Below are 58,912 nucleotides of genomic sequence, written 5' to 3' on the forward strand. Positions count from 1 at the left end.
TGCAAAGAAGCTCAAGAATGGGGAGAGTTTGAAGGATCCAATGACACGCAAGTTTGTCCAAGAAATTGAAAAGAAACAAAAATATAAAGATAAATTACACCAGGAGGTAGAAAAGGCGGCTGGAAAAGTAAGGGGATTCTATGACGAGTTTAATAGAAGAGATCGGTGAAGAGGACTTCGCCAAGATGATGTTTATTGATGGCTGCTTCGTTGTCGAATTCATCCATTGTGTCACAAGCAAGTATGATGATTTGCACATGAGTGATCAGGAGGTTGCTGATGTGAAACGGGACCTATTATTACTGGAGAATCAGCTCCCTCATCCAGTCCTGGATTTGTTGATGAACTTGAGGTTCACAGAAGAAGAAAAGAAGAACAGGATTGATGAATTTCTACAAATTCGCAAACCTCATAAAATGTTGGCCCTGGTATCTGTTGTCTTTATGATATCCATGATATGTTTTTGCTGCTGCTGTTGTTTTTGATATCCATGATATCCATCAGCACCTAAAATTAAAAAGCGGACTAATGGTGATAAACAGCACCCTGCAGGCCCTGCACATCTTCTTGAACTTAATTTAGGATTTTTTTTTATTTAATTTAAAACTCTTTTTTTTTTTTCCATAATATATTTGTACAAAAATGCAAGTAGCATAGAAGAGTTGTGTTATTTAGTTGTTGTGCTCGACATCACGGTTAAATTAAAAAAAATATATAAATAAAAAATAACTATTTAGTTTACAGTAATTAAAAATATTAATTGGATTCTTGAGCTGGTTATATATATATATATATATATAAAATTTAATACCTAAAACATCCTAATTAAAATAAATTATTTCTAAGTTTTGAATTTGTGATGGTGCATCTATTGGGCTTTCTAATTGTTTGCTAAACCAAACATGAGTTTAAAGAGTGATTGGGTCAAGGGCTAGCCATGAAGCTCAATCCCCACTTCTAAAGCACGGTAGTTTGGACCAAAGGAGATATGATGAATATTGAATTGGGTTTTTAAGCTCATTTCCTTCATTATGTTTCAGATTAAGCTCGTATGTTATCACTCTCTTTTAATGGACTTTTGGGGGCATGTTGATCCAGTGCAAAGAAAGGTGTAAAAAAAAAAAAAAAAATCCTATCATGCAGTAAGCGAATATTAGCATATATGCAAAAATATATTTTTATTATTAAAATTAAATAATAATGCAACTTATTTTAAGTAGTGTTTTTTTATGATGATTTTTTTTTTTTTAATATAACTAGCTTCTTACCAAAAATTCTCTAAAATATGAGTTAAGATTTCTAATAACCATAAAATTAGATAGCAATTTTTTTTTTTTTTTACTTCCTTTAACGTAGTCATGATCATCAAGATGTTCTCTGTAATAGATTTGTAGGTAATTTATCAAATCATGTAAATTTATATATTATTAGCTTTCCTTTATTTATTTTTATTATCTTTTCATTTATGCCTCTCGGAAATATTGTATTAACAAATTAGTATTAGTATGAGAGTCAGATTTGCACTAACAGAAATAAGTAGATAGTTGTTTACTTGAATGGGCGCTAACCCTCTGTGACGTTGGGGTTTTGAGTTTGGAAATCAACGCAATGTATTTCAACGGAGGGTGAAGGAAATTCCAAGGATAATATTCAAATATAAAGGAAAATTTTACCCCTCGAAGTTTATTGGGGTGTCTTAATGTTATCTAAAAATTTCCATTGTATTTCAATTAATTTCATCATGTTTTCAATTTTTTTCTCTCGGCTCATTTCCAATAATCACACTGTAGTTGATGAATTGACATTCTTTGATGTCTCAATTGATCTTAAAGGTTTTTCTTAAAAAAAAAACAAATTAATAAATATTCAATCATGTATCCATTCCTTAATCATATTAAATTCATAAAAATAGCCTCCATCAAGACTAATTAAAAATAATGTGTAGAAGCACTTGAGGTTGTGGCCTAGTGGGGAAAGAAATTTGTTCATTTTCTCTGCACCCGGGTTCGATTCTCTCTATACATACTTGTTACCCCGCGGTACCTTACCTGCTCATTGGGCTTGCAGGATGTTTAGTGGGTCCGGGGATTAGTCGTGGGGCGCGTAAGTTGGCTCGAACACTCCAGATTAATAATAATAATAATAATAATAATGTGTAGAAATAAAAAAATAAAAAAATTGTTTGATTTGCTCGAAATTAACTTTGAAAACACAAATAAGAGAAAAAAACTAAAATATAATTCCTGTACTTCTGCCGGTCCACTCCAACCAATTTAAGATGCATACATACTTTAAAATTGTTTAGTGCTCAAAACTACATGCAGATATATAACAATTCGAAAAATCAATCAACCAACAATTATATTTTACCAATAATTCGATAACCTTAAGTAAAATCCATCGGCCAGATTTTAAATCCTTTGACTAAAATAGATTGTCATAACCCAATTTTTGACTCTTTTACTTTAATTATTATTATTTTATTTACTGAAAAAAAATATAAAAAAGTGATGATGAAAAAAATAACAATGATGAAAAGCAAGTAAAATGAAATAAATGAAGAATGAATTAAAATTTGGGTTAAGGCAACATGATTGGAAGTTTTGAGGTTTAATTAAACTTTGGAATTAATCTAATTAATCCAATCAAGGGTTTAATTGGTGAATTGATAAGTTTTGAGACTTAATTAAGCTTGAAATTAATTTAATTCATCCAATCAAGGGTTTAATTGGAGAATTGATAAGTTTTGAGACTTAATTAAACTTGGAGTTAATTTAATTAATCCAATCAGGGGCTTAATTGGAGAATTGATAAGTTTTAGACTTAATTGGACTTTGGATTTAATGGAATTAATTTATTCAGGGACTTAATTGAAAAATTATCAAAGTATAGGGGTGATTATGGTCAAAATTGCAACAGATTAGAGTCCAAGGACTGTTTTGTAAAATACACTGAAATGCAGGGGTCCAATTAAAGTTTGTCCATGGGCTTGCTTATGAAAATTCCAAAACGTCAAGGACCGAAACGCAAATGCCCATTAGCAATCGAACGGCATCGTTTCAGGAGAACTGTTCGTCTTCTTCCGCTCACCAAACCAGAGAAACGGACGCCCCTGCCATCACTGCTCCTGCAATAAACGGTCCTGAGTCTTCATTACCAAGGGAAACGCATGCCATTCGCCGACTATAAAACAACCAGAGAAGGGATGCGCAAAAAAAAAAGAAAAGGGAAAACGGAAGCTAAACCCAGACAAAAGACCAGAAACCGGAGAAAAGAACAGAGGAAAAACAGAGCATAAATCCAGAGAAAGAAATAATACACAGAGAGACGGAGAGAACAAGAGAGCAGCAATACACAGAGACGAGTATTGGCTCTGTCGTTTGCCTTCGCCCCTGCAAACAACGAAAACCCAGAATCAAAACAAACTCCCAGCAGGCCGGCCTCTTCATCATCTACTCGGTTTCAAAAGCAGCTGAAAAAAAAAGACAAAAGGAACACGCAGACAAGTGAACGTAGAAGGAAGATAAAGGGGAGCAGCGGGCGAGGATCCATCAGCACTGTAAGCGTCTTCGGTCTCCAGCACCAGGTAAGCAAACTTTTGCTTCTTTGTTAATTTAATTAGCATTGGCTCTGTGCAAGTGAATTTTAATTCACTTGCACACTGAAGCAACACGCGTGCGTTAGCGCACGCGTGTTGCTCAGCCCAGCCTGGTCACCGGCTTGGGCCAGTGACCGGCTGGGCTGAGCTGGGCCCAGCCCAAAATAATAATAATAATAAAAAAAACAGAAAAGTAAAAAAGGTAAAAAAAAATAAAAAAATGTGTATGCATGAATAAAAATAATGTAAATTTATTGGTTTATTCACTGACTCTAGAGTCAGGAATAAAAATACCGGTTAAATTTATATTATTTTTATTCGATGTATTTTATTTTATTTAGCTAGAAAAATAAAAAAAATATGTGCATGCGTAAAAATCAATTTATTTTTATTTATTTATTCACTGGCGCTAGAGTAGGGAATAAAAAAATATTGATCTAATTTTTCGTAGCTACGAATTTTTACCAACGCCAGAGTTGGAATTATTCGAGCTCGAATATTCACTGGCGCCAGAGTCAGGAATATTATAAACAAATCATCATAGCATAAGCGAAATAAATGTTTAGCAATTTAAGACAAAACCAACAATGCAGTCTGCCTCAGGCAGAACGTTTAAGGGGTGATAATATCTTCCTTTTTACGTAACCAATCTCGAGCCATAGAATCTCTGTTGACCAGTTAGGGTTCCTAGTGACTATAATACCAGGTGGCGACTCCTCAAACAAGACTTTTTCCCTTTAAAGAACCAGATGCCAGAAATCTGTTTTTTTTCTATAATTCGAGAAAAAATTTTTAGGGCCACCGCGATGTCGGGTGCAACACAAATAGGCGAAAGAGAAAAAGTTTATGCAATTTCTTCCTCTATTCCATCTCATAGAGCAGCAGTATTTATATAAATAGTAAAACATACAGTTTAATACAAACTAGCTACGTACCCACTCTATCCATATATTAAAGAAAATGTATGGTAACTTTGAGAAGTGTAGCTTAACTGATCAGACCTTAGATTTACTCTCTAGAAGTCACCAGTTCGAGTCTCACAAATCTCAGAGCCACTGGAGCTTTACATGGTAGTTAACTTCAGGGCTCGTGGGATTAGTCGAGGTGCGCGTAAACTGATCCGGATACCTACGTTAAAAAACAAAAAGGTATGGCAACAAAATGCACCACTATATGAGTTACCCAAGGTTCTTCCTTAGAGTCGCATACTAAAAAACTTTGTTTATTTGCGATTGTGCTATTTGCTGAATGCTTATGCTAAAGTATGAAGTAGAAATAACTCTTGATTTCTTGATGGTTGTTATGCAGCTTGGACCTTATTGAGTACTAACATTCAATGAGAACAGAAACAATCTCTATAAATAATTTTATATTATTCTTTAATAATCTATAATACGTATAGCAAAGTCAATGTTTTAATTAAGCTTGTCCTTAAATTCTACCCCAGTGACAAAGAATTTACTTCCAAGCTTTTTTCTTTAAAAAAGAAATTCTGTCCAAGCTTATTAAGCACATGCAAAAAGAAAACAAATGAAAACACAGGTTGCGTAGCCTGGTAGGGCTCGACTTTTATTCTTTTATCATCACTAAAGACTGGAGAAACAAAAGTTTGTTCTATATATGCTCTTTAATTTTCTTGCACTTTGAGCATGGAACAATCCAATCTTTATCTCCCCTACACGCATTTCTCATGTTATTAGAATATATTACTACCTGCAAATATTGAAACATATATTCTTTAACACTTATCTGCGTACAATTACTTGGGATTTTTTTAATAAATTGTGCACTGGAAATTGGTAACCAGCCATCATAAATGAGATAACAAAGTAAGAAATTAAGCAGATATATTTCAATTTTGCAGCCAGTATGTAGTATTTTGACAAATTAATCACATCTAATGCAATTTTCTTCTGGTTTATTCACAGTGCTATCATGCAACCTACCACTTTAATTTGATGTCAAGAAACTTAACCGTTAAGTTTGATTTTACACTGCAAATTTTATTGCTGAAGCTGTCTACAGTTGAAGAACACGTTTTGGACAAGAGCAAAAACAGTTAAAGCATCAAAGCTCAACTTCCAAGTAAGGTAAGATTCCAGTTCCTAAAAGCTCAACTTCCAAGTAAGGTAAGATTCCAGTTCCTAACTTGGTATTTAATAGATCCGTGGTGACCTGTTCGTGATATGCATTGGAAGTACAGATAAATTCTTTTGTTCACAATATCCTTTGTTCAGTAAATATCTGTACTTCTAATTAATGGGAGAAACACGTATTTTAGTCCCAGAAAATAATAATTGGTTAGGATCCATAATGAGCGTTGAGCGGACAGAGACCTTGAGCCAGCAGCAAGGGCCTAGAATTCGAAGGGTTCCACAGATATTTAGTGGGATTGAATCGAACAAGAAATGTTACGAACCCATGGTGGTCTCCATAGGTCCTTACTACCACGGGAAGCTTGATGGGTTCCTGGAGATGGAGAAGTCTAAATGCAATATGGTGCGCGGATTTGTGCAACAGAGTGGGAAACACAATATTGAAGAGTTGAACAAAACCGTGGAGGATGTGGCTGAAGTGGCGAGAAGATGCTATGATGAGGATGAATCAGTTATACTCAATGACATGACCGAATTCACCAAGATGATGTTTCTTGATGGTTGCTTTGTTATCCAATTCATGCACTGTCTACTTCGTGACCATCAAAATCTGAAGATGTCTAGTCACTTTGCAGCTTTAGTTGCACGAGACATGTTCTTACTAGAGAACCAACTCCCTTTTGTAGTCCTCAGGTCATTGATGAAGTTGAGATTCGGATCAGATGAAGAAGGGATAAAATTGATCAAGGATTTCATTAAGCACATTCGAGCAATGCCCCGTCAACGAGTGTCATGCAGGAAAAAGATATCAAAGTTCTTCAGCAAAACTATTCCGCGAAGAGCAATATCAAACTATTCCGCAAAAGACCCAGAAATGGGAGAGTACTATGGTGCCAGCCATCTCCTTGAACTCTTTCATATGCATTTTGTAACTTCTGTTGATAAGAACGTCACTGTTGATAGTTCACGGACAAGCTTGTATCGTTATCATCCTGCGATGGACCTTAGAAGGGTGGGAATCCATTTCAAGCCTAGCAAAACCAGCCAGTTCACTGATGTCCAGTTCAAACCAACATGGCTAGCTGGGAGACTCCAAATTCCTGCACTAACAATAGACGACTCAACCAAGCCCTTACTCTTAAACTTGGTTGCCTACGAAGCATGCCTCGGTGACAATGACAAACTTTGGGTCACTTCTTACATATGCTTCATGGATTCACTAATTGATCAGCCTGAAGATGTGAGAGAGTTGCGCTCACAGGGTGTACTCATCGTTACCCTCGGAAGTGAAGAAGAAGTCGCGAGACTCTTCAATGAGGTAGCCAATTATTTAGTGCCCAATCCTCTTGCTTTCAACAAAGTTAAAAAGGACATCGAATCACATTGTAGGAACACCTTCAAGCGATGGATCCTTCATTACAAGGGTCCGATTTATACTGTGATTTTTAAGTATTCTTTTATTTTTGGGCTCATAGTAAGTGCCCTGAAGTACGTGAAAGTGTTTCCAGCGGAACCCCTATATGGTGTCTGCAGATTGCCAGGCAATAACAGTACCCTATACCCTTAACTGCATCGTGCTTGATGTGTAGTACTTCTATACCTTTCATATTTCAGCACTATAATTGTCTTGGGAAAATGAGGCTAGGAATAAAAGATGTGAGAGAGGCCTGGAAGAAATCTTCATAGTTTTCTACCTGGCTATCTGTAGCTGCTGCTATTTCTGTTTGTGTTCTTTTTTTTAACGTCTGCCATGTAATTTCTATTTTGTTTTCTAAATAAATACAATCTGAATTCACAAAACAATGTCAAAGAAATTGGAGAATTCACCATCTCTCTTCTAATTTACCCTTAATTTAGTTTCGATTTAAAAATTGAGCTTTTAGTTTCTTTTCAATTTTTTCTTAATCAGTATTCCTCCTTAATGCCTATCATTCCTGATACGGGTAGAATTCATCTCGGATTATTCAGTAAACCCACCAAGTACTACCAGCAATCGTCAAACATTTAAAATTTTGAGCAAACTTCAAAAATGCCCTCCAACTATATAGACAAACACAATTTTACCATCGAACAATTTTGATATCAATTTTACCTTCAAACTTTCACAGATTTTCAATTAAGGACCTCCATTCATTTTAAGACATTTCATCTACAATTTTATCCACATTATTTTTTATATATGTAAAACGACATCATTTTGTAGAAAATTTAATGGTTTTTGTTAAGTAATTCTAACATAAGTCATAATTGAGCTTAAAATAAGGGTAGAATTTATACGAAAAATAGTGGATATAAAATTGATAATTTGAGGGTAGCTGCGATGTTTGCCCTAAAGTTTCCAAATTTAATTGCCTTGCCTCTGTTGATTCTGAAAAAGGATAAAAAGAATTTTCCATCCCAAGCTTATTCATTAATTTAAAAGGAAAACAAAGAAAGGAAAGAAAATTCTGGCTGGCACACCATTTTCTTTCTAAGGCTGTAGATCAGAACATTAAAGATTATTCTATGCTATTTAAACTTTGCTTGCTCTTTGGGTATAGAACTTACCTTTCGTTAACTTTCCCATGCATTTCACATGTTCATCCCTGTCTAACACGGTGTTGAACTATGACAATTTCATAATCCAATGTTCAGTCATGCAAGAACGTTGATATCAAGACATAACCTTAAACTTTAAATATTTTACAGCACAATTTTATTATTGCCTTGTCTGAAGGTCTAAAGATCACATATTTTATCCACAAGGGAAATTAAAATAGTTAAATTAAAGCACCAAAGCTCACTGTTCAAGTAAGCTAAGATCCTTGTTTCTTGCTACAAGCTACTTGAATGGTACTTGTATAAATAGATCCGTATTGATTTGTCGATATGCAACAGGAATACAGACCAAATCATACAATTAGCGTACTAGTCTGTACTTGTTATGGACAAATAACTAGAAATTTCAACTGATGAGATTGCTGGTTCAATTTTCCCACGTAGCAATGAGGAGATCTTCAAATCCATAAGGAAGGATGAGGGGAAAGAGACTAGAAACAGCCAAATCCAGGACCGGACATTCAAAAGGTTCCGCGGATGATTAGTGTGATTGAGGCGAACAAGGATTGCTACGATCCCTTGATGGTCTCCATCGGTCATTTTTGCCATGGAAAGGCAGAGATGAAAGAAATGAAAAATACCAAGCTCACGATCCCTTTGAGCATGGAACAATCCAATCTTTATCTCCCCTACACGCATTTCTCATGTTATTAGTATATATTACTACCTGCAAATCTTGAAACATATATTCTTTAACACTTATCTGCGTACAATTACTTGGGATTTTTTTAATAATTTGTGCACTGGAAAATGGTAACCAGCCATCATAAATGAGATAACAAAGTAAGAGATTAAGCAGATATATTTCGATTTTGCAAGCAGTATGTAGTAATTTGACAAAGTAATCACTATCTAATGACAATTTCTTCTGGTTTATTCACAGTGCTATCATGCAACCTACCACTTTAATTTGATGTCGAGAAACTTATAAACCGTTAAGTTTGATGTTACACTGCGAATTTTATTGCTGTAGCTGTCTCCAGTTGAGGAACACGTTTTAGACAAGAGCACAACAGTTGAAGCATCAAAGCTCAACTTCCAAGTAAGGTAAGATTCTAGTTCCTAACTTGGTATTTAATAGTCCATAGTGACCTGTTCGTGATATGCATTGGAAGTGCAGATAAATTCTTCTGTTCACAATATCCTTTGTTCAGTAAATATCTGTTACTTCTAATGGGAGAAACACACATTTTAGTCCCAGAAAATAATAATTGGTTGGGATCCATAATGAGCGTTGAGCGGACAGAGACCATGAGCTAGCAGCAATTAAGGGCCTAGAATTATTCCAAGGGTTCCACTTGACATGCCAATTATTCAGTGCCTAATTAATCTCTATACTGATATTCAGGTTGAAAGAGGAGAGTTGAAACGATGGATCCTTCGCTATAATTAAGGGTCCTGTTTATGGTGTAATTTTCAAGTACTCGTTTCTTTTTGCCATTATAATTAGTGCCATTATGGCCGATGTAGCAGTATTACCAACGCAACCCATACATGGTGTCTGCAGATTGCCAGATACAAATGTCACCCAATACCCCTAAATATATTTTTGTGATTGTCTCTCAATAATTTCATTGGCTATAATTACTGTTGCTTCAGGTCATTTGTAAGATTTGAACTATTTAAGAGTAAACTTTGGCTAAATTACATTATCATGAACTTTGAGTCAAATTCAACTTAGCTCTTTAACTTTTTATTTTTTATTTGAGTATATCGAACTTTTTTTAATATATAAAAAACAGATTTCTTTTTTAATTTCTAGAAACACAACACTTGTAGTGAAAATACATGATTTAACAACAAAAAAATGTTAACAGATGGGCCTATTTTTTACTAAAAACTAGTTCATGGTACTCAAATAAATAAAAAAGTTCAGAAATAAAATTTAGTTTGATCCATAGTTCAGTATAATTTTGAACAATTGTATATCAATACCAATTAAGATGCAATAAATCAAATATTCCGCATCAATTTAAATCCCAATAGGCGGGTCCTTGGCCAATTAAGTAATGTAATTCTGATCTAATTAAGCTACACTTTTTTTTTTCATCCATTATGTCTTGCATATGGTAAAAAATGATTTAGATAGTATAAGACAGAAATTAAACACAAAATCCAAAACAAATAAACCGGTAGATCATCATGTTGCAAATATTTTTTAAAAAATATTATAAACAAATGAAGGACTATATTAAAAGAAAGAGAGTAGACTATATATGCCTTATTTATGAATTTTCTTTTTTTAAAAAAGACAAGTGATCAGTTACATTCAATTTCTTGAAAACTTGGAAATAAACTGTAATGACTTCATTATTAAAACTGAAACATATGACAGTCATAGTTGCCCAGTAGAAAAAGGAAAGAGCACATATCGCTAGAGCTAAGCAAGCTAAAATATTCCAAACCAAAAGCTACTTCAATATTTTGAAGTCCTATATATAATGGACTCGTATCCTTTTATTGATGTGCTTGAAACAAAATAGTTAAAATCTCCTCCTTTAATAGTCTGCATGCACCAATAATGAGTGCAAATCTGCAGGAAATCGTGATCTCACGCCATGACATAACGATGTCTTCCACCGGGCAAAGCCACTGTGGGTGGCACGACAGCACGATAGCTCACACAAGTGAAGAGATCCACTCTGGATCGCTTGACAGCATGATGGCTGCCACAAGTGAAGAGATCAATGTTTCCAACCGACAAACGGTGCCAAAGTTTCCAAAGGTTCCGTCGACAATTCGTCAAATTAAACAGAACGAGGAATGCTATGATCCATCTCTTGTCTCCATCGGTCCCTATCACCATGGGAAAGATGAACTCAAGGAAATGGAGAAGCTCAAGGTTTCATTCGCCCGCCAGTTTGTCAAGGATTGTGTAAATGACGTCAATCAAGAACGGTACAAAGAAAAGTACCAAGAAATGTACCGTAGGGTTGAGCAAGTGGCCAGCAGAGTAAGAAAATACTATATAGAGAATGAATCAAGCCAGCTCAAGAACGAGGAATTTGCCCAGATGATGTTTTTTGATGGTTGCTTCATTCTTCAATTCCTCTTCTGCCTCTTAAAGCAACCTGAGAAACTAAAAATGTCTAGTCACGATGTCGTTTTGGTTGCAAGGGATTTGTTCTTACTAGAGAACCAACTCCCTTTTGAGGTTCTTAATGAATTAACGAGGTTGAGGTTCGGAGGAGAGAACATGGAATTGTTTGAAGCTTTCTTCAAGCATATTCGTTCAATGCCCACTCAAAGAGAGTCATGCAGGGAAAAGACAAAAAAAATTTTACTAACCATTTCAAATTTTTTTCGCAGAATATTGCCAAGTACAAATCCGAAAGGCCAGGAAAGTGAGATGACTGCCCCTCGTAAGCCTGCAGCCCATCTTCTCGAACTTTTTCATCTCACATTTGTTGGAAGCAAAGATGTCCCCGATGCCAGTACACGAAAAAGCTGGTACAGGGATGATTCTCGAAAGACCTGGTCTGGCCGGTACTTTCCTGCCAAAGAACTTAGGAATGTTGGGATCCATTTCAAACCAAGCAAGACTAGTCTTTTCACCGATGTCGAGTTCAGGAGAACAGTACTCGCCGGAAGACTCTACATTCCTCCGCTAAGCATAGATGACTCAACCAAGCCCCTGCTCTTAAACCTGGTAGCCTATGAAGCATTTCTCGGTGCACCCCATGATTGGGTCACTTCTTACGTATGCTTCATGGATTCATTAATTGATAACCCCGAAGATGTGAATGAGCTGCGAACAAAAGGCATACTCTTCAGTACTCTTGGAAACGACAAACAGGTAGCAGAACTGTTCAATCAGATATCAGATTATTTAGTGCCCAATCCCTATGCTTACGTCGAGGTTAAAAGTGCCATCGAATCGCATTATAGAAACGGGTTCAAGCGATGGATCCTTCATTATAAGGGTCCTATTTATTCCTCCGTTTTAAAGTATTCATTTATATATGGCCTCATAGTAAGTGCCATAAAGGCCTACGTAGTAATAGTTCCCACAAACCCAGATCTCGGTATCTGCAAAATGCCTGCCACAAATTTTACCCTTAACCCTTAAATACCATATTCGTGAATGAGTGTTTTCTTTCTTTTTTTCATCAACAGAGAGGATTATTTGGCCAGTTGCTATGTGTTGCGCCTCTCATGTATTATCCTATCATGAGCATATAAGGTTTTAAGCAAAACGTTTCTGTGTGTTATGAATTATTTAGAGTTCATACATTTCTGTCTTCGATGCTCCATATTGTTGTTCGACCTGTTTGCGTTTTTGTTTGGTTAAGTACTTACATATAATTATTGTTAGTTATTAAAAATCAGTCTCCAAATTATTAAATATATTAGATTAGATTTACTTAAACATCCACTGCAAGCAAGAAAAAGTTTCACTTTAACTCATTTATTTCTGGCATTGTAACATGTGCCATGTTAAGTCCTATGTAGCAGAATTGCAAATGCAATCCATTTATGGTGCCTGTGTATTAATTTTCATAACTGCATAAGTAAATATACTATTTACTGACGCAAATTTCATCTGCAAATATATATACTATTTACTGAATGATGATTTCATATTTCTGTCGTAAGACCAATCCGAACGCTTATATTAAGTCTGTTTGATCTTCAATTAAGTTTTAGTTGTCTCTGTTCATTAATTTGTTCTGTTTTCTCAAGTACAAAACATGAACTTTAAAAGAAGTAGAGAGAGTACAAAAAATGTAAAGCATCTAAGTTTGATTTCCACATAAGCAATTCAATGAACTGTGGGTAACTTGTTATATTATCAACACCATCATAAATATTATATATATTTTTTTATCTTGCTTCCAACATTAAAAAATTATTAAAGAAAAATAATTTATTTATAGAAAAGTATTCTCTTTGATAAATTCAAATAAATAAAATAACTCATTTTTCAAAAACAAATTAGAAAAACAAAATTGCAAAATAAATTTAGCGTAAATGTCATGATGAAACATCTCCAATATGCCCTAATTGTCAATCATATTAAAGGTCATATGATTTAAATGATTTAGAAAAATAAAAAATGATATGAATTTAAAAATAAAAATTATATAAAATTTAATATGATATACCAATTAGTGCATTTTAATTCAAAGAAATAGAATTCGGAGCATTAGATACTCCTGATGAAGTCTTTCCCCTCTTCGTATACTCTTGTCAATACTATGTTTAACTCATTAGCACAATTGCAGTCTTATTTATATTTTTTCAAAGAAGAAGAAAATTAGTCTCTCTACTCAAACATGTCATTTCACATTATTCATTACTGATCACATGTCATTTCAAAAACATAAATCCAACTTTTTATTGACCACATGTCATATCAGATTAAACATTACTGTAAATAAAAAGATTGAGATTAAATTATATTTATTTAAGAGGAAAAAAACTAAAATCAAATCGAATTGAGATAGAAAAGTTGATGTGACTTTTGTCAAACACCAAAACTACAAGAATTGCCTTTTAACATTTCTTCATGCAGCCGACTCGCCATAATTTCTCAATTATTTATATATCTATCTAGAACGGTTTATTTTTATATTTTAAAAGTATTTTTTAAAATTAATATTTTTTTAAATTAATATATTTTTTAATATTTTCATATCATTTTGATGCGTTGATATTAAAAATAATTTTTAAAAAATAAAAAAAAATTATTTTAATATTTTTCTAAATAAAAAATATTTAAAAAAACAATCATAATTATATTTCTAAATACCTTGTAAGAGGGTATGGTGATTTACCTTGAATAATTTGTGAGATGGATTAAGCAAATATTTTTTTAGAGAAGTGAAAAAAGACTAGACTAAGAGTGGGTTGTGCTATAGATTAAAAAATATTATAATTTTTTATTTGATTAATAAATCAAGCTTAAATTTTAATAGAAAATTCTGAAGGCATAGTGTCAAAGAGAACCTCTTTGATGGTTTATCCACTACATGAATTTTATGAAATTAGAATGAAAAGATCTTATTTTGCTAATTTTCCTTGGCTTTCCTGGATTTTCTATAAAAAGAAAATTAAGGGACCAAGCAAGTCATTTCACTAAATCAAATTTTAGTTCATCAAAAACAACTAGATAAAATTTCAGTAGAAGGACAAATTAATTAAGATTCAAGAACTTCGAGGATATATATAACATGTGTGTTTTACCTGAAACTAACATATACTAGTTTCTACATAATACAACTTCATTGAATAATATATAGAAACGCTCGATAAATTTGTTCTCTTTCGTAATTAAATAGTTGCAAAAACTTTTCTTAGGCTTAGAATCCATAATTCCATTATGGCAGGAAAGCACTAATAATATAACGTCCGTCCGTCCAAAATGCTAACTTTATATTGGTTATGATAGTTTTAACTTTGTTCACTTGTTAAAAACATGATCACCATGCTTTGGAGAACAAAGTAAGCCCAACTTCCAAGTTAATAGAACACTTTCTGCAATGTTTTGATTTGTTTTATTTGTTTTTTTATATATATTTCAATGTAAATTTTCTTATTTTTTTATGATTATTGTCTAAATAGCCATGTTTTTAATAAAATCTACTATTATAAAAAAATTAAATGATTGTCCTAAATAATATATATCGGTATGCTTCTGCTACAGTGGAACAGCGAAACAGTATAAAAAAAAATATACTCTTCTTGCGAGTTTTATTTACTAACAATGGAGGGTGAAAAACTAGAAATTATGATTTCTTAATGGTTGTTATGCTAGCTTGGACCTTATTGAGTACTGACATTCATCGAGAACAGAAAGAATATTTATATATGATTTTATATTATATATTTTCTAATGATCTATAATATGCATGTAGCGAAGTCAATCTTTTAATTAAGCGGCCAGATTTTAAACCCTTTAACAGAATACAGATGTGAACAGGAAAAGGGTGGAACGAGTCTTTAAATCCAATCCTAGTCTCTCGACAAAAGGAATTTCTTTCCAGGCTTTTTTTTTTTTAAAAAAAAAAATTCTGTCCAAGCTTATTTAGCACAAAAAGAAAACGAATGAAAACATATGTTGCAGCCTGGTAGGGCTCGACTTCTATTCTTTTCTCACACTAAAGACTGGGGAAACAAAAGTTTGCTCTATGTATGTTCTTTAATTTTCTTGCACTTTGAGCATGGAACAATCCAAATCTTTATCTCTGCTAAAGGCATTTCACATGTTAATAGTATAATTGCTGTCTGCAAATTTTGAAACATATATATATATATATTCTTAGCACTTATCTACATTTTGAACTGCGTACAATTACTTGGGATTTCTTAGTAATTATTATTCTATAATCTTCATCAATAATATACATAACAACCCTGGCATGATATATCAACCAATAAGCAGACATGGTATCGCTAGCAAACCAGTTCTTTCTCTTGAGGGCCATCTCCACAACAAAGGATCAACAACCATATATGTTCTCCGCTATGTATATTTAACTCCGTGTGATTTTTATTTTTATTTTCATAGAGATGTTCAACAGGCTCTGAACCTACATAATGGTGTGATCCTTTACCATGACTATATCGTTAACACCAATAGTAAACAAGAAGGCTAGTTCCAAATTGGTTGTAGCAGTTAGGAAAGAAGAATCGTATGTAGCTTAATTATGCATGTGGAAATCAAGGTTAGATATGCTTTTGGTTCATTAATTAATTATACTTTCTAATAAAGTTAAAGTTCATATTTAGTACTCGAGAAAAATAATAATTTAAATATTATTTTGTAGAAAATCAGGCACATCTATGGCACTGTAGACTCGGCCATATGAGTCAAAAGGGGATGAAGATACTTCAGTCAAAGGGAAAGCTGCCAGAGTTAAAAAATGTTGATCTAGACATTTGTGAGAGTTGTATTCTTGAAAAACAGAAGAAGCTCAGTTTCTTAAAGGTTGGCAAGACCTTAAGACCAATAAGGCTAGGACTGATACACACAGATTTATGGGGACCTTCTCCAATGGCATCTCTTGGAGGTTCTCGATATTATGTGACTTTCATTGATGATTTCAGCAGGAAGGTATGGGTCTACTTTCTGAAAAATAAATCTGATGTGTTTGAAACATTCAAGAAATGGAAGGCTATGGTTGAGACTGAATCAGGTTTGAAGCTGAAATGCTTAAGATCTGATAATGGAGGAGAATACATTGATGGAGGCTTCAAAGAGTATTGCGCTGTCAATGGTATAAGAATGGAAAAGACCGTTCCAGGCACACCACAACAGAATGGCATTGCTGAACGGATGAACCGGACCATCAACGAACAAGCTAGAAGCATGAGGTTGCATTCAGGGCTACCTCAAACATTCTGGGCTGATGCAGTTCACACTGCAGTTTACTTAATCAACCGTGGTCCATCAGTTCCTTTGGAATTCAGATTGCCTGAGGAAGTATGGAGAGGAAAAGAGGTACAACTCTCTCATCTCAAGGTCTTTGGGTGTGTCTCTTATGTTCACATAGATTCTGATGCTCGCAACAAGTTAGATGCCAAATCCAAGAAATGTTTCTTCATTGGCTATAGAGATGAAGAATTTGGGTTTCGGTTCTGGGATGATCAGAACAGAAAGATTATCAGAAGCAGAAACGTGATCTTCAATGAGAAAGTTTTCTACAAAGACAGATCAAGTGTAGAGACAGATATGGCTGATTCAGATACAAGTCCACAAGAATCTGAATTCATAAGATTAGAAGGGCTTCCTGATGTTACCGAGTGTCGCACGTCATTAAATCCGCGTGGCATCGGCTGACGATTTTTCTTTATGCGTTTTGCTTTGATTGGTTCGTTGGAGTCGCCACCTAGTAATTTATTGAGGGCTACTAGGAAACCTGATGTACTGGTCTTGTCAGAGATTCACGGGAAAGGGACTGGTTGTGGTTAGGGAAGGTATTAGCACCCCTAACGCACCCTACCTGAGGTAAGCTGCTTCGTGGACTGGTTGTGGTTAGGGAAGGTATTAGCACCCCTAACGCACCCTACCTGAGGTAAGCTGCTTCGTGGACTTGATGTGTTTTTAAAAATAAAATTTTAGCCCAATTCTAAGGCTTTGATAAATCAGTTATTAGTTCCCAAAATATATGTAGATACATGTTCTACATTTTCATGGAAAATACAACATGATTTTATCTGTCCTTTAGATATTTGTGCATATAAATTAAAATATTAAATTCATTTTTTTTTATTCAATAACATACATAAGAAAAAATACACAAACACACACACATCTCTTTTTCTATTATTATTTTCTCTTTCTTTTCTTTTCTTTTCTTTTCTTTTTGTACATCACATTACAAAATTATAAAAAATTTAAACACTAAACAAAAATTACATTACATAATTTAAAAATTACCAAATAGTCCCTAAACTCCAGAAATTGCAGAGGGACACTTCTGGAACTGCCTGAACAGTTCTGGAACAATGGCGGCGCGTGGCTTCACACGCCGCCGCTGACAGTGCCGGAAATGGGCGGATCTGCCCTGCTTTCTCCTTTTCTCTTCTCTGTCGATGGTGACCTGCACAATCAACCAAAAACACAACACATGCAGTTGATTTTAGTTGTTTTTCTTTGTTGTTTTTTAGATCTGCTCTCGGGTTCTTCTCCCGGATCTGTCCCGTTCGGGTCTGCTGCTATGGATTTCATCTCCTTCTCCTCTGCTTCGGGAGGCGCTGCTGGCTGATGGTGGATCTGTGGCCGGGCATGGAGATCGGAGGAGAAGCTGTCGTGGCCGGCTGTTGTGGGGAGGAGCTGCTGTTGTTGTTCGTGGGTCTCTCTTTGATTTACATCTGCTCCTTCTGCCGATGGCAGGACTGGTGGAGGCGGATCGCGGTGGACGCGGGCGGATCCGCCGGTGCCTGAGGGCTTCGGTGTGGAGCAGAAGGGAGGCATTTCCTTGTGGAGCTGGATCCGTGGGCCACTGGCGGTGCGATTCTGCCGGCGTTCGGCGAGCTGGCCGCTGGTTCAGGAGGAAAGAGCTGAGGGAGGCCGCGGCTGAGGAAGAGAGTGGGGGTTGTCTTGTGGGTCTTGCTGCTGTCGTCTGCTGGCTGCTGGAGCTGAGTCGGCCGAGAGAGGGAAGAACGGTGGTTGGCCGAGAGAGCAAGAAGAAGAAGGAAGGTGCTGGGAGCAGGAAGGAAAAGGAGAGCTGCGGTGGCTTGGGAGGTGAAGAAGATGGTGGAACCGGCTGAAGAGGAAAACCAAAAACGTGGGGGGTCGGCCAGACGGCGGCTTGGAGAAGAGATAGATTTAGGGTTTTGTTTTTGTGTTGTCTCTCCCCTTAAATATCAAAATTGCCCCCCCTTTATTTGTGTTGAAGGCTGCTATATATAGGCAAAATAATGTTTGGGCCTCAAAATTGGTCTCTCAACTTTCTATTTTTTGTAAATTTTGATTTTTCTTATTTTTTTGTATTTTTTGAAAACGAGCAATATCAACATCGACTTAAATGAGGAAAATCAATGATTTTAAAAATGACGCGTGAAAAGTCGAACGCGTTCAAAAACCTTTGAAAACTTAAATTCTTTTTAGACGACGTTGAAAATGCTAAAAACGATGCAAATATATTAAAAACATATTTTTTTGGATTTTCGTTGTTTTTCGTTATTTTTGGATTTTTCGAAAATTTTATCAAAAAGGTGGGTCAAAAATTGGGTAACAACATCGAGCAGAACAAAAATCAAAAGCCTTTGCAAGAAGATTCAAGCACATCTGTACCCACTACTACACAGGAAGATGCAGAGCCAAGTGAACCCAATGTTTATGTTCGCAGGTCTTCAAGGACTATAAAGCCCCCACAACGGTTCACGCTTCTACTGAATTATATTTTGCTAACAGATGGTGGTGAGCCGCTAACTTATGAAGAATCCTTACAAGATGGAAACTCAAGCAAGTGGGAGTTAGCTATGAAGGATATGATGGATTCGCTGTTGAAGAACAAGACTTGAGAGCTAACCACACTACCTGAAGGAAAGATGGCTTTGCAAAACAAGTGGGTTTATAGAGTAAAGACTGAGCATGACGGAAGCAAGCGGTTCAAGGCAAGACTTGTTGTAAAAGGGTTTCAACAAAAGAAAGGGATTGACTACTCTGAGATATTTTCTCCAGTTGTGAAGCTCACAACAATCAGAGTTGTTCTGGGGATAGTAGCTGCAGAAAATTTACATCTTGAACAATTAGATGTAAAAACAGCATTTCTTCATGGAGACTTGGAGGAAGACATTTACATGCAACAACAGCCAGAGGGGTTTGCAATACAAGGAAGGGAGAACCAAGTCTGCAAGCTGAAGAAAAGTCTATATGGTTTGAAGCAAGCTCCAAGATAGTGGTACAAGAAGTTTGACAATTTCATGTGCAGCTCGGGGTACACAAGATGTCAGGCTGATCATTGTTGCTATGTCAAACATTTTGATAACTCCTATATCATTCTAATACTATATGTGGATGATATGTTGATTGCAGGATTTGAAATGAAGGATCTGGGAGCTGCTAAACAAATAATTGGCATGAGAATCATCAGAGATAAAGACAAAGGCATACTAAAGCTTTCACAAACAGAGTATGTCAAGAAGGTTCTCAGTAGGTTTAGTATGGATAATGCTAAACCAGTAAGTACACCTCTGGGAAATCATTTCAAGCTCAGCAAGGACCAGTCACCAAAAACTGAGCCAGAATATGAATACATGGATAAGATTCCATACGCCTCAGCTATCGGCTCTTTGATGTATGTTATGGTCTATACCAGACCAGACATTGCCCATGCAGTGGGAGTTGTCAACCGATATATGAGCAATCCAGGAAAACAGCATTGGGAGGCGGTAAAATGGATCATGAGATATTTAAAAGGTTCCTTGGAGACTTGTCTTACTTTCACAGCTGGGGGTTTGAAACTTGAAGGTTTTGTAGACGCTGATCTAGTAGGAGATGTCGATAACAGAAAGAGCACTACAGGATATGTATATACTCTAGGAGGTACTGCTATTTCCTGGAGTTCTACCTTACAAAAGATCGTTGCTCTTTCAACAACAGAAGCAGAATATGTTGCAGTTTCAGAATCTGCAAAGGAGATAGTTTGGCTACAAAGTTTCCTAAAAGAATTGGGCAAGATGAATGGAACGGGTACTCTGTATAGCGACAGTCAGAGTGCAATCTTCCTTGCCAAGAATCCAGCATTTCACTCCAGGACTAAGCATATTCAAATCAAATATCACTTCATCCGGCAATTGCTAGACGACGAGCAACTCAAGCTAGAAAAGGTCTGTGGAAGCAAGAATCCAGCTGACATATTAACTAAAGGAGTTACTCTTGATAAACTGAAGCTATGTAAAGCTTCTGTTGGTCTCAAAGATTAAAAGATAGATATAGCGCCATTTGTGTCCAAGTGTGAGATTGTTGTGTATGGACACAAATGGCTGTTGGCAGCCATGTCAAACATGGCTGCATGGTTAGAGTCAATGGTTGGTAGGTGGCAACCATTTTTGCCGTAATTGTTGGCCTTGACTTCTTCCCAAGCTCTGCCTATAATTAGACAGATGAAGAGCTGAGATTAGTGCAAGAGAAAGTGTGCGAAAACACAGAGAGAAAGAAGAGAAGAGAGAGCTTGAGAGTGTTGAGTTGAGTTGAGTTTTTCTCCTTCTCTTGTTTGTATTGTTTCAAAGCTTGATTAATACAAACCAGTAGCTCCGTGGAGTAGGCAAGTTGCCGAACCACGTAAATTTGTGTGTGTTTGATTTCTGGAATTACCCAACAGTCGGCAGAGAAGAGGAGACACGTTTCCCAAAGGTAAAACCAACGGCAGCTTTGTAATTATGTTTTTGACTTTTGCATGTTAGAGGTCGACAATATATGCGTTTATCTTTCAAAACGACCATTGATCAGCTTCAGACGACAAAATTTGCTCCACCTCTAAGTAAAGCTAAAATACTTGTTCCAAAATTGCAGCTACTTCAAAATCAAGCTATATATAGCTTTTCTAGAGTGTTTGTTGTAATATTATATAATCGTATCCTATTGTTCATGTGCGCTAATTAATGAAGTAGAAAAGTACTGTCAGCAATGTCCGAAACTGTTAACAATGATGCCCGTTCTGCTTCCTCTGAACCTCATTGGCTGATAGAGATTATGAATGCTGCGGAGGAAGATACCTCTCATGATGACAACCAACGGAAAGGGCCAGATTTCCCAAAGGTTCCACCAACGCTTCGTGATATTCAACAAAACAGCGATTGTTACGATCCATCGGTGGTCTCCATTGGTCCCTATCACCATGGGAAGAAAAAACTAGAGGAAATGGAGAAGCTCAAGGAGACATACGCTCGCCAGTTCGTCAAAGATAAAGATAAACCCAATGAACAAATATACGGAAAGGTGGAAGCAGTGCTAAGCATCGCAAGAAATTCCTATCCAGAAGACGTAACATACAATTTAAACGATGAGAAATTCAACAAGATGATGTTTATTGATGGCTGTTTCATTCTCCAATTCATGCACTATCTGATTGGTGAAAATGAAGTATTGAAGATGTCAGATCAACAAATTTTTCACGTGAAACGGGACTTGTTATTATTGGAGAACCAACTTCCTTTTGCAGTCTTGCATTCATTGAGGAGACAGAGGTATGGGGATAATCTAAGTAATTCAAATGAAATCATCAATAATTTTATCTCTCTTCATAACCGCTCGTCCAGTAAACCAATTCCAACATGGGTCCGGATAGCCTTAACTTCATTAGAGCTGGTTATGATCCCAATCATATTTCCTTTATCTGTTATAATCGCTTGTTGTTGTGTTTGTTTATTTTATAAATGCTTGAGCTATCAATGGGCAACACACTTGCTAAGAGGACAGAGTGTGTCTTTGGATTGGTCACCACCACCACCTAGAGGGAAGTCAGGGACAAGAGATGATGAGCCTCAGCCTGCCCATCCACCACCAACTAGAAAGGAGAAGTCAGGGACAAGAGATGATGAGCGTCTGCCTGCCCATCTCCTTGAACTTCTATATTACAAATCCATGTATCACTATTCCAAAAGCAACCATAAAAAGGCCGCGAAAGGAAGCCGGGGTCATTGCTTGTATTATTCTGCCAAGAATCTTAAAAAGGCGGGAATCCTTTTTCGGGCGAGATGGACTGGTGCTATCACCGATGTCAAATTCAAGTCATCAATTTTCTGGGGAACACTGAAAGTTCCTCCAATTATCATAGAGGAGTCAACCAAGTCCCTGCTCTTAAACTTGGTGGCCTATGAAACATCTGCTGCTCTTGATCAACTTTGGGTCAGTTCATACATATGCTTCATGGATTCTTTGATTGACGATGCTAAAGATGTGGAGGAGCTGCGGTCTAATGGCATAATTATCAATTATTTCGGAGCCGACCAGAAAGTCGCAAATCTCTTCAATGATATGGGAATATCAATGACACATGATACTGCTGCTTATAATGATATCAAAATGGAAATCAATGAGCAGTGTGAGAGCACAGTGAAAAGATGGGTGTATGAGTGGAAGAGAACTTATTTTAGTAATCCCTGGACCATTATTACAGTTCTTGCTGCATCTTTCGGATTGGCACTTACTGCCACTCAGACCTATTACACAAGATACCCACCTAAGTAAATGATTACTGCAAATGCTTCAACTCTTCAATATTGCCGTGTACAATTTGATCTATTGGTGTTTGAGTCTATTTCCTCCGATAGATATTTGTTCGTGTTGAATTTCCTTGAGAGAAATTAAATAAACTAGAGAGAGAGAAACTTTTCTTGAATTTTCAATTTCAAATAAAATAGTTTTAACTTTGTAATATCTTCTTCCGGTTTTTCTTATTTTATTCAGGCATATTACAACTTCTAGTTACATTTTCTTTTATCTTTTTTTTTTTTTCTATTATCAATGATCAAGTAATCCCTTTATCAGAAGCGTCTTTTCCTATTAATTGTTTTTTTCTTATATCTTTTAAGTTTTAAACATGGATCATCAATATAACTATTATTTTATTATATTCATTTAATAATTCTCTAACACCACTATTAACATAACAACAATAAATATGGTATAACTACGTACTATCACTATCTTCATTATTATTGCTATAAAAATCATTATCATAAATACTATCATTATAGCTATAATTAATGTTACCATCATAACTATTATTATTATCAATACCAACATAAATATCATATTTTTTTTTATCTTGCTTCCAACATTAAAAAATTATTAAATAAAAATTATTTATTTATAGAAAAATATTCTCTTTGATAAATTCAAATAAAGAAAGTAACTCATTTTTGAAAAAAAATAATTAGAAACACAAAATTGCAAAATAAATTTAACGTAAATGTCTTGATGAAACATCTTCAATATGCCCTAATATTTGTCAATCATATTAAAGGTCATATGATTTAAATGATTTAGAAAAATAAAAAATAATATGAATTTTTAAATGATTTAGGGCTCGACTTCTATTCTTTTTCTCACACTAAAGACTGGAGAAACAAAAGTTTGTTCCTTATATGTTCTTTAATTTTCTTGCACTTTGAGCATGGAACAATCCAAATCTTTATCTCTACTAAAGGCATTTCACATGTTATTAGTATAATTGCTGTCTGCATATTTTGAAACATATGTACATTCTTAACACTTATCTACACTTTAATTTTAATTTTGATAATTATTGGATCAAAAGTTGTAATTGTTTTTAACATACAAATCTCTTTTTAATCTTGAACATGTTCATCTAGTACATAAATATATTAGCTAAACTTTTCATATCTGCAAGGCCAGTTCTTTCTCTTGAGGGACATCTTCACAACCAAGGATCAGACCAATTTCTCCATCAATAAAACAATTTCTCCATTATATTTAACTCCGTGTGATTTTATTTTTTTAATTTTTCATAGAGATGTTCAACAGGTTCTGAACTACATAATGGTGTGATCCTTTACCATAACTATATCGTTAACAGCAATAGTAAACAAGAAGGCTAGTTCCGAATTGGTTGTAGCAGTTAGGAAAGAAGAATCGTTTGTAGCTTAGTAATGCGTGTGGAAATCAAGGTTAGATGCTTATGGTTCTTTAATTATACTTTCTAATTAAAGATCATATTTAGTACTTGAGAAAAATAATAATTTAAATAACAGACACTCCTAAAACTTAAAGATCCATCATACATTTGCTATTAGCATATATACTTGAATTCTGCATGAAATTGATCGGACCTAAACTATGAAATAATGTTAAAAATAACATAAAATAATTTTTTTTAAATAATTCTTTAATATGATATTAATCGATAATCTCAATAGCCAAATAGTTATAAGTTTGAATTCTATCTTTTTATAATTAAATTAGAAAAATTAAATATAAAATAATAATGAATCTATATAAGTTTTCAAGTAAAAAAAATTATTTGAAGAGATATATTATAGAATAATATAAAATCATTTCTAAGACTTAGTAATATAAAATTATTCTAAAACTTCACCTAATATATATAGAAATATATATAGAAAGGGTGGAGGATAAGAAGTTAGCAATTGTATAGACAAAGAGTGAGGAAAAAGTGACAAGAGCTTATCCTGATTTTAGTTTTCCATGCTAGAACGAGAAATGCATGTGAGAGATAAAAATAGGCAAGCATGCTTTGTTATATAAAGAGTGCAATAAAGAGAAAGCCCACTTTTATTTCTGTGCTAAATAAGATTGGTCAGAATTTAGTTAAATTTTTGTCTTTTTTTAATCAAAATTTGTCGGAGAAAAGTAAAAAGCGCCTTGATTGAAAATATAAGAAAATAAGGAGTCGGTTACCACCATGAGCAGAGTCCATTGACTATTGTGCTCTCAAATTTTTGGGATGAAAAAAATGACCCCGTGACACACACTGTAGTTGATGAATTGACATTCTTTGACATCTCAATTGACATTAAGAGGGTTTTTTTTTTTAAAAAAAAAACAAATAAATATTCAATCATGTATCCATTCCTTAATCATATTAAAATTCATAACAATTGCCTCCATCACGACTAATCTAAAAATAATGTGTAGAAATAAAACAGAAAAAAAAATTGTTTGATCTGCTCAAAATTAACTTCGAAAACACAAATAAGAGAGAAAAACTAAAATATAACTCCTGTAATTCTGCCGGTCCACTTCAACCAATTTAAGATGCATACATACTTTAAAATTGTTTAGTGCTCAAAACTACATGCATATATAAAACAATTCGAAAAATTATATTTTACCAATAATTCGATAACCTTATGTAAAATCCATCGGGCCAGATTTTAAATCCTTCAGCCAAAACAGATAGGTGAAAGAGAAAAAGTTTTTGCAATTTCTTCCTTTATTAATTCCATCTCATAGAGCAGCAGTATTTATATAAATAGTACGTAAAACATACACTTTAATACAAACTAGCTACCCGCTCTACCCATATATTAAAGAAAAGGTATGGTAACAAAATACACCACTATGAGTTACCCAAGGTTCTTGCTTAGAGTCGCATACTATAAAACTTTGTTTATTTGCGATTGTGCTGTTTGCTGAATGCTTATGCTAAAGTATGAAGTAGAAATAACTCTTGATTTCTTAATGGTTGTTATGCAGCTTGGACCTTTTTGAGTACTGGCATTCATTCAGAACAGAAACAATCTCTACAAATAATTTTATATTATTCTTTAATAATCTGTAATACGTATAGCAAAGTCAATGTTTTAAGCTCTTGTCCTTAAATTCTACCCCAGTCTCTCGACAAAGAATTTATTTCCAAGCTTTTTTCTTTAAAAAAGAAATTCTGTCAAATTAAGCTTATTAAGCACAAAAAAACAAACAAATGAAAACACAGGTTGCGCAGCCTGGTAGGGCTCGACTTCTATTCTTTTATCATCACTAATTAAAGACTGGAGAAACAAAAGTTTGTTCTATATATGCTCTTTAATTTTCTTGCACTTTGAGCATGGAACAATCCAATCTTTATCTCCAGTCTTTAGTGACAATTTCATCACTAAAGACTGGAGAAACAAAAGTTTGTTCTATATATGCTCTTTAATTTTCTTCACTTTGAGCATGGAACAATCCAATCTTTATCTCCCCTACACGCATTTCTCATGTTATTAGTATTACTACCTGCAAATCTTGAAACATATATTCTTTAACACTTATCTGCGTTTTGGACTGCGTACAATTACTTGGGATTTTTTTAATGATTTGTGCACTGGAAAATGGTAACCAGCCATCATAAATGAGACAACAAAGTAAGAAATTAAGCAGATATATTTTGCTTCTTTGCAAGCAGTATGTAGTATTTTGACAAAGTAATCACTATCTAATGACAATTTCTTCTGGTTTATTCACAGTGCTATCATGCAACCTACCACTTTAATTTGATGTCGAGAAACTTATAAACCGTTAAGTTTGATGTTACACTGCGAATTTTATTGCTGTAGCTGTCTACAGTTGAGGAACACGTTTTAGACAAGAGCACAACAGTTAAAGCATCAAAGCTCAACTTCCAAGTAAGGTAAGATTCTAGTTCCTAACTTGGTATTTAATAGTCCATAGTGACCTGTTCGTGATATGCATTGGAAGTGCAGAATAATTCTTTTGTTCACAATATCCTTTGTTCAGTAAATATCTGTACTTCTAATGGAAGAAACACACATTTTAGTCCCAGAAAATAATAATTGGTTGGGATCCATATTGAGCGTTGAGCGGACAGAGACCATGAGCCAGCAGCAAGGGCCTAGAATTCCAAGGGTTCCACAGATATTTAGTGGGATTGAATCGAACAAGAAATGTTACGAACCCATGGTGGTCTCCATAGGTCCTTACTACCACGGGAAGCATGATGGGCTCAAAGAGATGGAGAAGATGCTATGTTGAGGATGAATCATTTAAACTCGTTGGCATGACCGAATTCACCATGATGATGTTTCTTGATGGTTGCTTTGTTATCCAATTCATGTACTGTCTACTTTGTGACCATGAAAATCTGAAGATGTCTAGTCACGTTTCAGCTATGGTTACACGAGACATGCTCTTACTAGAGAACCAACTCCCTTTTCTAGTCCTCAGGTCATTGATGAAGTTGAGATTCGAAGATGAAGGAGGGATGAAATTGATCAAAGGTTTCATCAAGCACATTCGAGCAATGCCCCGTCAACGAGACTCGTGCAGGAAGAGAATATCAAAGTTCTTCCGCAAAATTATTATGCGAGGAGCATTGAACTTAACTACTCCAAAAGGCCTAGCAATGGAAGAGTACTATGTTGCCAGCCATCTCCTTGAACTCTTTCATATGCATTTTGTTGACAAGGACGCCCCAGTTGATAGTTCAAAGACAACCTTGTATCGTTATCATCCTGCGACGGAGCTTAGAAGGGTGGGAATCCATTTCAATCCTAGCAAAACCAGTCAGCTCACTGATGTCCAGTTCAAACCAACATGGCTAGCTGGGAGACTCCAAATTCCTCCACTAACCATAGACGACTCGACCAAGTCCATACTTTTAAACTTGGTGGCCTACGAAGCATGCCTCGGTGACAATAAAAAACTTTGGGTCACTTCTTACATATGCTTCATGGATTCACTAATTGATCAGCCTGAAGATGTGAGGGTGTTGCGCTCACAGGGTGTACTCATCGTTACCCTCGGAAGTGAAGAAGAAGTCGCGAAACTCTTCAATGAGGTAGCCAATTATTTAGTGCCCAATCCTCGTGTTTTCAACAAAGTTAAAAAGGACATCGAATCACATTGTAGGGACACCTTCAAGCGATGGATCCTTCATTACAAGGGTCCGATTTATACTGTGATTTTTAAGTATTCTTTTATTTTTGGCCTCATAGTAAGTGCCCTGAAGTACGTGAAAGTGTTTCCAGCGGAACCCTTATATGGTGTCTGCAGACAGGGGCGGAGCTAGGATTATTTATTTGGGGGGTCAAAATTAATATAATAAGATATAATATTTGTTTTAATTTATTATACATGAGTTGTGAAACAAAATCTATATAATTTAGTTTTATTCAAATAACTTACTACAAACATATAATGACCTTTGTATAAGGTAAAAAGTTTGGAGCAATACTAAATTGAGTTAAAGCAATGAAGTTAATTTCATCTTCATAATATATCCATCACTTTAATGTTGTTGGTCTTTATATCTATCAAATATAAACATACAAAGTATATAAGAAACATTAGCTAAAACGAAACATTATTTATGTTTGATAAACTTTGAAATAAAGCAAAAAATAATAAAGAATGATTCTTACATATTTATTTTAATTATGCTCGTCGTTCTTTCATAGAATAGAAATCATCATTATCATATTAATTGTGAATCTTTCAGCAATTTCTTTTTCTATATAGACAATTAAATAATTTGCAAGAAAATCATCCTTCATCCGATTGTGAAGTCTTATTTTAACAATCTTCATCGCTGAAAAAACTCGTTCAGTAGGCTGTACTGAGTTATCAATATATTTTTTTTTCAAAAAAAGAATCAATTCTTCTTATTTTGTTCATGGTTCAATCTAAAATCAAAACATATATCATAAGAAAAAATTGATAATTTTGGTGGCTTTGCTAAAAACAAAACATAAAAAAAATCCAAGCATAATCAAAACAAACCAATAAAATATATCTAATTGATTAGAAAAAAATCACTATAACAAGAATCCAAAAAAAAATTTGGTAGAACTAGTAGACCTGAGAAAAAAAAGAAGCAAAAATGGTAGAATTATATAAAAAAAACCTCATCAAATTATTAACAAACATCTCAAAAAAAAACAAAAATATATTTTAAATTTAAGTTACCTTGTTTTGTTTGATGAAAGATAAATTAATTAGTAGCTCTGCTTCAATCTTTTTGTAGAAAAATTTTGCTCGCGATTTATGTTTTTATTTATGTTTTTGATCGGCGGCAGAATTTATATTAGGATAAATTGATGGCTCTGTTTTTTATTTCACAAAGTAATGCATTTATATTTTTTTCTTTTCCATGTAGGTCAAGAGTAAATTCAAAGAAAATCAAAAATAAAATCACACCACCTTTTTAAAATAAAAAAAATATAACACTTCATTATTATTTAATTACCTAATTACCCTATATATATATATATATATATATATATATATATATATTTTGCAGGGGGGGCCGGGCCCTGCTTGCCCCCCTTGCTTCCGCCCCTGTCTGCAGATTGCCAGGCAATAACAGTACCCTATACCCTTAACTGCAGCGTGCTTGATATGTAGTACTTCTATACCTTTCATATTCCTGCACTATAATTGTCTTGGGAAAGTGAGGCTAGGAATAAAAGATGTGAGAGAGGCCTGGAAGAAATCTTCATAGTTTTCTACCTGGCTATCTGTAGCTGCTGCTATTTCTGCTTCTGTTTTTTTTTTTTTTTTAACGTCTGCCATGTAATTTCTATTTTGTTTTCTAAATAAATACAAATCTGAATTCACAAAACAATGTCAAAGAAATTGGAGAATTCACAATCTCTCTTCTAATTTACCCTTAATTTAGTTTCGATTCAAAAATTGAGCTTTTAGTTTCTTTTCAATTTTTTCTTAATCAGTATTCCTCCTTGATGTCTATCATTCCTGATACGGGTAGAATTCATCTCGGATTATTCACTAAACCCACCAAGTACTACCAGCAATCGTCAAACATTTAAAATTTTGAACAAACTTCAAAAATGCCCTCCAACTATATAGACAAACACAATTTTACCATCAAACAATTTTGATATCAATTTTACCTTCAAACTTTCACATATTTTCAATTAAGGACCTCCATTCATTTTAAGACATTTCATCTACATTTCTATCCACATTATTTTTTATATACGTAAAACGACATCATTTTGTAGAAAATTTAACGGTTTTTGTTAAGTAATTCTAACATAAGTCATAATTGAGAACTCAAAATAAGGGTAAAATTTATACGAAAAATAGTGGATATAAAATTGATAATTTGAGGGTAGCTGTGATGTTTGCCCTAAAATTTCCCAATTTAATTGTCTTGCCTTTGTTGATTCTGAAAAAGGATAAAAAGAAATTTCTAAATATCAACAAAAGAATTTTCCATCCCAAGCTTATTCATTAATTTAAAAGGAAAACAAAGGAAGGAAAGAAAATTCTGGCTGGCACACCATTTTCTTTCTAAGGCTGTAGATCAGAACATTAAATATTAATGTATGCTATTTAAACTTTGCTTGCACTTTGGGTATAGAACTTACCTTCCGTTAACTTTCCCATGCATTTCACATGTTCATTCCTGTCCAACACGGTGTTGAACTATGACAATTTCTTAATCCAATGTTCAGTCATGCAAGAACGTTGATATCAAGACATAACCTTAAACTTTAAATATTTTACAGCACAATTTTATTATTGCCTTGTCTGAAGGTCTAAAGATCACATATTTTATCCACAAGGGAAATTAAAATAATTCAATTAAAGCACCAAAGCTCACTGTTCAAGTAAGCTAAGATCCTTGTTTCTTGCTACAAGCTACTTGAATGGTACTTGTATAAATAGATCCGTATTGATTTGTCGATATGCAACAGGAATACAGACCAAATCATACAATTAGCGTACTAGTCTGTACTCTAATAACTAGAAATTTCAACTGATGAGATTGCTGGTTCAATTTTCCCACGTAGCAATGAGGAGATCTTCAAATCCATAAGGAAGGATGAGGGGAAAGAGACTAGAAACAGCCAATTCCAGGACCGGAGATTCCAAAGGTTCCGCGGATGATTAGTGTGATTGAGGCGAACAAGGATAGCTACGATCCCTTGATGCTCTCCATTCGTCATGTTTGTCATGGAAAGGCAGAGATGAAAGAAATGAAAAATATCAAGCTCATGATGGCCCGCCAGTTTGTTCAACAGAGTGGAGAATTGGTTAAGATTTGTATGACAAAGTGGCAGAGGTGTCCAATGAAGCAACACAATACTATGCTGAAGGTTCAACAGAAGATTTTGATGACAAGCAATTCAATGAACTGTGGGTATCTTCTTACATTTGCTTCATAGATTCACTCATTGATCACCATGACGATGTGAGGGAGATGCGGTCACAACGCATATATACTCCTCAATACTCTCGGAAGCGATCAACAAGTTGCAGAACTGTTCAACGAGATAGCCAATTATTCAGTGCCTAATTAATCTCTATACTGATATTCAGGTTGGAAGAGGAGTTGAATCGCATTGCAGAAACAAGTTGAAACGATGGATCCTTCGCTATAATTAAGGGTCCTGTTTATGGTGTAATTTTCAAGTACTCGTTTCTTTTTGGCATTATAATTAGTGCCATTATGGCCGATGTAGCAGTATTACCAACGCAACCCATACATGGTGTCTGCAGATTGCCAGATACAAATGTCACCCAATACCCCTAAATATTTTTGTGATTGTCTCTCAATAATTGCATTGGCTATAATTACTGTTGCTTCAGGTCATTTGTAAGATTTGAACTATTTAAAAGAATAAACTTTGGCTAAATTACAATATCATGAACTTTGAGTCAAATTCAACTTAGCTCTTTAACTTTTTATTTTTTTATTTGAGTATCTCGAACTTTTTTTTAATATATAAAAAACAGATTTTTTTTTTAATTTCTAGAAACACAACACTTGTAGTGAAAATACATGATTTAACAAAAAAATTTGTTAACAGAGGAACGAAAACCTGGACAGATGGGCCTATTTTTTACTAAAAACTAGTTCATGGTACTCAAATAAATAAAAAAAGTTCAGAAATAAAATTTTGTTTGATCCATAGTTCAGTATAATTTTGAACAATTTTATATCAATACCAATTAAGATGCAATAAATCAAATATCCCGCATCAATTTAAATCCCAATAGGCGGGTCCTTGGCCAATTAAGTAATTAATGTAATTTTGATCTAATTAAGCTACCTTTTTTTTCATCAACTATGTGTTGCATATGGTAAAAAATGATTTAGATAGTATAAGACAGAAATTAAACACAAAATCCAAAACAAATAAACCGGTAGATCATGTTGCAAATATTTTTTTAAAAAATCTAAACAAATATTAAAGGACTATGCCTTATTTATGAATTTTCCTTTTTAAAAAAAGACAAGTGATCAGTTACATTCAATTTCTTGAAAACTTGGAAATAAACTGTAATGACTTCATTATTAAAACTGAAACATATGACAGTCATAGTTGCCCAGTAGAAAAAGGAAAGAGCACATATCGCTGATCTATGCCACATTTTATCCATGGATAAAGTACACGTGGAACATGCTTGCCGGTAATATTTATCTCTCCCTTGCAGCATTTCACATTTTAGCTTGGATAAAGTACACGTGGAACTCAAAATAAGCAGTGGACGAATAGATGTGATGGTCCAAAGGGATCTCCAATTACTTCATATATTCCCTGTAAAGCAAAAGTTAGAGCAACAACAGCACCAGTAAATTATTCCAATTATTCCTTTAGCTTTAGCCAACAATATTAAGCTCTACTTCCAAGCAAGCTAAAATATTCCAAACCAAAAGGTACTTCAATATTTTGAAGTGCTATATATAATGGACTCGTATCCTTTTATTGATGAAACAAAATAGTTAAAATCTCCTCCTTTAATAGTCTGCATGCACAAATAATGAGTGCAAATCTGCAGGAAATCGTGATCTCACGCCATGACATAGCGATGTCTTCCACCGGGCAAAGCCACTGTGGGTGGCACAACAGCACGATGGCTGACACAAGTGAAGAGATCCACTCTGGATCGCTTGACAGCATGATGGCTGCCACAAGTGAAGAGATCAATGTTTCCAACCGACAAACGGTGCCAAAGTTTCCAAAGGTTCCGTCGACAATTCGTCAAATTAAACAGAACGAGGAATGCTATGATCCATCTCTTGTCTCCATCGGTCCCTATCACAATGGGAAAGATGAACTCAAGGAAATGCAGAAGCTCAAGGTTTCATTCGCCCGCCAGTTTGTCAAGGATTGTGTAAATGACGTCAATCAAGAACGGTACAAAGAAAAGTACCAAGAAATGTACCGTAGGGTTGAGCAAGTGGCCAGCAGAGTAAGAAAATACTATATAGAGAATGAATCAAGCCAGCTCAAGAACGAGGAATTTGCCCAGATGATGTTTTTTGATGGTTGCTTCATTCTTCAATTCCTCTTCTGCCTCTTAAAGCAACCTGAGAAACTAAAAATGTCTAGTCACGATGTCGTTTTGGTTGCAAGGGATTTGTTCTTACTAGAGAACCAACTCCCTTTTGAGGTTCTTAATGAATTAACGAGGTTGAGGTTCGGAGGAGAGAACATGGAATTGTTTGAAGCTTTCTTCAAGCATATTCGTTCAATGCCCACTCAAAGAGAGTCATGCAGGGAAAAGACAAAAAAACTTTTACTAACCATTTCAAATTTTTTTCGCAGAATATTGCCAAGTACAAATCCGAAAGGCCAGGAAAGTGAGATGACTGCCCCTCGTAAGCCTGCAGCCCATCTTCTCGAACTTTTTCATCTCACATTTGTTGGAAGCAAAGATGTCCCCGATGCCAGTACACGAAAAAGCTGGTACAGGGATGATTCTCGAAAGACCTGGTCTGGCCGGTACTTTCCTGCCAAAGAACTTAGGAATGTTGGGATCCATTTCAAACCAAGCAAGACTAGTCTTTTCACCGATGTCGAGTTCAGGAGAACAGTACTCGCCGGAAGACTCTACATTCCTCCGCTAAGCATAGATGACTCAACCAAGCCCCTGCTCTTAAACCTGGTAGCCTATGAAGCATTTCTCGGTGCACCCCATGATTGGGTCACTTCTTACGTATGCTTCATGGATTCATTAATTGATAACCCCGAAGATGTGAATGAGCTGCGAACAAAAGGCATACTCTTCAGTACTCTTGGAAACGACAAACAGGTAGCAGAACTGTTCAATCAGATATCAGATTATTTAGTGCCCAATCCCTATGCTTACGTCGAGGTTAAAAGTGCCATCGAATCGCATTATAGAAACGGGTTCAAGCGATGGATCCTTCATTATAAGGGTCCTATTTATTCCTCCGTTTTAAAGTATTCATTTATATATGGCCTCATAGTAAGTGCCATAAAGGCCTACGTAGTAATAGTTCCCACAAACCCAGATCTCGGTATCTGCAAAATGCCTGCCACAAATTTTACCCTTAACCCTTAAATACCATATTCGTGAATGAGTGTTTTCTTTCTTTTTTTCATCAACAGAGAGGATTATTTGGCCAGTTGCTATGTGTTGCGCCTCTCATGTATTATCCTATCATGAGCATATAAGGTTTTAAGCAAAACGTTTCTGTGTGTTATGAATTATTTAGAGTTCATACATTTCTGTCTTCGATGCTCCATATTGTTGTTCGACCTGTTTGCGTTTTTGTTTGGTTAAGTACTTACATATAATTATTGTTAGTTATTAAAAATCAGTCTCCAAATTATTAAATATATTAGATTAGATTTACTTAAACATCCACTGCAAGCAAGAAAAAGTTTCACTTTAACTCATTTATTTCTGGCATTATAACATGTGCCATGTTAAGTCCTATGTAGCAGAATTGCAAATGCAATCCATTTATGGTGCCTGTGTATTAATTTTCATAACTGCATAAGTAAATATACTATTTACTGACGCAAATTTCATCTGCAAATATATATACTATTTACTGAATGATGATTTCATATTTCTGTCGTAAGACCAATCCGAACGCTTATATTAAGTCTGTTTGATCTTCAATTAAGTTTTAGTTGTCTCTGTTCATTAATTTGTTCTGTTTTCTCAAGTACAAAACATGAACTTTAAAAGAAGTAGAGAGAGTACAAAAAATGTAAAGCATCTAAGTTTGATTTCCACATAAGCAATTCAATGAACTGTGGGTAACTTGTTATATTATCAACACCATCATAAATATTATATATATTTTTTTATCTTGCTTCCAACATTAAAAAATTATTAAAGAAAAATAATTTATTTATAGAAAAGTATTCTCTTTGATAAATTCAAATAAATAAAATAACTCATTTTTCAAAAACAAATTAGAAAAACAAAATTGCAAAATAAATTTAGCGTAAATGTCATGATGAAACATCTCCAATATGCCCTAATTGTCAATCATATTAAAGGTCATATGATTTAAATGATTTAGAAAAATAAAAAATGATATGAATTTAAAAATAAAAATTATATAAAATTTAATATGATATACCAATTAGTGCATTTTAATTCAAAGAAATAGAATTCGGAGCATTAGATACTCCTGATGAAGTCTTTCCCCTCTTCGTATACTCTTGTCAATACTATGTTTAACTCATTAGCACAATTGCAGTCTTATTTATATTTTTTCAAAGAAGAAGAAAATTAGTCTCTCTACTCAAACATGTCATTTCACATTATTCATTACTGATCACATGTCATTTCAAAAACATAAATCCAACTTTTTATTGACTAATCATTACTGTAAATAAAAAGATTGAGATTAAATTATATTTATTTAAGAGGAAAAAAACTAAAATCAAATCGAATTGAGATAGAAAAGTTGATGTGACTTTTGTCAAACACCAAAACTACAAGAATTGCCTTTTAACATTTCTTCATGCAGCCGACTCGCCATAATTTCTCAATTATTTATATATCTATCTAGAACGGTTTATTTTTATATTTTAAAAGTATTTTTTAAAATTAATATTTTTTTAAATTAATATATTTTTTAATATTTTCATATCATTTTGATGCGTTGATATTAAAAATAATTTTTAAAAAATAAAAAAAAATTATTTTAATATTTTTCTAAATAAAAAATATTTAAAAAAACAATCATAATTATATTTCTAAATACCTTGTAAGAGGGTATGGTGATTTACCTTGAATAATTTGTGAGATGGATTAAGCAAATATTTTTTTAGAGAAGTGAAAAAAGACTAGACTAAGAGTGGGTTGTGCTATAGATTAAAAAATATTATAATTTTTTATTTGATTAATAAATCAAGCTTAAATTTTAATAGAAAATTCTGAAGGCATAGTGTCAAAGAGAACCTCTTTGATGGTTTATCCACTACATGAATTTTATGAAATTAGAATGAAAAGATCTTATTTTGCTAATTTTCCTTGGCTTTCCTGGATTTTCTATAAAAAGAAAATTAAGGGACCAAGCAAGTCATTTCACTAAATCAAATTTTAGTTCATCAAAAACAACTAGATAAAATTTCAGTAGAAGGACAAATTAATTAAGATTCAAGAACTTCGAGGATATATATAACATGTGTGTTTTACCTGAAACTAACATATACTAGTTTCTACATAATACAACTTCATTGAATAATATATAGAAACGCTCGATAAATTTGTTCTCTTTCGTAATTAAATAGTTGCAAAAACTTTTCTTAGGCTTAGAATCCATAATTCCATTATGGCAGGAAAGCACTAATAATATAACGTCCGTCCGTCCAAAATGCTAACTTTATATTGGTTATGATAGTTTTAACTTTGTTCACTTGTTAAAAACATGATCACCATGCTTTGGAGAACAAAGTAAGCCCAACTTCCAAGTTAATAGAACACTTTCTGCAATGTTTTGATTTGTTTTATTTGTTTTTTTATATATATTTCAATGTAAATTTTCTTATTTTTTTTATGATTATTGTCTAAATAGCCATGTTTTTAATAAAATCTACTATTATAAAAAAATTAAATGATTGTCCTAAATAATATATATCGGTATGCTTCTGCTACAGTGGAACAGCGAAACAGTATAAAAAAAAATATACTCTTCTTGCGAGTTTTATTTACTAACAATGGAGGGTGAAAAACTAGAAATTATGATTTCTTAATGGTTGTTATGCTAGCTTGGACCTTATTGAGTACTGACATTCATCGAGAACAGAAAGAATATTTATATATGATTTTATATTATATATTTTCTAATGATCTATAATATGCATGTAGCGAAGTCAATCTTTTAATTAAGCGGCCAGATTTTAAACCCTTTAACAGAATACAGATGTGAACAGGAAAAGGGTGGAACGAGTCTTTAAATCCAATCCTAGTCTCTCGACAAAAGGAATTTCTTTCCAGGCTTTTTTTTTAAAAAAAAAAAAAATTCTGTCCAAGCTTATTTAGCACAAAAAGAAAACGAATGAAAACATATGTTGCAGCCTGGTAGGGCTCGACTTCTATTCTTTTCTCACACTAAAGACTGGGGAAACAAAAGTTTGCTCTATGTATGTTCTTTAATTTTCTTGCACTTTGAGCATGGAACAATCCAAATCTTTATCTCTGCTAAAGGCATTTCACATGTTAATAGTATAATTGCTGTCTGCAAATTTTGAAACATATATATATATATATTCTTAGCACTTATCTACATTTTGAACTGCGTACAATTACTTGGGATTTCTTAGTAATTATTATTCTATAATCTTCATCAATAATATACATAACAACCCTGGCATGATATATCAACCAATAAGCAGACATGGTATCGCTAGCAAACCAGTTCTTTCTCTTGAGGGCCATCTCCACAACAAAGGATCAACAACCATATATGTTCTCCGCTATGTATATTTAACTCCGTGTGATTTTTATTTTTATTTTCATAGAGATGTTCAACAGGCTCTGAACCTACATAATGGTGTGATCCTTTACCATGACTATATCGTTAACACCAATAGTAAACAAGAAGGCTAGTTCCAAATTGGTTGTAGCAGTTAGGAAAGAAGAATCGTATGTAGCTTAATTATGCATGTGGAAATCAAGGTTAGATATGCTTTTGGTTCATTAATTAATTATACTTTCTAATAAAGTTAAAGTTCATATTTAGTACTCGAGAAAAATAATAATTTAAATATTATTTTGCAGAAAATCAGGCACATCTATGGCACTGTAGACTCGGCCATATGAGTCAAAAGGGGATGAAGATACTTCAGTCAAAGGGAAAGCTGCCAGAGTTAAAAAATGTTGATCTAGACATTTGTGAGAGTTGTATTCTTGAAAAACAGAAGAAGCTCAGTTTCTTAAAGGTTGGCAAGACCTTAAGACCAAGAAGGCTAGGACTGATACACACAGATTTATGGGGACCTTCTCCAATGGCATCTCTTGGAGGTTCTCGATATTATGTGACTTTCATTGATGATTTCAGCAGGAAGGTATGGGTCTACTTTCTGAAAAATAAATCTGATGTGTTTGAAACATTCAAGAAATGGAAGGCTATGGTTGAGACTGAATCAGGTTTGAAGCTGAAATGCTTAAGATCTGATAATGGAGGAGAATACATTGATGGAGGCTTCAAAGAGTATTGCGCTGTCAATGGTATAAGAATGGAAAAGACCGTTCCAGGCACACCACAACAGAATGGCATTGCTGAACGGATGAACCGGACCATCAACGAACAAGCTAGAAGCATGAGGTTGCATTCAGGGCTACCTCAAACATTTTGGGCTGATGCAGTTCACACTGCAGTTTACTTAATCAACCGTGGTCCATCAGTTCCTTTGGAATTCAGATTGCCTGAGGAAGTATGGAGAGGAAAAGAGGTACAACTCTCTCATCTCAAGGTCTTTGGGTGTGTCTCTTATGTTCACATAGATTCTGATGCTCGCAACAAGTTAGATGCCAAATCCAAGAAATGTTTCTTCATTGGCTATGGAGATGAAGAATTTGGGTTTCGGTTCTGGGATGATCAGAACAGAAAGATTATCAGAAGCAGAAACGTGATCTTCAATGAGAAAGTTTTCTACAAAGACAGATCAAGTGTAGAGACAGATATGGCTGATTCAGATACAAGTCCACAAGAATCTGAATTCATAAGATTAGAAGGGCTTCCTGATGTTACCGAGTGTCGCACGTCATTAAATCCGCGTGGCATCGGCTGACGATTTTTCTTTATGCGTTTTGCTTTGATTGGTTCGTTGGAGTCGCCACCTAGTAATTTATTGAGGGCTACTAGGAAACCTGATGTACTGGTCTTGTCAGAGATTCACGGGAAAGGGACTGGTTGTGGTTAGGGAAGGTATTAGCACCCCTAACGCACCCTACCTGAGGTAAGCTGCTTCGTGGACTGGTTGTGGTTAGGGAAGGTATTAGCACCCCTAACGCACCCTACCTGAGGTAAGCTGCTTCGTGGACTTGATGTGTTTTTAAAAATAAAATTTTAGCCCAATTCTAAGGCTTTGATAAATCAGTTATTAGTTCCCAAAATATATGTAGATACATGTTCTATATTTTCATGGAAAATACAACATGATTTTATCTGTCCTTTAGATATTTGTGCATATAAATTAAAATATTAAATTCATTTTTTTTTATTCAATAACATACATAAGAAAAAATACACAAACACACACACATCTCTTTTTCTATTATTATTTTCTCTTTCTTTTCTTTTCTTTTCTTTTCTTTTTGTACATCACATTACAAAATTATAAAAAATTTAAACACTAAACAAAAATTACATTACATAATTTAAAAATTACCAAATAGTCCCTAAACTCCAGAAATTGCAGAGGGACACTTCTGGAACTGCCTGAACAGTTCTGGAACAATGGCGGCGCGTGGCTTCACACGCCGCCGCTGACAGTGCCGGAAATGGGCGGATCTGCCCTGCTTTCTCCTTTTCTCTTCTCTGTCGATGGTGACCTGCACAATCAACCAAAAACGCAACACAGGCAGTTGATTTTAGTTGTTTTTCTTTGTTGTTTTTTAGATCTGCTCTCGGGTTCTTCTCCCGGATCTGTCCCGTTCGGGTCTGCTGCTATGGATTTCATCTCCTTCTCCTCTGCTTCGGGAGGCGCTGCTGGCTGATGGTGGATCTGTGGCCGGGCATGGAGATCGGAGGAGAAGCTGTCGTGGCCGGCTGTTGTGGGGAGGAGCTGCTGTTGTTGTTCGTGGGTCTCTCTTTGATTTACATCTGCTCCTTCTGCCGATGGCAGGACTGGTGGAGGCGGATCGCGGTGGACGCGGGCGGATCCGCCGGTGCCTGAGGGCTTCGGTGTGGAGCAGAAGGGAGGCATTTCCTTGTGGAGCTGGATCCGTGGGCCACTGGCGGTGCGCTTCTGCCGGCGTTCGGCGAGCTGGCCGCTGGTTCAGGAGGAAAGAGCTGAGGGAGGCCGCGGCTGAGGAAGAGAGTGGGGGTTGTCTTGTGGGTCTTGCTGCTGTCGTCTGCTGGCTGCTGGAGCTGAGTCGGCCGAGAGAGGGAAGAACGGTGGTTGGCCGAGAGAGCAAGAAGAAGAAGGAAGGTGCTGGGAGCAGGAAGGAAAAGGAGAGCTGCGGTGGCTTGGGAGGTGAAGAAGATGGTGGAACCGGCTGAAGAGAAAAACCAAAAACGTGGGGGGTCGGCCAGACGGCGGCTTGGAGAAGAGATAGATTTAGGGTTTTGTTTTTGTGTTGTCTCTCCCCTTAAATATCAAAATTGCCCCCCCTTTATTTGTGTTGAAGGCTGCTATATATAGGCAAAATAATGTTTGGGCCTCAAAATTGGTCTCTCAACTTTCTATTTTTTGTAAATTTTGATTTTTCTTATTTTTTTGTATTTTTTGAAAACGAGCAATATCAACGTCGACTTAAATGAGGAAAATCAATGATTTTAAAAATGACGCGTGAAAAGTCGAACGCGTTCAAAAACCTTTGAAAACTTAAATTCTTTTTAGACGACGTTGAAAATGCTAAAAACGATGCAAATATATTAAAAACATATTTTTTTGGATTTTCGTTGTTTTTCGTTATTTTTGGATTTTTCGAAAATTTTATCAAAAAGGTGGGTCAAAAATTGGGTAACAACATCGAGCAGAACAAAAATCAAAAGCCTTTGCAAGAAGATTCAAGCACATCTGTACCCACTACTACACAGGAAGATGCAGAGCCAAGTGAACCCAATGTTTATGTTCGCAGGTCTTCAAGGACTATAAAGCCCCCACAACGGTTCACGCTTCTACTGAATTATATTTTGCTAACAGATGGTGGTGAGCCGCTAACTTATGAAGAATCCTTACAAGATGGAAACTCAAGCAAGTGGGAGTTAGCTATGAAGGATATGATGGATTCGCTGTTGAAGAACAAGACTTGAGAGCTAACCACACTACCTGAAGGAAAGATGGCTTTGCAAAACAAGTGGGTTTATAGAGTAAAGACTGAGCATGACGGAAGCAAGCGGTTCAAGGCAAGACTTGTTGTAAAAGGGTTTCAACAAAAGAAAGGGATTGACTACTCTGAGATATTTTCTCCAGTTGTGAAGCTCACAACAATCAGAGTTGTTCTGGGGATAGTAGCTGCAGAAAATTTACATCTTGAACAATTAGATGTAAAAACAGCATTTCTTCATGGAGACTTGGAGGAAGACATTTACATGCAACAACAGCCAGAGGGGTTTGCAATACAAGGAAGGGAGAACCAAGTCTGCAAGCTGAAGAAAAGTCTATATGGTTTGAAGCAAGCTCCAAGATAGTGGTACAAGAAGTTTGACAATTTCATGTGCAGCTCGGGGTACACAAGATGTCAGGCTGATCATTGTTGCTATGTCAAACATTTTGATAACTCCTATATCATTCTAATACTATATGTGGATGATATGTTGATTGCAGGATTTGAAATGAAGGATCTGGGAGCTGCTAAACAAATAATTGGCATGAGAATCATCAGAGATAAAGACAAAGGCATACTAAAGCTTTCACAAACAGAGTATGTCAAGAAGGTTCTCAGTAGGTTTAGTATGGATAATGCTAAACCAGTAAGTACACCTCTGGGAAATCATTTCAAGCTCAGCAAGGACCAGTCACCAAAAACTGAGCCAGAATATGAATACATGGATAAGATTCCATACGCCTCAGCTATCGGCTCTTTGATGTATGTTATGGTCTATACCAGACCAGACATTGCCCATGCAGTGGGAGTTGTCAACCGATATATGAGCAATCCAGGAAAACAGCATTGGGAGGCGGTAAAATGGATCATGAGATATTTAAAAGGTTCCTTGGAGACTTGTCTTACTTTCACAGCTGGGGGTTTGAAACTTGAAGGTTTTGTAGACGCTGATCTAGTAGGAGATGTCGATAACAGAAAGAGCACTACAGGATATGTATATACTCTAGGAGGTACTGCTATTTCCTGGAGTTCTACCTTACAAAAGATCGTTGCTCTTTCAACAACAGAAGCAGAATATGTTGCAGTTTCAGAATCTGCAAAGGAGATAGTTTGGCTACAAAGTTTCCTAAAAGAATTGGGCAAGATGAATGGAACGGGTACTCTGTATAGCGACAGTCAGAGTGCAATCTTCCTTGCCAAGAATCCAGCATTTCACTCCAGGACTAAGCATATTCAAATCAAATATCACTTCATCCGGCAATTGCTAGACGACGAGCAACTCAAGCTAGAAAAGGTCTGTGGAAGCAAGAATCCAGCTGACATATTAACTAAAGGAGTTACTCTTGATAAACTGAAGCTATGTAAAGCTTCTGTTGGTCTCAAAGATTAAAAGATAGATATAGCGCCATTTGTGTCCAAGTGTGAGATTGTTGTGTATGGACACAAATGGCTGTTGGCAGCCATGTCAAACATGGCTGCATGGTTAGAGTCAATGGTTGGTAGGTGGCAACCATTTTTGCCGTAATTGTTGGCCTTGACTTCTTCCCAAGCTCTGCCTATAATTAGACAGATGAAGAGCTGAGATTAGTGCAAGAGAAAGTGTGCGAAAACACAGAGAGAAAGAAGAGAAGAGAGAGCTTGAGAGTGTTGAGTTGAGTTGAGTTTTTCTCCTTCTCTTGTTTGTATTGTTTCAAAGCTTGATTAATACAAACCAGTAGCTCCGTGGAGTAGGCAAGTTGCCGAACCACGTAAATTTGTGTGTGTTTGATTTCTGGAATTACCCAACAGTCGGCAGAGAAGAGGAGACACGTTTCCCAAAGGTAAAACCAACGGCAGCTTTGTAATTATGTTTTTGACTTTTGCATGTTAGAGGTCGACAATATATGCGTTTATCTTTCAAAACGACCATTGATCAGCTTCAGACGACAAAATTTGCTCCACCTCTAAGTAAAGCTAAAATACTTGTTCCAAAATTGCAGCTACTTCAAAATCAAGCTATATATAGCTTTTCTAGAGTGTTTGTTGTAATATTATATAATCGTATCCTATTGTTCATGTGCGCTAATTAATGAAGTAGAAAAGTACTGTCAGCAATGTCCGAAACTGTTAACAATGATGCCCGTTCTGCTTCCTCTGAACCTCATTGGCTGATAGAGATTATGAATGCTGCGGAGGAAGATACCTCTCATGATGACAACCAACGGAAAGGGCCAGATTTCCCAAAGGTTCCACCAACGCTTCGTGATATTCAACAAAACAGCGATTGTTACGATCCATCGGTGGTCTCCATTGGTCCCTATCACCATGGGAAGAAAAAACTAGAGGAAATGGAGAAGCTCAAGGAGACATACGCTCGCCAGTTCGTCAAAGATAAAGATAAACCCAATGAACAAATATACGGAAAGGTGGAAGCAGTGCTAAGCATCGCAAGAAATTCCTATCCAGAAGACGTAACATACAATTTAAACGATGAGAAATTCAACAAGATGATGTTTATTGATGGCTGTTTCATTCTCCAATTCATGCACTATCTGATTGGTGAAAATGAAGTATTGAAGATGTCAGATCAACAAATTTTTCACGTGAAACGGGACTTGTTATTATTGGAGAACCAACTTCCTTTTGCAGTCTTGCATTCATTGAGGAGACAGAGGTATGGGGATAATCTAAGTAATTCAAATGAAATCATCAATAATTTTATCTCTCTTCATAACCGCTCGTCCAGTAAACCAATTCCAACATGGGTCCGGATAGCCTTAACTTCATTAGAGCTGGTTATGATCCCAATCATATTTCCTTTATCTGTTATAATCGCTTGTTGTTGTGTTTGTTTATTTTATAAATGCTTGAGCTATCAATGGGCAACACACTTGCTAAGAGGACAGAGTGTGTCTTTGGATTGGTCACCACCACCACCTAGAGGGAAGTCAGGGACAAGAGATGATGAGCCTCAGCCTGCCCATCCACCACCAACTAGAAAGGAGAAGTCAGGGACAAGAGATGATGAGCGTCTGCCTGCCCATCTCCTTGAACTTCTATATTACAAATCCATGTATCACTATTCCAAAAGCAACCATAAAAAGGCCGCGAAAGGAAGCCGGGGTCATTGCTTGTATTATTCTGCCAAGAATCTTAAAAAGGCGGGAATCCTTTTTCGGGCGAGATGGACTGGTGCTATCACCGATGTCAAATTCAAGTCATCAATTTTCTGGGGAACACTGAAAGTTCCTCCAATTATCATAGAGGAGTCAACCAAGTCCCTGCTCTTAAACTTGGTGGCCTATGAAACATCTGCTGCTCTTGATCAACTTTGGGTCAGTTCATACATATGCTTCATGGATTCTTTGATTGACGATGCTAAAGATGTGGAGGAGCTGCGGTCTAATGGCATAATTATCAATTATTTCGGAGCCGACCAGAAAGTCGCAAATCTCTTCAATGATATGGGAATATCAATGACACATGATACTGCTGCTTATAATGATATCAAAATGGAAATCAATGAGCAGTGTGAGAGCACAGTGAAAAGATGGGTGTATGAGTGGAAGAGAACTTATTTTAGTAATCCCTGGACCATTATTACAGTTCTTGCTGCATCTTTCGGATTGGCACTTACTGCCACTCAGACCTATTACACAAGATACCCACCTAAGTAAATGATTACTGCAAATGCTTCAACTCTTCAATATTGCCGTGTACAATTTGATCTATTGGTGTTTGAGTCTATTTCCTCCGATAGATATTTGTTCGTGTTGAATTTCCTTGAGAGAAATTAAATAAACTAGAGAGAGAGAAACTTTTCTTGAATTTTCAATTTCAAATAAAATAGTTTTAACTTTGTAATATCTTCTTCCGGTTTTTCTTATTTTATTCAGGCATATTACAACTTCTAGTTACATTTTCTTTTATCTTTTTTTTTTCTTTTCTATTATCAATGATCAAGTAATCCCTTTATCAGAAGCGTCTTTTCCTATTAATTGTTTTTTTCTTATATCTTTTAAGTTTTAAACATGGATCATCAATATAACTATTATTTTATTATATTCATTTAATAATTCTCTAACACCACTATTAACATAACAACAATAAATATGGTATAACTACGTACTATCACTATCTTCATTATTATTGCTATAAAAATCATTATCATAAATACTATCATTATAGCTATAATTAATGTTACCATCATAACTATTATTATTATCAATACCAACATAAATATCATATTTTTTTTTATCTTGCTTCCAACATTAAAAAATTATTAAATAAAAATTATTTATTTATAGAAAAATATTCTCTTTGATAAATTCAAATAAAGAAAGTAACTCATTTTTGAAAAAAAATAATTAGAAACACAAAATTGCAAAATAAATTTAACGTAAATGTCTTGATGAAACATCTTCAATATGCCCTAATATTTGTCAATCATATTAAAGGTCATATGATTTAAATGATTTAGAAAAATAAAAAATAATATGAATTTTTAAATGATTTAGGGCTCGACTTCTATTCTTTTCTCACACTAAAGACTGGAGAAACAAAAGTTTGTTCCTTATATGTTCTTTAATTTTCTTGCACTTTGAGCATGGAACAATCCAAATCTTTATCTCTACTAAAGGCATTTCACATGTTATTAGTATAATTGCTGTCTGCATATTTTGAAACATATGTACATTCTTAACACTTATCTACACTTTAATTTTAATTTTGATAATTATTGGATCAAAAGTTGTAATTGTTTTTAACATACAAATCTCTTTTTAATCTTGAACATGTTCATCTAGTACATAAATATATTAGCTAAACTTTTCATATCTGCAAGGCCAGTTCTTTCTCTTGAGGGACATCTTCACAACCAAGGATCAGACCAATTTCTCCATCAATAAAACAATTTCTCCATTATATTTAACTCCGTGTGATTTTATTTTTTTAATTTTTCATAGAGATGTTCAACAGGTTCTGAACTACATAATGGTGTGATCCTTTACCATAACTATATCGTTAACAGCAATAGTAAACAAGAAGGCTAGTTCCGAATTGGTTGTAGCAGTTAGGAAAGAAGAATCGTTTGTAGCTTAGTAATGCGTGTGGAAATCAAGGTTAGATGCTTATGGTTCTTTAATTATACTTTCTAATTAAAGATCATATTTAGTACTTGAGAAAAATAATAATTTAAATAACAGACACTCCTAAAACTTAAAGATCCATCATACATTTGCTATTAGCATATATACTTGAATTCTGCATGAAATTGATCGGACCTAAACTATGAAATAATGTTAAAAATAACATAAAATAATTTTTTTTAAATAATTCTTTAATATGATATTAATCGATAATCTCAATAGCCAAATAGTTATAAGTTTGAATTCTATCTTTTTATAATTAAATTAGAAAAATTAAATATAAAATAATAATGAATCTATATAAGTTTTCAAGTAAAAAAAATTATTTGAAGAGATATATTATAGAATAATATAAAATCATTTCTAAGACTTAGTAATATAAAATTATTCTAAAACTTCACCTAATATATATAGAAATATATATAGAAAGGGTGGAGGATAAGAAGTTAGCAATTGTATAGACAAAGAGTGAGGAAAAAGTGACAAGAGCTTATCCTGATTTTAGTTTTCCATGCTAGAACGAGAAATGCATGTGAGAGATAAAAATAGGCAAGCATGCTTTGTTATATAAAGAGTGCAATAAAGAGAAAGCCCACTTTTATTTCTGTGCTAAATAAGATTGGTCAGAATTTAGTTAAATTTTTGTCTTTTTTTAATCAAAATTTGTCGGAGAAAAGTAAAAAGCGCCTTGATTGAAAATATAAGAAAATAAGGAGTCGGTTACCACCATGAGCAGAGTCCATTGACTATTGTGCTCTCAAATTTTTGGGATGAAAAAAATGACCCCGTGACACACACTGTAGTTGATGAATTGACATTCTTTGACATCTCAATTGACATTAAGAGGGTTTTTTTTTTTAAAAAAAAAACAAATAAATATTCAATCATGTATCCATTCCTTAATCATATTAAAATTCATAACAATTGCCTCCATCACGACTAATCTAAAAATAATGTGTAGAAATAAAACAGAAAAAAAAAATTGTTTGATCTGCTCAAAATTAACTTCGAAAACACAAATAAGAGAGAAAAACTAAAATATAACTCCTGTAATTCTGCCGGTCCACTTCAACCAATTTAAGATGCATACATACTTTAAAATTGTTTAGTGCTCAAAACTACATGCATATATAAAACAATTCGAAAAATTATATTTTACCAATAATTCGATAACCTTATGTAAAATCCATCGGGCCAGATTTTAAATCCTTCAGCCAAAACAGATAGGTGAAAGAGAAAAAGTTTTTGCAATTTCTTCCTTTATTAATTCCATCTCATAGAGCAGCAGTATTTATATAAATAGTACGTAAAACATACACTTTAATACAAACTAGCTACCCGCTCTACCCATATATTAAAGAAAAGGTATGGTAACAAAATACACCACTATGAGTTACCCAAGGTTCTTGCTTAGAGTCGCATACTATAAAACTTTGTTTATTTGCGATTGTGCTGTTTGCTGAATGCTTATGCTAAAGTATGAAGTAGAAATAACTCTTGATTTCTTAATGGTTGTTATGCAGCTTGGACCTTTTTGAGTACTGGCATTCATTCAGAACAGAAACAATCTCTACAAATAATTTTATATTATTCTTTAATAATCTGTAATACGTATAGCAAAGTCAATGTTTTAAGCTCTTGTCCTTAAATTCTACCCCAGTCTCTCGACAAAGAATTTATTTCCAAGCTTTTTTCTTTAAAAAGAAATTCTGTCAAATTAAGCTTATTAAGCACAAAAAAAAAAAACAAATGAAAACACAGGTTGCGCAGCCTGGTAGGGCTCGACTTCTATTCTTTTATCATCACTAATTAAAGACTGGAGAAACAAAAGTTTGTTCTATATATGCTCTTTAATTTTCTTGCACTTTGAGCATGGAACAATCCAATCTTTATCTCCAGTCTTTAGTGACAATTTCATCACTAAAGACTGGAGAAACAAAAGTTTGTTCTATATATGCTCTTTAATTTTCTTCACTTTGAGCATGGAACAATCCAATCTTTATCTCCCCTACACGCATTTCTCATGTTATTAGTATTACTACCTGCAAATCTTGAAACATATATTCTTTAACACTTATCTGCGTTTTGGACTGCGTACAATTACTTGGGATTTTTTTAATGATTTGTGCACTGGAAAATGGTAACCAGCCATCATAAATGAGACAACAAAGTAAGAAATTAAGCAGATATATTTTGCTTCTTTGCAAGCAGTATGTAGTATTTTGACAAAGTAATCACTATCTAATGACAATTTCTTCTGGTTTATTCACAGTGCTATCATGCAACCTACCACTTTAATTTGATGTCGAGAAACTTATAAACCGTTAAGTTTGATGTTACACTGCGAATTTTATTGCTGTAGCTGTCTACAGTTGAGGAACACGTTTTAGACAAGAGCACAACAGTTAAAGCATCAAAGCTCAACTTCCAAGTAAGGTAAGATTCTAGTTCCTAACTTGGTATTTAATAGTCCATAGTGACCTGTTCGTGATATGCATTGGAAGTGCAGAATAATTCTTTTGTTCACAATATCCTTTGTTCAGTAAATATCTGTACTTCTAATGGAAGAAACACACATTTTAGTCCCAGAAAATAATAATTGGTTGGGATCCATATTGAGCGTTGAGCGGACAGAGACCATGAGCCAGCAGCAAGGGCCTAGAATTCCAAGGGTTCCACAGATATTTAGTGGGATTGAATCGAACAAGAAATGTTACGAACCCATGGTGGTCTCCATAGGTCCTTACTACCACGGGAAGCATGATGGGCTCAAAGAGATGGAGAAGTCTAAACAAAGTATGGTGCGCGGATTTGTGCAACAGAGTGGAAAACACATTGAAGAGGTGTACAAAACCGTGGTGGATGTGGCTGAAGAGGCGAGAAGATGCTATGTTGAGGATGAATCATTTAAACTCGTTGGCATGACCGAATTCACCATGATGATGTTTCTTGATGGTTGCTTTGTTATCCAATTCATGTACTGTCTACTTTGTGACCATGAAAATCTGAAGATGTCTAGTCACGTTTCAGCTATGGTTACACGAGACATGCTCTTACTAGAGAACCAACTCCCTTTTCTAGTCCTCAGGTCATTGATGAAGTTGAGATTCGAAGATGAAGGAGGGATGAAATTGATCAAAGGTTTCATCAAGCACATTCGAGCAATGCCCCGTCAACGAGACTCGTGCAGGAAGAGAATATCAAAGTTCTTCCGCAAAATTATTATGCGAGGAGCATTGAACTTAACTACTCCAAAAGGCCTAGCAATGGAAGAGTACTATGTTGCCAGCCATCTCCTTGAACTCTTTCATATGCATTTTGTTGACAAGGACGCCCCAGTTGATAGTTCAAAGACAACCTTGTATCGTTATCATCCTGCGACGGAGCTTAGAAGGGTGGGAATCCATTTCAATCCTAGCAAAACCAGTCAGCTCACTGATGTCCAGTTCAAACCAACATGGCTAGCTGGGAGACTCCAAATTCCTCCACTAACCATAGACGACTCGACCAAGTCCATACTTTTAAACTTGGTGGCCTACGAAGCATGCCTCGGTGACAATAAAAAACTTTGGGTCACTTCTTACATATGCTTCATGGATTCACTAATTGATCAGCCTGAAGATGTGAGGGTGTTGCGCTCACAGGGTGTACTCATCGTTACCCTCGGAAGTGAAGAAGAAGTCGCGAAACTCTTCAATGAGGTAGCCAATTATTTAGTGCCCAATCCTCGTGTTTTCAACAAAGTTAAAAAGGACATCGAATCACATTGTAGGGACACCTTCAAGCGATGGATCCTTCATTACAAGGGTCCGATTTATACTGTGATTTTTAAGTATTCTTTTATTTTTGGCCTCATAGTAAGTGCCCTGAAGTACGTGAAAGTGTTTCCAGCGGAACCCGTATATGGTGTCTGCAGACTGAGGCGGAGCTAGGATTATTTATTTGGGGGATTAAAATTAATATAATAAGATATAATATTTGTTTTAATTTATTATACATGAGTTGTGAAACAAAATCTATATAATTTAGTTTTATTCAAATAACTTACTACAAATATATAATGACCTTTGTATAAGGTAAAAAGTTTGGAGCAATACTAAATTGAGTTAAAGCAATGAAGTTAATTTCATCTTCATAATATATCCATCACTTTAATGTTGTTGGTCTTTATATCTATCAAATATAAACATACAAAGTATATAAGAAACATTAGCTAAAACGAAACATTATTTATGTTTGATAAACTTTGAAATAAAGCAAAAAATAATAAAGAATGATTCTTACATATTTATTTTAATTATGCTCGTCGTTCTTTCATAGAATAGAAATCATCATTATCATATTAATTGTGAATCTTTCAGCAATTTCTTTTTCTATATAGACAATTAAATAATTTGCAAGAAAATCATCCTTCATCCGATTGTGAAGTCTTATTTTAACAATCTTCATCGCTGAAAAAACTCGTTCAGTAGGCTGTACTGAGTTATCAATATATTTTTTTTTCAAAAAAAGAATCAATTCTTCTTATTTTGTTCATGGTTCAATCTAAAATCAAAACATATATCATAAGAAAAAATTGATAATTTTGGTGGCTTTGCTAAAAACAAAACATAAAAAAAATCCAAGCATAATCAAAACAAACCAATAAAATATATCTAATTGATTAGAAAAAAATCACTATAACAAGAATCCAAAAAAAAATTTGGTAGAACTAGTAGACCTGAGAAAAAAAAGAAGCAAAAATGGTAGAATTATATAAAAAAAACCTCATCAAATTATTAACAAACATCTCAAAAAAAAACAAAAATATATTTTAAATTTAAGTTACCTTGTTTTGTTTGATGAAAGATAAATTAATTAGTAGCTCTGCTTCAATCTTTTTGTAGAAAAATTTTGCTCGCGATTTATGTTTTTATTTATGTTTTTGATCGGCGGCAGAATTTATATTAGGATAAATTGATGGCTCTGTTTTTTATTTCACAAAGTAATGCATTTATATTTTTTTCTTTTCCATGTAGGTCAAGAGTAAATTCAAAGAAAATCAAAAATAAAATCACACCACCTTTTTAAAATAAAAAAAATATAACACTTCCTTATTATTTAATTACCTAATTACCCTATATATATATATATATATATATATATATATATATATATATATATATATATATATATATATATATATATATATATATTTTGCAGGGGGGGCCGGGCCCTGCTTGCCCCCCTTGCTTCCGCCCCTGTCTGCAGATTGCCAGGCAATAACAGTACCCTATACCCTTAACTGCAGCGTGCTTGATATGTAGTACTTCTATACCTTTTATATTCCAGCACTATAATTGTCTTGGGAAAGTGAGGCTAGGAATAAAAGATGTGAGAGAGGCCTGGAAGAAATCTTCATAGTTTTCTACCTGGCTATCTGTAGCTGCTGCTATTTCTGTTTGTGTTCTTTTTTTTAACGTCTGCCATGTAATTTCTATTTTGTTTTCTAAATAAATACAATCTGAATTCACAAAACAATGTCAAAGAAATTGGAGAATTCACCATCTCTCTTCTAATTTACCCTTAATTTAGTTTCGATTCAAAAATTGAGCTTTTAGGTTCTTTTCAATTTTTTCTTAATCAGTATTCCTCCTTAATGTCTATCATTCCTGATACGGGTAGAATTCATCTCGGATTATTCACTAAACCCACCAAGTACTACCAGCAATCGTCAAACATTTAAAATTTAAAAAAAGACAAGTGATCAGTTACATTCAATTTCTTGAAAACTTGGAAATAAACTGTAATGACTTCATTATTAAAACTGAAACATATGACAGTCATAGTTGCCCAGTAGAAAAAGGAAAGAGCACATATCGCTGATCTATGCCACATTTTATCCATGGATAAAGTACACGTGGAACATGCTTGCCGGTAATATTTATCTCTCCCTTGCAGCATTTCACATTTTAGCTTGGATAAAGTACACGTGGAACTCAAAATAAGCAGTGGACGAATAGATGTGATGGTCCAAAGGGATCTCCAATTACTTCATATATTCCCTGTAAAGCAAAAGTTAGAGCAACAACAGCACCAGTAAATTATTCCAATTATTCCTTTAGCTTTAGCCAACAATATTAAGCTCTACTTCCAAGCAAGCTAAAATATTCCAAACCAAAAGGTACTTCAATATTTTGAAGTGCTATATATAATGGACTCGTATCCTTTTATTGATGAAACAAAATAGTTAAAATCTCCTCCTTTAATAGTCTGCATGCACAAATAATGAGTGCAAATCTGCAGGAAATCGTGATCTCACGCCATGACATAGCGATGTCTTCCACCGGGCAAAGCCACTGTGGGTGGCACAACAGCACGATGGCTGACACAAGTGAAGAGATCCACTCTGGATCGCTTGACAGCATGATGGCTGCCACAAGTGAAGAGATCAATGTTTCCAACCGACAAACGGTGCCAAAGTTTCCAAAGGTTCCGTCGACAATTCGTCAAATTAAACAGAACAGGGAATGCTATGATCCATCTCTTGTCTCCATCGGTCCCTATCACCATGGGAAAGATGAACTCAAGGAAATGGAGAAGCTCAAGGTTACATTCGCCCGCCAGTTTGTCAAGGATTGTGTAAATGACGTCAATCAAGAACGGTACAAAGAAAAGTACCAAGAAATGTACCGTGGGGTTGAGCAAGTGGCCAGCAGAGTAAGAAAATACTATATAGAGGATGAATCAAGCCGGCTCAAGAACGAGGAATTTGCCCAGATGATGTTTTTTGATGGTTGTTTCATTCTTCAATTCCTCTTCTGCCTCTTAAAGCAACCTGAGAAACTAAAAATGTCTAGTCACGATGTCGTTTTGGTTGCAAGGGATTTGTTCTTACTAGAGAACCAACTCCCTTTTGAAGTTCTTAATGAATTAACGAGGTTGAGGTTCGGAGGAGAGAACATTGCATTGTTTGAAGCTTTCTTCAAGCATATTCGATCAATGCCCACTCAAAGAGAGTCATGCAGGGAAAAGAAAAAAAAACATTTACTAACCATTTCAAAATTTTTTCGCAGAATATTGCCAAGTACAAATCCAAAAGGCCAGGAAAGTGAGATGACTGCCCCTCATAAGCATGCCCATCTTCTTGAACGTTTTCATTTAACATTTCTTGGAAGCAAAGATGTCCCCCATGCTAGTAGACAAAGCTGGTACAGGGCTGATTCTCGAAAGACGTGGTCTGGCCGGTACTTTCCTGTCACGGAACTTAGTAATGTTGGGATCCATTTCAAACCAAGCAAGACTAGTCTTTTCACCGATGTCAAGTTCAGGAGAACATTACTCGCCGGAAGTCTCTACATTCCTCCACTAACGATAGACGTCTCGACCAAGCCCCTGCTCTTAAACCTGGTAGCCTACGAAGCATGCCTCGGTGACATTGACAAACTTTGGGTCACTTCTTACATATGCTTCATGAATTCACTAATTGATCACCCTGAAGATGTGAGAGTGTTGCGCTCACAGGGTGTACTCCTCGTTACCCTCGGAAGTGAAGAAGAAGTCGCGAAACTCTTCAGTGAGGTAGCCAATTATTTAGTGCCCAATCCTCGTGCTTTCAAAAAAGTTAAAAAGGACATCGAATCACATTGTAGGCACACCTTCAAGCGATGGATCCTTCATTACAAGGCTACGGTTTATACTGTGATTTTTAAGTATTCTTTTATTTTTGGGCTCATAGTAAGTGCCCTGAAGTACGTGAAAGTGTTTCCAGCGGAACCCCTATATGGTGTCTGCAGATTGCCAGGCAATAACAGTACCCTATACCCTTAACTGCAGCGTGCTTGATATGTAGTACTTCTATACCTTTCATATTCCTGCACTATAATTGTCTTGGGAAAGTGAGGCTAGGAATAAAAGATTTGAGAGAGGCCTGGAAGAAATTAATCTTCATAGTTTTCTACCTGGTTATCTGTAGCTGCTGCTATTTCTGCTTGTGTTTTTTTTTTTTTTTTAACGTCTGCCATGTAATTTCTATTTTGTTTTCTAAATAAATACAAATCTGAATTCACAAAACAATGTCAAAGAAATTGGAGAATTCACAATCTCTCTTCTAATTTACCCTTAATTTAGTTTCGATTCAAAAATTGAGCTTTTAGTTTCTTTTCAATTTTTTCTTAATCAGTATTCCTCCTTGATGTCTATCATTCCTGATACGGGTAGAATTCATCTCGGATTATTCACTAAACCCACCAAGTACTACCAGCAATCGTCAAACATTTAAAATTTTGAACAAACTTCAAAAATGCCCTCCAGCTATATAGACAAACACAATTTTACCATCAAACAATTTTGATATCAATTTTACCTTCAAACTTTCACATATTTTCAATTAAGGACCTCCATTCATTTTAAGACATTTCATCTACATTTCTATCCACATTATTTTTTATATACGTAAAACGACATCATTTTGTAGAAAATTTAACGGTTTTTGTTAAGTAATTCTAACATAAGTCATAATTGAGAACTCAAACTAAGGGTAGAATTTAGACGAAAAATAGTGGATATAAAACTGATAATTTGAGGGACGCTAATATCTAGACATGTTTATTTTTGTATTTTAAAAGTATTTTTAAAAAAATTATTTTTTTGTTTTAAATTAATATTTTTTTGATATTTTCAAATCATTTTGATGGCTGATATTAAAAATAATTTTTAAAAAATAAAAATATATTATTTTAATATTTTTCTGAATGAAAAGCATTTTAAAAAAGAATTGTAATCACACTCCTAAACATCTCCTAAGTGAGGGTATGGTGATTTGCCTTGAATAGTTTGTGAAATGGATTAAGCAAATACTTTTTTAAACAGGTGAAAAAAGACTAGATTGAGAGTGGGTTGCGCTATAGATTAAAAAATATTATATTTTTTTATTTTATCAATAAATAAACTCAAATTTTAAAAGAAGATTCTAGGCATAGTGTCAAAGAGAACCTCTTTGATGGTTTATCCACCACATGAATTTCATGAAATTAGGATGAAAAGATCTTGTTATGCCAATTCTCCTTGGCTTTCCTGGATTTTCTATAAAAAGAAAATTGAGGGAGCAAGCAAGTCATTTCCCTAAATCAAATTTTAGTTCATCCACTAGATAAAATTTCAGTAGAAGGACAAATTAATTAAGATTCAAGACCTTGGAGGATATAACATGTGTGTTTTACCTGAAACTAACATATACGAGTTTCTACAATGCAATTACTTCATTGAATAATAGAAACGCTCGATAAATTTCTTCTCTTTCGTAATTAAATAGTTGCAAAACTTTTCTTAGGCTTAGAATCCATTCCATTATGGCAGGAAAGCACTAATAATATAACGTCCGTCCAAAATGCTAACTTTATATTGGTTATGATAGTTTTAACTTTGTTCACTTGTTAAAAACATGATCACCATGCTTTGGAGAACAAAGTAAGCCCAGCTTCCAAGTTAATAAAATAATTGCTCTAATCTAAAAGCTACTTCAATTTTAAGTGATCGTCCTAAATAATATATATTGATAGTAAATAAATAAGTTAATGAAGAAAGTATTGAGATGTGAACAGGAAAAGGGTGGAACGTGTCTTTAAATCCAATCCTGAAGTCTCTCGACAAAGGAATTTCTTCCCAGGCTTTTTTAAAATTAAAGAAAAATCTGTCCAAGCTTACTTAGCACAAAAAGAAAACGAATCAAAACATATGTTGCAGCCTAGGATCGAGGGCTCGACTTCTATTCTTTTTCTCACACTAAAGACTGGAGAAACAAAAGTTTGTTCCTTATATGTTCTTTAATTTTCTTGCACTTTGAGCATGGAACAATCCAAATCTTTATCTCTACTAAAGGCATTTCACATGTTATTAGTATAATTGCTGTCTGCATATTTTGAAACATATGTACATTCTCAACACTAATCTACATTTTGAACTTCAACCATAAAATCCAAAATGTAAGTACACATGAAGGAATTTATTCAGAGGGTTAGATGGTATCCTTATTTGGATTAGAAATGTTTTCGATATCTTTCAACTTGATACATTGTACTTGGCTCAAATGGCTGGAATTTCAGCCCTAAACTCCACCCATACCTGATGTTGGTTTGGAATGTCGAATTGTCGATACACGACGTCGGGCGACGGCTCCCGCTTTTTTTGTTTATTTAACAAAAAGGGTTTTTTTCTCGATTGGGGGAAACAAAGATTTTATTGGAGTCGCCATCTAGTAATTTGAGGGAACTAGAAATCCCAAATTAGACACTGGTCCCAGAGATTCGGGTACGAGGTTAGTTATGATTAAGGGAAGGTAGACACCACCCTTAAAACATCCTTTCAAAAGAAAGGTTACCCTTACTTGTGTGTTTTTATTTGATTCAAATGCGATTATATTTTGGGCTTATTTGTAAATTTTTGTAAATGATTAACGTCGGTCCCTAAAAATAGGAGACACGTTAAAAATGACATCAGTCCCTAAAAATTGGAGACTCGTCTGAGTTACCAAAAGAAATAATGGATATAATCCATTATATTTTGGGTTTATTGGTAATTTGTTTTTTTAAAATGGTTAACGTCGGTCCCTAAAAATAGGAGACACGTTAAAAATGACATCAGTCCCTAAAAATTAGGAGACTCGTCTAAAATATTGACGTTTGTCCCTAAAAAGGAGAATTACGTCTGGGTTACCAAAAGAAATAATGGACATAATCCATATTTGGTATTTACATTTTTGACATCGGTCCTTTTGAAAAAAGAGACGTGTCGACTTTGGTTTTTGTATTTTTTACAACATGCAAGAAAATTTACAAGCATTTATATATATAAAAAATATCAAAAATACCAGTAGAAACCAAAAAAATCACCTGAGTGCCACTGTATAGGTAAAATACTGAAATACCCTCGAAGTTCTCCGAAAATTACGAAAATGCCACTGGCGGCGCGTGTGCCTCACGCGCGGCTACTGTTGGAGGCGGCGAAATTTTCCGGCGGGATTTCTGGCCAACCGATGGCCGATCCTGGTAGATCTGATGTCGAGGGTTCTGATGGTGGTGGTCTTGACGGCCGTTGATAGCTGACGAGGGAGAATCGTCGGTTTGAAGCTTCGGTGGCAGCCGACGATCGCGGTCTTTTTCCGGCCATATGACGCGGCGAAAACGATGACAACCACCGGGGTTTTTCTTTACAGCAGGGGAGAAACCTTTCTGTGGTGGTTCGGAGGCTGGAGACGGCCGGAAAGTGGAGATCGGATGAGAGAGAGAGCGTCGCCGGCGAGAGGAGAGAGATGCTCTGGGTTATGCTACGGTGAGAACGCAAGCATGGTACACCTGTGCAGCTGAGGCCTGTGATCCGTTGGATCTCTGATGGAAAGATCGTGCGGCTGTGATTGGCCCGATCTGCAGGTTGATCAGACGGTCCGGATGAACAGAGGTAGGATCGGGTGTGACGCGGTACACCGAAATCTCGGTACACCGGGTGACGTGGCGCAACGGGATCAAAGCTTAGATTATTTCAAGGGCTGAGATGTGTTTGGGTTTTAATCTGGTGTGGTAAGCCCTATTATATCCTCTTAAATCAACGGTTCAGATCTAAACACTATTAGATCTAACGGTTAGGATATATTTGATATTTTCCATATTGTTTTTTTTAAAAATCAATATCCTACTCTCGTGAAAAAATAGTAAAAAAACTTAAATAGTATTCCGAATACTCTTTTCTTTTCTTTTCTTCTTTTCTTCCCCTGTCTGTCGCACTGTCACTGGCTATTTATAGCCAATTACAGGGGACATACAAACCTTAAATTTCCACAAATTTTATTTTTTAATCACCGTCTGCTTTCGTCATTTTTTAATCACCGTTTGCTTTCGGTGCAACTGCCCGTTTGACAAATTTTTTATTTTATTTTATTTTATTTTTATTTTATTTTTTTATTATGTATAATAATATATATTTATATAGATAAAATTAAAAACTCAATTCAGTATTAGAAAAACCCGATTCAACCGCTAAAAATCAATTTTAATGACCGAAAATAACAGTTTTGACCCAAAATGACCTGATACTTATTTTTACCCTGGTCGACATGGTTTGACCCGGTGAACTCGGTTTTGACCAGAAATGACGGTTTTGACCCGAAAACGGCCTGAAACTCATTTTTTACCCTGGTCGACATGGTTTGACCCGTATTGACTCGGTGGACTCGGTTTTGACCGAAAATGACGGTTTTGACCCGAAACGGCTTGAAACTCATTTTTTACCCTGGTCGACATGTTTTGACCCGTATTGACTCGGTGGACTCGGTTTTGACCGAAAATGACGGTTTTGACCCGAAAACTCATTTTTTACTTGGCCGACATGGTTTGACCTGTATTGACCC

General features: G+C 34.9%; 2 protein-coding genes and 2 long non-coding RNA genes across 5 annotated transcripts; all 4 read left to right on the top strand.

Moving 5' to 3' along the window:
* The first annotated feature begins 5,911 nt into the window (after positions 1-5,911).
* Positions 5,912-7,261, top strand: LOC18106115 (UPF0481 protein At3g47200). Its single transcript, XM_006373653.3, has one exon. The coding sequence runs from the start codon at positions 5,912-5,914 to the stop codon at positions 7,259-7,261; it is 1,350 nt and encodes a 449-aa protein (XP_006373715.3).
* Positions 7,262-10,763: 3,502 nt separating this feature from the next.
* On the top strand, positions 10,764-54,410 carry LOC18108887 (UPF0481 protein At3g47200). Of its 2 annotated transcripts, none has more exons than XM_024587985.2 (2): positions 10,764-11,134; positions 53,122-54,410. In XM_024587985.2, exons 1-2 carry the CDS (start codon positions 10,814-10,816, stop codon positions 54,340-54,342), a joined length of 1,542 nt encoding a protein of 513 aa, XP_024443753.2. In that variant the 5' UTR covers positions 10,764-10,813; the 3' UTR covers positions 54,343-54,410. The 2 variants fall into 2 exon arrangements, with proteins under 2 accessions (XP_024443753.2, XP_052303750.1); XM_052447790.1 differs by lacking the exon at positions 10,764-11,134 and adding an exon at positions 49,042-50,234 and having other exon boundaries at positions 54,094-54,410.
* LOC127904413 (uncharacterized) lies at positions 17,113-17,379 on the top strand. Its single transcript, XR_008057577.1, has 2 exons — positions 17,113-17,211; positions 17,279-17,379. It is a non-coding gene; the product is annotated as an uncharacterized LOC127904413 (long non-coding RNA).
* On the top strand, positions 39,243-39,509 carry LOC127904412 (uncharacterized). Its single transcript, XR_008057576.1, has 2 exons — positions 39,243-39,341; positions 39,409-39,509. It is a non-coding gene; the product is annotated as an uncharacterized LOC127904412 (long non-coding RNA).
* Positions 54,411-58,912: the final 4,502 nt, after the last annotated feature.

Source organism: Populus trichocarpa, chromosome 16, assembly GCF_000002775.5.
Source record: "Populus trichocarpa isolate Nisqually-1 chromosome 16, P.trichocarpa_v4.1, whole genome shotgun sequence".
NCBI lineage: Eukaryota > Viridiplantae > Streptophyta > Magnoliopsida > Malpighiales > Salicaceae > Populus > Populus trichocarpa.

What these genes read in the sequence shown, in the direction of transcription:
- LOC18106115 (XM_006373653.3), top strand. Translation starts at nt 5,912, where the DNA reads ATGAGCGTTGAGCGGACAGAGACCTTGAGCCAGCAGCAAGGGCCTAGA.
- LOC18108887 (XM_024587985.2), top strand. Translation starts at nt 10,814, where the DNA reads ATGAGTGCAAATCTGCAGGAAATCGTGATCTCACGCCATGACATAACG. An exon ending in AGGAAATGGAGAAGCTCAAG is followed by an intron (nt 11,135 to 53,121) that starts GTTTCATTCGCC and finishes GAGAAGCTCAAG; the next exon opens with GTTACATTCGCCCGCCAGTT.